This window comes from Bidens hawaiensis, unplaced genomic scaffold (assembly GCF_021521415.1).
Source record: "Bidens hawaiensis isolate Kalapana, Puna unplaced genomic scaffold, B.hawaiensis_p1.1 tig00029260_1, whole genome shotgun sequence".
NCBI classification, from domain to species: Eukaryota; Viridiplantae; Streptophyta; class Magnoliopsida; order Asterales; family Asteraceae; genus Bidens; species Bidens hawaiensis.
Genome location: NW_027494815.1, coordinates 26,765 through 98,853, shown reverse-complemented (window position 1 = coordinate 98,853; position 72,089 = coordinate 26,765). Strand labels below are relative to the sequence as shown.

The window sequence follows — 72,089 nt, the reverse complement described above, 5'->3', positions numbered from 1 at the left end:
TGATTCAAGAAACCAGCCCTTTTTTAATATCCGTTTTACTTTTCAACTAATAATATCTCCGAATTATGTAATCGTTAAAAACAATGACACATGAATAAAAGAAGAAATGAAGCAGAGAGAGAGAGAGAGAGAGAGAGAGAGAGAGAGAGAGAATTGTATTATCTTAGAATGAATTATTACAAAACAAAAAAATAGAAGCATATATATATATACAAAGAACATACACGGCACATATGTTTATACGGCGTGTAAGATGCAGGCCGTATAACATATATGGTGTATATGTTATATCGTATATGTATATACATATAAGCTCATACTACATACATGCTCACACTATACATATACATATACGTTCACCCCTTAATGTTGGAGATTGAGAAAACCCCAGCTTACATAGAAGCTCGTGAAAATGAGGCCCTGGTAAGCTCTTTGTAAACATGTCAGCAAGCTGATCCATTGTGTTCGTATGCACCAAAGTCACGAGGCCCTCTTGTAACTTCTCGCGAACGAAATGGAAATCGATTTCAATGTGCTTAGTTCGCTCATGAAAGACAGGATTCTTTGCAATATAGATTGCAGCCTGACTGTCACATTTAAGTGTGACGGGAGTAATGTTAGGAACATTGAACTCCGAGAGAAGTCTTGTCAACTATGTAAGTTCGGAAGTCACACGTCGAAGAGATCGGTACTCATCTTCAGCGGAGCTTAAAAAACGATAGGTTGTTTCTTAGATTTCCAAGAAATCAGAGAGCCCCCAAGTGAAACATAAAAACCACTGACCGATCGATGAGTATTATGACAAGCCGCCCAATCCGAATCACAGAATGCCTGTAAAGCAAATGAAGGATTTTTTTAAAGAATAATCCTTGAGATAAAGTGCCTTTGACATATGAAAAAGTGTGAAGTGCAGCATTCCAATGAGACATCCTCGAATCTTGCATGAATTGTCTCGGAAATTGAACAGTGAAAGCAACATCAGGTCTTGTGTGAGGAAGGTAATTAAGTTTACCAACAAGTTTCCTATATTGTAAAGGTTCGTCAAGAACGAGTCCCTCGTGAGCTTTTAGTTTTAAATGATGAGGCAATGGAGAGTTGGTGACATAAAGATTGGAAGTAAATTCAGAAAGCATGTGCTTAGCGAACTTGCGTTGGCACATGATAACACCTTTTGTAGTGTAAAGAACCTCCATTCCCAAAAAATAATTGAGACGTTCCATATCTTTAATTTTGAAAGAAGAACCCACAAAATTCTTGAGATTATTTATCTCTTCCAAATTGTTCCCAGGAACTAGAATACCGTCGACATAGACAGCGACATAAACCACTGGCGATCCCATAGATTTTGAAAACAAAGAATTATGATTCTGAGAACTCACATACCCTCCCTCTTGATTTCAAAGCGGAAGACAATTTTCATACAATTGTTGAGTAGCTTGTTTCAAACCCATAAGGATTTCTGAAGCTTAAGCACTTGATGATTAGGGAGTTGCATGCCAGGTTGTGGTAGCTAGGGCTGTCTAAACCGCTCGACGCTCGAACTCGCTCACCGCTCGCTCGTAATTTGTTCGGAAAATGCTCGCTCGTTTTTTCGCTCGATTGTAAACGAGCCGCTCTGCTCGGTTCAGTTTGTAAACGGGCCAAGCAACGAGCGAAGATCTGCTCGGTTCGATTCGGCTCGAATATTTTTAATTTATTTTATATATAATTATATACGAACAAATATATAAATTTATAGACAAAACACATAAAATATAAGTATATAATTTTTTAAACTCTGTTAAATTTTTCATATTCCGTCAATTTTATAGTTTTATTAGTTCGATTCAAGTTTTCATTATACTAAAAGTTTGTTTACATGTTCATTATATCTCACTTCAAACTTCTTTGTCCTAAAAATTTACAACACATTATACATTTGTCTAAAAACTACTAATTTGTTTACAAAATATATTATTTACAGTCTTCAAACTTGTTTCTTATTGAAAATTTTAAAGTGAAAACGAAATAAAAAATGCTCGAAATCGTCGATGTTCGATCGAAAAATGCTCGTTTCGATTTTAGCTCGTTTCGTTTTTTGCTCGGTTCGAATTTCAGCCGTTCGGTTCGGTTGTAAACGAGCCAAGCAACGAGCAAGCCTTCGCTCGGTTCGGCTCGGCTCGTGAACAGCATATAGATATCATCATCTAAATTTCCATGAAGAAAAGCATTGAACATCAAGTTGGAAAAGAGACCAACTTCGTTTCATAGCAACAACTACAAGACTTCGAATGGTGGTCATCTTAATAACAGGAGAAAAAGTTTCAGTATAATCAATCCCCTATTTTTAAGTACACCTCTCACCACTGATCTTGTTTTACAACACTCAACCTTCCCATCTGCTTTGTGTTTAACTTTAAACACACATTTGCATTTAATAGCTTTCTTTCCAAGAGAAAGATCAACAACAGCCCAAGTATTAGCATTTTCAAAAGCCTGAAACTCAGCTTTCATAGCATCTTGTCATTCAGGGATGTCGGCAGCTTCCTTATACAAAGTAGGCTCATGTAAATTAGAGATCACTTTGGTGAGAGATTGACCGGAAAGAAGAAGATGCGAAGAAGAGCAAGATAAAGAAGAAGAACACGAATTAGTGACAGTGTGGATACAATGGTGAGAAGAATCAGAGTGATTATAAACATAGTTGTCACACAGCGGAAGACTTTGACTAAGTCGTTTCGGGTGATGACAGACGCCATTTAGCCAATCACAATCAAGTTATATCTTTATTAATTTGAAAGTGGCAGGTACACACAAACTGGCACTGTTCTACCCATAGCATATTTCAAGCTTGAGTTACAATAGTTTGAAGCGCCTTTCAGTTGCAAGCTGGTAGTACACGTGCCTTTCAGTCGTTGTTTGATGCCACTTTCGTGCTCCGTGGCAGTATTTCATCTGTCTTCATTATCAATTTGCATGTGGGTATTTTTTGGTCCTTAGGTTGCAGGTTTCTTTATGCTTTTGCATAATAAGGTAACATCTTCCTCAATTGCTGCTACATTTTCTTCACCCCGTTGATATTTGTTGTTGATTTGGGTTTTTTAGGTTCAATTGCATTTGGTTTGGGGTTTTGTTATGGTGAGTACTTTCTGATTATTTGTTCTCTTTCTTACTTAATTGAGTAAATTATGTTGTCATTTGTTGCTATCTTGCTGCGTTTCGTACAGTATGTGGTCGATTAGGTTTTCTTTGATGGATGATGAAATTCTATTAAGTATGCAATCAATTGTACTAAAGGACGAAATGCACCCAAATTTCAATAATCTATTAGGCAAACTATTAATTGTGCTAAAGTAACACTACATGACAGCTCACTAACTGTTTCTTGCTAGAAGTCAGTGTACATTTTGAACATTGCAAACAACTAATAACTAAACAAACAGATATGTCAACATTGGAAATTAATGTGAAAGTGCATCCAAAATTCAAATCAATGAAAACGATATACATATTTTAGCAAAATAAATGAATGTTCTACTAAGTAGACTATATGACTAAGAACGACTAAATGATAGTTTACTAAATGTTTTCAGCTAGAAATCGGTTACAATTGGTGTAGATATATAACACTGTAATCAGGTACTCAAGTCTGCGACTAAACAGATTTGTCAAAAGTAGAAATCAATGTGAAAATGGGTGAGGTTGAACTGCTTTTATCCCATAGAGCCTGTAGCTTGGTAAAATAAGCTGAAATCGAGACCCCATTTTGTTTGGTGTTTGCTAGCAATTGTTTCGCCTCATATGATCGTGGAGCACTTTATTTTCCGAACCGCTCTTTCAAGTCAGCCCATATTTCTTGGGCTGCAGTATTTGTACAATAACAAACTAATGTTCTATTAGGTAAAATATCAATTATACTAAAGAAGACTAATGGCAGTCAAATAACTGTATCTCAGCAAAAGCATAGGAGAAATAAAAGAAATAACTAAATGGCATAAATAAAATTTGCACAGGAAATTTATATACATCCACGATCCACCCCGTCTAATGTTCGATGTTAGACGGAGGTATTTAATATAAATGGTTTTTTTCTTTCCTTCTTAAATCTGTGTATTCAATCAACTTTTAAGTCTAAGATGTGCATACTCTTTGTGTAGTCAACTGTTGAAAACTTTTGGCATTTTGCTGCAATTTGTACAGCAGGTTGTTATGACTTATGGACTAACTATGTTGCCATTTATAAATTTGACAGCTGAATAATATAAAGAAAGAGTTTGTTTTTTTTTAATTGCTTCTTTAATTTTAATTTTTTGTTATTGCAGTTGGTTGGCATGTTGGAAAGCTGATTGCATCATGAGTTCGTCTTCGTCGAGGTAACCATTAACTACAACTCTTTCGTTCCTGCTTTAGTCTTTGCATACTAGATAACCTTTGCATGTGTTGTTCCCTGTTTACTACTAGATGCTTCCCTGTTAGGTTCATTTACATGTTTCACTAGCCTTTTTTAAACTTTGTGCTGGCCGTTTACTCGGTTTCTATACTGTTTTCGACCCTTACCTATCAATTTCCTTGGCTTTAACATCTCATACCTGTTAACGAAATGTCTACATCAAGGAGATGTCGAAGACGACTAGACTATTCCTTAACGTCAGAAGCGTGTGCATCTAACATCAACAACCATTTCACCGACATGTTCTCTACCCGTCGTTCTGCTCTCTATCATGCCTCTACTTCTGACGCGTCTCTTTACAAGGACAGGGGAGACTGCAGTTGTGTATGCGAGTACTGCAATGCATTTTTCTGGTTTGAGGAACGTTGTGTTTCGGCTTCTGTCACTCGTTATCCTAGATATACACAATGTTGCAAAGGTGGTGTTGTTAAGTTGCCCTTTGTAAGGACGTATAGTCCGACAATTTTTCAACTTTTTCACAGCCTGATTTCCTCGCAATCATACGTGCCTGCAACGTAATGTTCTCGATGACAACTTTTGGTGCAAAGATCGATGACTCTTTCAACCGTGGTTCAGGCCCGTACGTTTTTAATATTGAAGGCCAGGTTCATCACTGGATCAGTTCTTTATGCCCGCCTGCGAATGAAAGGCCGTGGTGTTTGCAAATGTATGTTTACGATACCGAAAATGAGGTTTCCAACAGATTTCATGCCTTTACTGGTAGTAATCAATCACCACTTAGTCCAGAAGTTGTCTCAATTCTTTTAAAAGAGCTCGAACACTCAAACGAGCTGATCAAACTTTTCCATACTGCTAGGGATCTTATGCAGTCTGGTGAAGCTACTGACTTCTACATACGTTTATATGACTGTCACAACACCCCGTGCAATGACAAGCCATCTAACAATTGTATTGGGGGATATTGTGACTGATAATGAGCCAATGTCCGATGGTTTTGACATTGTCATTCGTTCTAAAGGCGGAAATCCTAAACGTATAAGCAAGTTGCACCCACTTTATATGCCACTTTAGTACCCTTTATTGTTTGTCCATGGAGAAAGTAGCTGGTCACCTAAGATGTTGTGTAATACGGATGTGATGGCTAAGAACAGAAAATTAACTATGAACATGTTTTATAGTTATCAGCTTCATGATCGCCAGAACATGTACACCTTAGTACTTCGTGGTGGCCGTCTTTCTCAGCAATATTTTGTTGACGATTATGTTTCTATTGAACAAAGTAGACTTGATTATATACGCTTTAACCAAAACACGTTCAGAACAGAGTTATTTCAAGGTGTGGAAGACGCTGTCACACGAGGTGATACGGAAGGTCGTGACATTGGAAAGAGAACGATATTGCCTTCGTCTTTTACAGATGGTCCTCGATACATGTATAAGCATTACCAAGATGCTCTTGCATGGTAACGCGCGATACTTTATTACCTTTACATGTAATGTAAAATGGCCGGAAATTGAAAGATACATGTCTCAATACCCTTCACTCAAGGCACATGATCGACCGGACATAATTGCACGAGTTTTCTAGATAAAGGTTTCCTCACTTATCAATTTTTTGAAAAGTAACAAACCGTTTGGAGAGGTTATAGCAGGTTATATCCATTGCAATATACGTTATGCTTCGTCTGAGGTATCATGTTTACTAAGTGTATATATTTTTTTCCTGTTACACAGATTTGTACACTATTGAGTACCAAAAGCGAGGTCTACCTCATTGTCACCTATTGATATGGGTTGCCGCTTCTCACAAAATAGTCAATGCCGAGGACATTGACAAGTACATCACCGCTGAAATTCCTGATCCCGTGTCTGATCCTCAGCTGTACAAAGTCATTTCAGACTTGATGATGCATGGCCCGTGTGGTATTGCCAGACCATCTTCGCCATGCATGAAAAAGGGATCATGCTCTAAGAATTTCCCTAAGCATTTCCAGCTTATAACATCATTTGATAGCAATAGCTATGCACAATACAAGAGGCGTGATGCACGCAGTACAGTAACACGAAACAATATTTCATTGGACAATCGGTTTGTTATTCCTTACAACAGGCTTCTGTGTTTGCATTATCAAGCTCACATAAATGTCGAGTATTGCGGTTGGAGTATGCTGATAAAGTACTTATTCAAGTATATATCAAAAGGAAATGACCGCATACGTTATAGAATCTCCAAAAGCCCATTGAACTCTGACAATGCCTCCACCACAAACGATTGTCACATAGACGAGATACAAAACTTTGTAGACAGTCGCTTTATTTGTCCTCATGAAGCGTCTTGGAGAATCTTTAATTTCCCAATACACTGCAGAATTCCAGCTGTACAAGTTCTATCTGTTCACCAAGAACATATGCAGACTATTACCTTCAGGGATAGTGACAACCTAGCCAGCGTACTTTCCAATCCTACTAAGACACACTACACTCACCGGCCGGCTTCACAACAACCGTCATGATGATAGAGGTTTAGAATTGCTTTACATAGACTATGCCTCTGACTATAGGTGGGATACATCCGGAAATGTCACACCCGGTTGAGCGATTTGCGAAATCGTAAAACGGAAATGTAACAGACACCTCTGGTATCAACCACATTGTTTATAAAGAATAATACAAACTAGTTTACAATATTTTACATCGATCTAAATTTGTTTACAAATAGGTGATACAAACTAAATCCAGCCTGTTAAGCGACTTTACTTCTTACTAGCACACTTGCATCAATTCACCCAGCATTGATCGCAAGTCAAACACGTAGCTCATTGACTTTCTAGTCCAAGTCTGGTATACCTGAAAAACATGTTAAAACGGGTCAACTACAAATAGTTGGTGAGTTTCATGAGTTTCAAGAAATCAGTTGTGCGTACAACAATCACAGTTGTAAATACGCAAGTATGTATTTATGTACGTTCACAAGTATGTTTGTATGTATGTTTATGATGTAATTCTGCTAAGCTACAGTGAAGCCTTGACTATTCGTGCTGCGTGCCTCCATTTCCCACGCTCAATCAACCACTGTAGCCCCCTTTCCGCCCACAACATGCCCCGAGTAGCTATGTCTAACACTACATAGCGTGTTTGTATAATTATGGTTATGTGCAAACGGTTTTATGTCTCGGCAAACCGTATCGGCTCTGTTTTTGTTTGTTAAACCAATAGTACTATTCACAAGCCACCGACTCGAAGTTAATCACTGTGTTCGTGGGGACTTTTGTGTGTTAGCACTTAGATAATTCCCATCATCAAACAATTCAGAGTATATAGATATGTATCAACATGTTTTTCACCCTCAAATTTCGTAAAAACAGTTTAATAAGTTAGCGAAGTCTATAGCGCAAGAATCTATTAGTTCGCTAATCAGTACATTTCTCGGGAATAATAAGTTAGTGGGAATAAGACTTCTATTCTTGTCTATATCGAACGACTGAAGCATATTAACCAAAATTTACGAATGTATTCTTTCATCATGATTAAGTCTTGTCAAGTTTTATCTAATCCAATCACTAAACGTGGCCTCCATCCGAGTAAGACGTCGATTTTTTTCTTGGTTTAAGTTGGGTCATTTCCTTTTGGAGCTTTTTGTACTTCAAACACTCAAAGTAAACATGAGGGTTTGTCATAGTTTGTGATTGAATTGGTTGCGATTGGGATAAATGTGAGTGGTGAGGTCAGAAAGGTCGGTTTACAGTGTTCATAATGGTTTCACGCCTACAGGCATAGTATCCAACCTTCCTGTTTTTTACGACATGCCTTTATTTGACATACCCTTTGGCAAAGGTTCATTGTATATGTTTAATTCTCAATTAAAGTTGATTGTCGTATTATTTTGAGTTGTAGGGTGCGCAAGTTTAAATTGTTGTAGCTCCTGTACCCCTGTTTCATGATTAGTTCGTTTTGTACTAGATGATTTCCACGGGCATTCTCAACACACTATTTCTGACCAAATCAAAGGCTACCACACAGGCTTGTGTCATTCTTAAAAGTTAAGTGGCTAACTGAATAAAATAATGTTCCTATTTCTTGGGCCACTAACCATAGCATTAGTCGAACCAGATCGTCAGAACGGTTTGTGCCTTCCAGTTGACCCGCCCTTTCGTTTTGGATTTTTCAGGTTCGTGTTTTAATTTATAGATTTCCTTCATTGGGCGAAAATGTTTTAATATGATGGTTTTAAGTTTGGCCCAAGTCATGTGGATAATTGTCTTTTGTTCCCGAATTCGTACAATCATCTTCTACATATAAGGGCGTGGCCAAGTAATGTAATAGTACATAATTAACAATACAATTTAATGGGAAACTATTGGTATGGATAACAGACTTTATTGTCTCGATCCATTTTACTAACTTATTTGATTCTTTAGTACCACTAAAATTTACATATTTGCACGACTTAAATCGTTTAAACAAGAATTTTCGTCGTGAAGGATCACGGTTGTTACGACAGGTATTCGTGTTCGGTAAGAAATTTTATTGCCAATGGCATTTAGTGGGGGAAATTATGATTATCGTTAGTAGCATTAGTGCTCAATGGGGGAGTATTATTCATGACAATGTTCGTATTTATCGAGAAAATAACATTTGTAGGTGTATTAGTATTGGGTAGCGATATAATATTCGTGGCCGTATTAGTGTTTGGCATTTAATTTGTATTTATTATCGTATTTATGCCGGCAGCGAATCGCGTTGCTATTGTCAGAATTACTATCTGCAGTTACCGAATAATCATCTTGGCCACAACTGCCTCAGGTCACGTGTTTGTTGTCTTCGGGGCCATCTTATAATGATAACCGACCGTACTTCACTTAATAGTAATTCCCCCTATACTCATCGCTCAGGGAATTACATTAGCTAATACTCAAGTATTTCAAATAGCACATAGTATCAAACACATCGAATCCTGTATCCATATACCAAGGATAGTACATATATTTTGCCCAATAAGGCCATTGTTTGCATGTATATATCGAAAGTTGTCACCCATGTAATTTTAACCATGTAAGGGTTAATGTTTGTAATAAAAGACCCAAATCGTCCTCCATATCAACATAGCGCACTACCATATGCTTGCATTGAGTATCGAAACTATACGCAACGGTACCATGCTATCCTTGTCTATCCGAGCACACATTATAATTATCATGAATAGTTCATAACTAGTGCAACAATTATTCCGATATAATCCCACCATTGGGCAGTTGTTTTATCCTGCCTCTCCCGTAAGTAGGCATTTGTTCGTTATGAGTTTAAATAGTATGTTATAGTAGGAAGGCATTTGTATACTCCCCTTGACCTTTTGATGCTATTAAATGTAAATATAGAATATTCTTCCATCAAGTCATTCGGTACCCGCAAGCATGCTGAGTCTACTAAAAGTGGTGATTTATTGGTTGGTAGTAAGTATGTTCTCTACAAGCCAAGACACATCATTGGTCCGCAAGCGTGAGGTTTCTCTTCTATGATAAATCAATCGGAGTGGCAACAGTATAGGAGTGGTTGAAGATACTCGTACACAGATAATTTGATAAATTTATTAGTTAAAGGGGGTTCATTAAGGTCAGTGGTATTGGTGAGGTATAAAGGAATTATTATTTTTATAGCTGGTGTATGTTATAGGTGGGTGGTCACGGGTTGTTATGTTATGGAAAATTCAATAGGATGGTTATTATATTTATAATTTGATAAACCGTATTCTTTAATAGGTGTTTTCTTAGGAGTAGTGTTTATTTTTAAACAATGAAGTGGAGAGATGGTTAGAAAACAGCTCCATTTGCTGCTAGAAACTGGAATGTGAGACAAAGATTAGGCCGAAATCGAGAAGTGCTGTGTTCCCTTGAGATTAACGTATGTAGATCACCTTCCACTTTTCCTTTCTAGGCCTTGAATTTACGCTCGGTCTGTGGTTCGATCATACAATAAGATTCAACTTGAACTCGAAAAAGTTTTATCCAAATTCTCACTTGTAGGTAACACCGGTTCTTCATCCGATACGAGGCTACCGATCTCGACATCTTTCGGTTCAACAATTTGTCATAAAAATAAAATTTTGCAATAGTAGGAATCAGAGTAGAGAATATTATTACTTAAGGTCAAATAAAATATTTTATTTGTTATGGTCAGGTACAATATTAATTATGATAAAATATAATATTATTTTTAATAAAATACAATTTTAAATTATTATGGATTATAATTAAGTATAATATTCGTTAAACGAAGACTTAATATTATCGACAGTACAGTACGTACACGTATTCGTACACCTTGTTCCAGATAAGCACGTATGTGTTATATATATATACATATTCAGCATTACCTTTTATACACATATGTTGCCATTTTTATCTTCCCGCATGTTTCGCGATTTCTCCCCGAATTCGCTCGTACAAGCAAGTCTGTTATTATGTTCCGACCACAATAACTCACTTGTGCTACAAGTTCATCCCGGAACCCATTAGTATATAATATTAAATTATTATTTATTTTCCCAGAGTTAATCGAGCCTACGATTATATTTTAGGTACCCTAAGGGATAACCTAATCCTTTATAACCAATGGCTCTGATACCACCTTCTGTCACACCCCGTTGAGCGATTTGCGGAAGCGTAAAACGAAAATGTAACAGACACCTATGGTATCAACCACATTGTTTATAAAGAACAATACAAACTAGTTTACAATATTTTACATCGATCTAACTTTGTTTACAACTAGGTGATACAAACTAAATCCAGTCCGTTAAGCGACTTTTCTTCTTACTAGCACACTTGCATCAATTCACCCAGCATTGATCGCAACTCAAACACGTAGCTCATTGACTTTCTAGTCCAAGTCTGGTATACCTGAAAAACATGTTAAAACGGGTTAACTATAAATAGTTGGTGAGTTTCACGAGTTTCAAGAAATCAGTTGTTCGTACAACAATCACAGTTGTAAATACGCAAGTATGTATGTATGTCCGTTCACAAGTATGTTTATTTGTATGTTTATGATGTAATTATGCTAAGCTACAGTAAAGCCTTGACTGTTCGTGCTGCGTGCCTCCATTTCCCACGCTCAATCAACCACTATGGCCTCCTTTCCGCCCACAACATGCCCCGAGTAGCTATGTCTAACACTACATAGCGTGTTTTGTATAATTAAAGTCATGTGCAAACGGTTTTATGTCTCGGCAACCGTTCCGGCTCCGTTTGGGTTTGTCAAACCAGTAGTTTCAGTAGGTTTAGATTTAGATTGTCACAAGCCACCGGCTTGAAGTTAATCATTGTGTTTGTGGGGACTTTTGTTTGTTAGCACTTAGATAATTCCATCATCAAACAATTCAGAGTATATAGATATGTATCAACATGTTTTTACTCCCAAAGTTCGTAAAAAGAGTTTAAAGTGCGGTCATGAAACTCACGGTTTAGAAGACAATCAGCACAGCGGTACAGTGTAAGTTCGCAGTTGTTTTGACTCGTTCACTAGTCCCTATAATGAATATTATAATAATATTAATATTTTAATATTATTATACTATACTGGGTTGTATAGCTAATCTGGGTATAGCTGTTACATCCAGAAAGTGTCAGTAGGTTTAGATTGTGATGTTGTTCAATGTCTAATACTTAAAACCGAACTTGGCTCAGATTCTCCGTTTTTGCAACTGGGCCAAGTTGTTCGTTTATGCGTTCAGAAAATAGTTATGGGGATGTAAGCTTGGGTAAATGTGTTGGTCGATAAACTGATTAAGTTATAAAGAAAGATCACACATTGGGGGTCTGGCTCGGTTTGGGGCTCGTTTCCGTTTATTCAGTTTGATTTAGAGAAAAACACACACAATCTATTCAAATTTTCCGGGTTTCTCATAAAAAGTTCGTTTTTACTTAATTAATTCAAAAATATGATTTTTGATCACTTTTGGTGTTCTGATATTCCAACAGGTTCGTTAATCACGAACTCGTCGGTTTTTATTAGAATTGAATTTGTTTAATCTTTAAATTAGCATAATTAATTATCCATTAATCCTTAAATTATGAAAATTTAGTCAATTATCAATTAAAATATGTAGATTTTTATAAAAATAATTCTGGAATTATTTACTGATTTATTAATTTATAAAAATTCATTTTATCAGCTATATTTAGCCTGAAAATCGTCCGTTTATACCGAACGATTTCTGAAAAATCCGTCAAAATTTATGAGTGACCATAATATATCTCAAAACAACCTGGAAAAATTCCAAACTATAAAATCTTGCCAAATATCCTTTTCGAGCCAAAAACGACTATGAAAATTCAAATAAACGCAAATACACAAAACATACTTAGGATTTTTAAAATGACCCCAAATTTCATATGTGATCATAATATACCAAATCTGAGTTTCCCACAAAATTTCATAATTTTTCAAGAATTGTAACTATTTTTCCCAAATAAACGCTCCAATTCGGTAATAATTCGCCAAATATTCTCGGATGGTCGAAAAATTACCATATTTGAACAGGGACTCAATGATATGGTCAGTGATGTCCATGTAAAATTTCATGACCTAAAAATATGCACATCACAATCGAATCCTAAACAGCCCGTAATCGAGCGATTCAGTATTACCTTTGCGATTTTGGTTCGTTTTCGCCTTTCTAATCAAGTTTTTGGGTTCTCGTGCTTCTATACAATCTAGATACAGGTCCTATATTGTAAAAAAGCAAGTTTCATCAACATGGCAGCCCCTTAACTAAGGGTTTCGGCTAGGGTATTAAATCGAACTTTTGAACCGTAAAAACGTTGTTAAAACCCTTTAATCCATGTTTTTGGCCGAAAAAGTTATTGATTATGATTTCTAACCATGTTTTGGACAAAAATATGCATTTGGATCATATTAAGGGTTTTTACATGGTTAGTAGTGATTTTTGGTAATCAACCTATAATTTTATATATTTAAACATGTTTAAAACTAACTTAAATTTATAAAATTTGAATTTTTTACCTTGCTTCGTTGCTGGAGGTTTGAAGAACAAAATCACAGCTACTCTTGATTTTTTTGTCAATTGGAAGCTTTTAGAAGTTTATGACTTAATATATATCCAAGGGGGGTTTCTCCAAGTTACGACCGCCCCATTTAGAGGGGTCCCCTTAGGCCCCTCCTAGGTCCATTTCTCCATTTTGCGTGCCAGACATAAATTCTCAAGTCCAAATTTGTTTCGGGATTGGTTTTTGGCATCGAAAATTTATCGGGTACAACAAACAGCGTGAAAACGAGCATTTTTCGGCCATTTTTGTGTAATGTATAGCATTATTTAGGTGTTAGGGACTGTTCTAAAACAGTTCCTAAACATGTGTTGTTCTCGTCAAAAAGTCGAACTTTTCGACCGCTTAGGTAATTGACTAACAAACTAAGCCAAACGAAACATGTTGAACACATTATGCCTCAAGTATGATCACCTCAATCTTATAAAACACCAAATTTTCCAGAATTGATTATCTAAGACAATTATGTATTTTTAAGTAAGTTAAAGTAAGCAATTATTAACCAACTTAAGTTATATTCATCATGTGTGGTGCAACAAACTAATCATTTAGCATATGTCAAATAGCACTTATATCATCTTCAGAATCTAATTTTATAGTGTCATGATCATCACCAAATAAATACAACTAAACATTTTTCAAATATTCTCTTAATTCATGGCACATTTTATCAAGTATGATTTCCTAGCATTTATCCTAGCATATTTGTTGTCACTACATTAGCCATATTGTCATGAAATCAAATTAATCCATCAGGCATTAATCAACTTTCAAATGTAAATTTTCCTATCTAGCATACATCCTACAACTTAGCATACAAGTAACATTTACTAACAAGTAGGGTATCTTCAATTATAGACCAAATATTTTATTATCATTAACAAGAACAAACATTTATTACTAAATAGTAACATCTCTAGCAAAATATAAATATCCAAATTAACCAATTTAAATACCCATTACTCCATTATCTCCCTCTCCCTCACGGCTTCTTCTCTCTCTCTCTTTATTCTTTCTTTTAAATTTTGTAAACCCATTTTTTAACAAGTTACATGGCAAAGACATCAATCTTAGCAATTATGATCATCAATATCAAGATTAACAATTTAACATTTAACTAAACATAAAACACCATTAATTCTTTTTTTTCTCTCTCTCCTACGGCTCACACACACATCACATACATTCAACACCCAAGTTCAAATTTTATGTATTTTCTTCTTGTTTGTGTGAAATATAAGCATCAAGAACAAACTTTTTGCAATGGATCTTAAAAGAACTAACTTTCATCTTAAATCTTACCTTGATGAGAGAAATGAAGAAGATGATGATTTGTTTGGTGGGTCTTGGCTTGGGATCTTTCTAAAAGTGTCTTACAAAGAAAACTCCTACAACTTATCTTAGTACTTCATTTCCATAAGTCTTTAAGTGAGTGTGTGTGTGTTAATGGAATGAAAATGAGTAATGAAAAGTGGAAGGTCGGAGTGGTGATGGTTATAAAAGAAAAAAAAAGAGAAAAGATTAGTGTGTTGTGTTCGCTTATAGAGTTATCATGTGGAGGGTGATAATAATAGATGAATCCACTTGTTACTTGTTCATGTCATCAACACTTAAGGTAGGTTTTATAGGTAATGATTGGCAAATAGGTTGAGAGAAACAAGGGTTAGGTGAGGACGCGATTTTGTGATATATTGTTTAAATAGTTCAAGTATCATACCCGTTATTCTACGTTTTGCTAATTTTTGCTAATCAATCGATGTTTAAAAATTATAATAATTGGATAATTGGATACGATTTTAAATTCCTTATAATACTAGCTAAAGATATAAATGTTTTGGTGAAAGTTAGGTTCAAGGCTCTTATGGTGTGAGGCACTGGCTCTTACTCACTAATTTTCTAATTTTCCCACATCGAGACCTCTAAAAATAAGTTTACAACTTATATTTATTATTTTTATCAATAATATAATTTTTCGGGTTATTCCCAACACTTTTGGACTTTTCGACTTTATCTGTGTTGTTGTCAGTGTTTGTTCCGCGTAGTGTCCGTTATGCAACAAAGTTTAACTTTTTGAACATAAATAAATATATCTTATATATATGTTGGTGTTTTTGGACTAAAATATTATCTTTTTATTTATTATAATATTTTATTTATGTAAGTACGGATTACATTAATACTGGATTAGACTAAATTTTAAGTCGGGCGTCAGAATAGTCATCTAAGTATGAGGGTGGAAATGAAGTTCTAGAAGATCTTCGAACAGGTTGATCATTAGGAAGAGAATTAGAAGAAGGATTATAGGAGCAGCGAGAGATGGAATAGTAGGAACTAGATCAGTAGCAGGAGTAGAAGCAAAAGATGGAAAATTAGGAACATGATCAGTAGGAGGAGTAGAAGAAGTAGACAAAAGATCATCAAAAAATTGTGCATGGTGTGGGATTATCGGCACCAATCACACATTCAATGCTACTTACGAGTGCGTGTACTAGCACTGAGTTGTCCATATACTGGCACCGGGTTACTTGATATCATTTTTAAATATACAATAAATAATCAAATAAATAAGATTATGAATATTGTTTAAATTTACAATGGCTGCTACATATTCAATCAGTGAATTAGGTCTCCTGCACACACTTACTGTTTATTCATATGCATGGAATCCCTTATATTTGTTTTCAAACATATGAACTTTCTTTATAACAAGCACAGAAAATGTATCTATAAACGGATGTAACTTTACATTGGGTTTTACTTACAAGTGCATGATTATTTTTTCTATGTGCAAGAATATTTTTAGTTACCTTACAATAGGTTTCACTTTATTTTTCTCACTCTTCACCACAAAACAAAATTATAAACTCACAAGACATGAATATTTTGAGACGAATATAGTTGTAAAATGGAAAGTTGATAAATTTGGTGGATGTGGTTGATTTATTACCTGGCCATATTTTTTAAAGGGTAAATATAAAATACAGACGAAGCTATTTGTCGTGCACTCCGAGGAATACCCGAGTAAATCAATCAGAAGATTTATTGTTAACTTGTATGCCTACTTTATTATAAATTGTTTTGACCATAGAATTGGATTTTTGAAAGTGAGATATGATGTTTTCCAAACAGATGATCAAATCAAAAGTTGGAGCACTAAATCTGATTGGCAAATAATTAATTTGATTTTTGCTGTTGCTATGGATAATGACTTTCATACTTGGAACCAATTGTTGAAAATGCTTTTGAGAATGTTGAACAAGATATTTTTCAAATTTACTTATATCCTGTATGTTCGTATATTCTTCTTTTTTAAAGAAAAATGCTTATGACTTATCAATGCTAATCAAACTTGCAGTCATACCATAACACTTTGTCTAAGTTACTAGTGACTGTTTTATAGTCTACTTGGTTTTGCTAACAATCACATGTATTATCTTTTAAATGATTGTTTTATTAATTATCTATACTAATTTTAATTTATCAAATTCTTTTTGATGTATGCTAATTTGAATGCTTTTTTCGCATAGAAGGGCAGCATTTGACATTTTTTTTTATTAAACTTAAAAGTCTTAACAGTAGTTGTTCATAAAGAAAGTTAGGTCACTATCTGTAAGTTTTTCCTTTTTGATTGTTCTTAAATTTTGAACCACTAGAATGCTATTTAGTAATAAAGTAAACATCTTCATACCGATTTAATCACCTGATAATTGGTCCGATTAGTACCCCCAATATTAGCAGACCCATTTAGTGAACACATGCTGTGATTTATGTTTTGTTTCATATGAATACATGTAATTTAGGTTTTAATCGGTAGGGCAACCGAAGAGTTTAATGTTGACATTAACTTGGGAAGAGAAGGTCAAAACAGTAGAGCATCTCGATAGCAGGTGAAACAATTGAGCTAAACTGGTCGGATTCGGGTCACCACGATGGATATGAAGGTTTGGCCCTTTTAACCCCTTTAAATTTTGTTTTATTTATTCTTTAAATGTGTTTTTATGTAAAGCGCTCTAAATGTAGACATAATATAAATTACAAAAAAGGAATTGAGGAGTAACTAACAATTTCAACTAATTATCAAAAATAAACTCCATAGTTACCATGAATTTTTATATAAATTTGTATTTTTTTATTGTAAAGTTATAAACTAAAATATTAATATGTGAAAATGGGCTGGTCGGGTTGGGTGATGTTTCAAAATGAGTTTGGGTCGGACTTGGTTTGGCGAAACAGGTTCAAGTGAAAATGAGTTCAAGTCAAAACAGGCTACTTAAAAAAAACAATTTAGTTCATGTCAAAGAGCCACTTAAAAAAATAGGTTTGGGTCAAAATAGGCAGGTCGGATTGGGTGCCAGGTCAAAACAAGTTCGAGTGAAATGAGTTTGCAAGCAGGCCACTTAAAAAATTAAAATTTGTTCTGGTCAAAATGGGCTACATAAAGAAATCAATTTGGTTCGGGTTAAATCAGGCCACTTAAAAAAAAGTCATTTGGTTTGGTTCAAACTAGCCACTTTAAAAAAATGCAATTTAGTTCGGATCAAAACGGGCCACTTTGAAAAAATATAGCATTCGTTATGGCTAAAATGGGTTCAGGCTGATTAAACATATGGTATTTGTATGATTCCTTTTCAAACATTAATGTATAAATTTTAGGTAAACCGACACAAGATTGGAACACGCGTAAAGGATTGCGGCTGGTGCTGCATATGGTTTCTTATATCTACACGAGAAATGTGACCCGAAAATGTTGATCAACCCGTGGTGGGTGACTTTGGGCTAGCTAAACTCGTATAGTTATTGTTTTAGAATACAAAATCTTTTTGATTAATTTGATGTTAGATCGTAAATTGATTTTATAGTATTGATGCAACCTGAATTAATGTAGTCGTCACATTCCTACATTAATTTTTCCTTTCACCGGACGGGTAAAATGCTAGTTTTGTCCAATTACTATATATTTTTTTCTTTCTTCAAAAGTGATGCAATTCTACAAGTCTCCAACCGAACTCCACATCCATTAGTATAAGTGTAGTGGTGCGACAAATACCCCAATTTTGGGGCGATATATGGGGAGAACACCGACCCCCCCCCCCCCGGGAAAAACAGGGGCGACCGCCGGGGGAGCATATATTTGTCGCAGGGTGCCGTTGGAAGAATATTATTATTATATTAATGAACCAATGGCAAGCCTTGGGGGGAGGGGATTTTAAGCTACAACACCACCACTCCTAAAATAAAATTTGCCCATTTGCTGGCGTAACTCCACTTGTCAATAATTGCCCCCAATTTATAGCCTCACTCAAGTCCCGGATCGATAATCAACACGAATTTAACGAATAATTCTCGTTTATATTAATAAGAAAAACTCACTCATAAAACTGATTACAATACTTCAAACCCTAACTCGGTTTGACTCTTGATGAACCCTAACTTTGTTACATCTAGATGAACACTAACTCGGTTATATCTAGATGAACCCTAACTCGGTTACATCTGGTGTGTCTCTGGATGAACCCTAACTCGATTGCATCTCACACCATAATCTATAATGTCTAACCTATCTTGGTTTATATAGCCCCACTTATGTCCCGGATCGATAATCAACACGAATTTAACGAATAATTCTCGTTTATATTAATAAGAAAAACTCACTCATAAAACTGATTACAATACCTCAAACCCTAACTCGGTTTGACTCTTGATGAACCCTAACTTGGTTACATCTAGATGAACCCTAACTCGGTTATATCTAGATGAACCCTAACTCGGTTACATCTGTTGTGTCTCTGGATGAACCCTAACTCGATTGCATCTCACACCACAATCTATAATGTCTAACCTATCTTGGTTTATATAGACTAACCATAACTTGTTAGCCAAGACATTACCATATATAATAAAACCCTAATTAGAACCCATAAACCCATTAAATATTAATGGATTCCATAGACCTAATAGGTTTAGCCCTGTCATCAACACGTGACGAGCCAATTAAGTTGAAAATTACTTACTGCACCCACCACTTTAAGTCACTCACTTGCCATTTCTTTAATTTATTTACTTTTGGATAGTACTTACGGCATTATTTTAATTTGGTGTTACTACTTGAAAAGGCTTTTTATCCTAAACTTTATATATATAATATATATAAACGAAAACCCAAAAATGTCGCGATGTGGTCGCTCCCCTCTTTTATGGAAGTCACCACATTTCTTGATTTTTAAATGGAGGTCTCTCATTGATTTAACCCAAATTCATGGGTATGGGTCTTACCAAAACCAGATAGCTCTTAAACGGGTTATAACATCTCATTAAATTAAAAATTAATCTTACCAATTATTTGATATGAAAATCCTACAAAATAGGAATATACTAAAATTTAATATCCAATTTAAAAAGAAAAAGATATTATTTATAATTAATAAATAATTTTATAGTAAAAAACATAAGCAGGCCATGGGTCACCAAATCCAGATAGCTTTTAAACGAGCTATAACATATCATTTATTTATGAAACTCTTTCATCATCAAACCCTAAGTATATTATTAACTTTCTTACAACAAAGAAAATTAAAATCCAAAAAATAAATATTAAAAAACGAAAAATGTAAAACAATCATTTTCTCAAGCCATCAGATTACTTTATTTGTAAATGAAGGCTTCTTACGCATTTGACCCGAATTCACGGGTACGGGTCTCACCAAACCCAGATAGCTCTTAAACGGGTTATAACATCTCATTATATTAAAAAAATAATCCCATCAAATATTTGATATGAAAATCCTATGAAATATGAATATACTAAAAATTAATATCCTATTTTATTTTAAAAAAAGATATTATTTATAATTAAGAAACAATTTTATAATGAAGAAAATAAACGGGTAACGGGTATCACCAAACCTAGATAACTTTTAAACCGGATTATAACATTTCATTTATTTGTAAAACCATTTCATCATTAAACCTCAAGGATATTAATTATTAACTTTCTTATAGTAAATAAAATTAAAATACAAACATACATATATAAATATTAAAAACGAATAATGTAAAACAATCACCGTAATACTGAGGATAAAATCTAGTTATTTATATATCTACATTTGTGGGGGTCGGTGGTGCATTGAAGCTGTACATCATGGAGTGAGAATTGTATTGTGTCCTTATTGGACCCTTAAATCCACTATCTGCTTCACCTTGCTTAAAACAGAATGACGGCAACGAGGCTCCAGTTGTCGCCCCACCGCACCGTTGCCATCATCGCCTATCGTTGCCGGGTTAGAATTTGAAACCCCACGTGTTGGTGGCGTGATGGTAGTGGTCGTTTCATCACTTGCCTTTCATGATTCTTTTTAGAACCGTAGTTGACGGTGAGGTGATGGTTGCCATTACCGAGTTTTATTTCAAAACCCTAACTGGCGGTTGTGGTGGTCTGATATAAAACCCTAACCTGGTCGTGGTGCTTATGGAATCATGGATCATTTGAAGCCATTATAGCCCTTGATCACCATTATTTCTTGAAGCCATTGCCGGCGGCAGCTCCCCAATCACACTACTGTTGCTGGCTCCAATTTTGGAAACCTAGGTGGCAGTTGTGTGGTCTTGGAAGTGGTCTGCTTGGTGGACATGCCCTTTCCGACGGTATCTTATGCATTGGTGGTGGCGGGCGTCTACTTAGGGTTTCCGATGGTTGGTTGTTGTTGTTATCAGCGGTCAAAAGAGGGGAACACGATTTCCAGATAACTTTTGGTGGCAGGCCGACGAATGGTGATGTTTGTTGTTGAATATGTCATGTTATTAAGCTTTATGGTTATGATGATGCTCCGAATTCTGGCATGGCAACGCATATTGAAGCCATTCAGCGGACTTGAGCCTGTTCATTATGCACCTTTGATTTATTCGTTCTATGGCGATGGGTTGAGACCAATTTGAGCATTTGGTTTAGTTTGTAACTTTGATTTACTTTAAACTTTTTATGCTGTGACGATCGTTTGAAACTACCGAGCACGCTTGCCTTTTTATTAATTCCATATTTAGCAAAAGATCATTGTTGTACGTTGTTGCCATAAGATATGTGTGAAATAAGAGGTCTAATAAAAGATCATGTTCTAATTTATTTTCATCACTACGGTGTTTTGATTACTTCTAATGTACAGGTAACACTTGAATGTTGATAAGAGTCTTCGTTTACGGTATCACTCCGTATTATGACTTTGAGAGGATTTGAATGATAAAGGCCATGAATCCATGATGATGATGTATTTGAGCCTATTGAATCGAAACAACATCTACAGCAGACATTTTCATCAATCCACCAATCTTAGAAACAACAGAGCGTGTAACCAGGTAACATGCTCGAAGAAGCAAGCATTGGTTCGTATCAAAATCGGTTTTTAGCAAAATAGGTTAGGGTAAAAACTTATCTAACAAAATTAGTTAGCCATAGAATGAGTTACTTTAAAAACATTTTAGCAAATTGGTCCGGATCGAAAAAGGTTTTTGGCATTATGAATCCAGGCTAAAGCGCTTTATTTTAAAAAGTTTGTATATTGATCATGGTCAACACATGTTTAGAGCAATTTGACTTGAAGTCAAAATAGTCGGTTAGCCCAAAATATGGTCACATTTCACATACAAAAGGCATTTAATTATTCAAAACCCTTTGCTTAAGTCCAAAAGTTCACCTCACTTATTAACAATTCATGAGAAGAACATTGGACTGGGGGACTTGAAGCGGTAGGTCCCAGCAGAGCCCAGTTGGACCCGCAAGACTCACCTCAAAGAGGGACGTCTGCGCAGTTGAACCCGCAAGACTCACCTTCAACAGGGACGTCTGCGCAAAGGCTAAACTCGCAAGACTCACCTTGAAGAGAGACGTCTGCGCAGAAACCAACTGGATCCGCAGGACCCACCATGCTCAGAGACGTGACGTCCTTACGCGCAGTACGCAAGCTGTTCCCGCAGGAAAAGCCTCCCAATGGTCGACGTACTCCGCCTGTTCCCGCAGCAACGGATACTAGCCATCAGGGAAGGCTACCCGCGCAGCAAGGCTACACGCACAAGGCACTTAACTCTTAAATAATTCTGTAATGTCACCTGAAGAAGGAGTGAGCAAGCCGGGAACACTCCCGCACAAAGCCGGGAAAACTCCCGCCCAAATAAGCCAGTCCGTACGATACTGGAGGATCTTTTGTACTGTACATGACGAGGTATGGACAAAAGATCTGACCAAAGATACGACAGCTCACTGACAACAGTATGACGAGCAGCACGCTCTTGTACTGTATGTCACTATCAGCCGCTGCCTACTCACCAACCTGTCGGAGGACGTGCATAGCCTGCAGTTGGTGGAACAGGAATAGTACACAGCCGGCCTGGTCACCATCAGCCGCTGCCTACCCACCAACCACCAGCATGGCATGTGCGTAGCCCACAGTTGGCAGAACAGGAATACTATTCAGCCGGCTGTACCTTCTTGGAAACCTACCTTCGGCTATAAATACTCCAACACCTTGGAATGGTATGGACACATTACATTATCTTACATTATCTGATATCTCATTATCTTATCTTCTCTAGCAATCTCTTAATATACACTTATATTCAAGAGCAATCTAGTCTGATTCTCACGCCGGAGGGTGGTCACAAGGAGGTACCCCCCCCCCCTTCTCAGTGACGAGCTCACGGTGTTTGTTTTGCAGGTCATCAGAAGAACCATCTTTGCCGGACCTAACCCCTCGTGGGAAACATCTATTTAACCCCCAGATTATCCGTAATCTGCCCGGGGTCAATTAGTATTTCTTCATTGGCGCCATCCGTGCATAAAAGCTAGAACTAATTCTCTCTGTTTTTTCAAAACCTCCGAAAAGATGGTTAACGTTACTCCGGTCCCCAGGCCAGGGAGTAACCAAGAAACCCCGGTAACCACAACCCCAGCTACTGGGGGGAACACCGGCGAATACACAAATCTTACGAACACTACCCCGGTTACCCGAGCCGGGGCAAGTGCAGTAAACAATCCTCCCCTGGGATTCATTGATACCCAGGTGGAAAGACAACAGACGAGGCCCCCCCGCCAAACACTTGAACAAGTTAAAGCGTGGGCGGAAAAACGTCAAAGGGAATTCCAAGCTGAGTTGGATGAACGCTTACGTTCACTCCAACAGGCTGACGAATTCGGAAGCACTCGACAACAGCTCAACATGAGAAGTGAGTGCGAGTACTTGGACGATGATTCGGAGGAATCCGACACCGACGTAAACCCTCGCCATAAGGCGAAAGGGAAGCGTAAGGAAACGGACTTCCAACCAAGAAGGAATTTTGGAGAAACCTTCAAACCAAAAAACGCGGGTGGAAACCCACGTGACTTCTCTAAAACCTTCAGACCAACCGCTGCAAATGCGGGAACCTCCAAGTTTTCAAGGGACATTGCGGAAGCAATCGCCCCAAGAAGTGCCAAACAGATGTCCAACATCGGCACCTATGATGGTATATCCGACCCAGACGATCATTTGAACAGATTCATAGCGGGGGCAACCGTCAGCAACTGGACGGAACCCACGTGGTGTTATATGTTCCAGATGACGTTGGTTGGAGCAGCCAGAGCGTGGTTCGACCGTCTACCGATCCACCACATCTACGATTGGGCAGACTTCCAACAGAAGTTCAGCCAACACTTCAGTCAACAACGAAAGTACAATGAAGAGCAATGGACAATCCTCAACTGCATCCGAGAGGAAGATGAGTCTTTACTAGACTTCATCACGCGCTTCAATTCAAAGAAGCTAAGTCTAGGCAGTATTAGCGAAGATCTTGTTCGCGCTTCTTTCATCCAGGGCGCGAAAGACCCAGAGCTCATCCGCACCTTAACGGGTAAAGATGGCATGCCATCCACATGGGATGCCATCATGACAGCAGCTAAACGCTTCGCGGAAACGGAAAAGCAACTGGGTAGAGATCTTCCCCAAAGCACAAACCTCTACACCCAGAAAACAAGAGAAAATAACGTCCTTACCGCCCGACTAAACAAAAAGAGGAAGCTAGGTATTTGGCAGTCAAGGGTAAACTTCGACACCTCATCCGGCTCGCACCCTCGGTTAGGCGGAAAGGACAACAGGCAGTCGTCGAACCGGAACCCCCGGTGGACGCCGCTCACCAAAAGCGTCACCGAGATTTTCGACACCGAGAGGCTCCCATGGCCAAAGGCTCCAATAATCCGAGAGCGTCACAACGTTGATCAGAGCAAATTCTGTGACTTCCACAGGACAAAAGGCCACAACACCGACGAATGCATAGACTTGAAAGACATCATCGAGACATTCGTCAGAGATGGAGAACTCGCACACCTCGTGGCATAAAGGATGCTGAGCAGACCAACGCGTGTAGAACCCCAGTTGGGAAAAACACGAAACTACAGCTACAATGTTGGAGACTACATACTGCGTAAACAACGAGATTCCGAACCAAGCGCATATCGGCTCGATGGCACTCCCATCCAAACAACATGGAAGGGAGCTCAATTACACAGTGCATGTAGATCAATTCCAAACTTGTAAAGGAAAAGGCCCAGAGTCACTTCTAATGGAAATGATTCTCCTTATCACATTGACGCTGATAATCTTACATTTATACTTATGAACTTTCCACACTGATATGCCGGTCTTCACCGCATACATAAGTGGGGAAATAAGCCGTTGCGTGTGGAAGGTGGCAAAACCCGCATAAACACAAAAAACGGCCAACCTTCACGCAGGTCAGTTATAGGTGAAGTTCGGTCATCCCACTAAATGAAAGTGCCGGTCCTACCCGCACAATCATCATAGAGGAAACTGAACGTTAACCTATTGACAACCGCGCGTCGAACGGTTAACTTATCCAAAACACTGATATGCCGGTATTCACCGCATAAATAAGTGTGAAAAGAAGTCGTTGCGTGTGAAGGGCGGCAAAACCCGCATAAACACAAAAAACGGCAAGAATTTCTAAGGAAAAGATGAGGAAAACCTTCACGCAGGTCAGTCATAGGTAAAGTTTGGTCATCCTACTAAATGCAAGTGACGGTCTTACCCGCACAATCATGATAGAGGAAACTGAACATTAACCTATTGGCAACCGCGCGTCGAAAGGTTAACTTATTCAAAACACTTAGAAAATCTCTTAAGGAAAAAATGAGGAAAACCTCCACGCAGGTCAGATATAGGTAAAGTTTAGCCATCCTACTAAGTGAAAGTGACGGTCTTACCCGCACAATTACGAAAGAGGAAGCAAAACTTTAACCTATTATCTGCCACGTTGAAAGATCAACTTATCCAAAGTACTTAAGAAATTGCTAAGTTAAACTAAAGTATGCACAAGCGAATCATATATTGTTTATGCGGCAAAACAAGTGCCAGATTAAACTATAATATGCATGAGCAAGTCGTATAACGTTTATAAAGCAAGAGTGACGGTCCTACCCGCACAAAATATTTATATTCCGTAAAAATTCAACTGTTACAAGAATGGCCGGGTATCTACCCGCCTACAAGAATATAAATCTATACAAAGACGTAAATCTATCCTAACAGTGGGAAAGGATTTAAAAGATCAAGCTTCAGGCCCACTCCCTCCAAACCCACTTGTACCCGCAGCACCATCAGTTGGCTGTGGCGGTTCAAGGAAGGTCTTGAGAATGGTTATCCCATCATCTGCAGCAGCAACTTCGTTCACCTTCTCCACCATCGGGTTCGGGAAGGCGGCATACTGGTTCACTGCTTGGTCATATACAGCTTCAGTATCCACATCATATAAAGGGAAGTTGGAAGGCGGGATGCCCTTCTCAACGAACCCTAGACCAAGCAGGAAGCCAGCCTTTTCCCCATCCTCATGAGAAGCGTTGAGGGCTGCGCTAATGGCATCGTCATATGATGTGTCCGTGAAGACCCGATGCACAACCTACAAAACAAAAATACAAGTATCAAAACCTTTTCTAAGTACAAAGAAAAGCGTAAAGATATTATGAAGCTATGCGTACCTGCGACAACGCTTCTCGTAGAAGCCATTCCTTGGTAACCAGAGCCTCCTGGATGGCGGCTTGAGCTTCATTACGGGCGCGTTCGGCTTCGTTCTTTGTAAGGTTGGCAAGCAACACATCTTTGGCTGCAGCCTCTTCGACACCCTTTAGCTTACGCTCAGTGTGGTCAAGCACCCCCCTCTGGTCCAAGATCTCTTGGAGCTTCTTGGCATCTTCCATGGCCAAGGCATCATGAGCCTGCTGGAGCCTCTCTAATTTGGCTTTGAGCTCCTCATTCTCAGTGCGTAGAGGCTCAACAACAGATTCAGCCTTGGTGGCCCTCTCGGTTGCGTTCCGTGCAGTTTCCTTAGCCAACCGAAGCTGTTCATTAACAGCTTGGGTAGCTTTGGAACGAGCCTCGAGACGGGCCTGAACTTCAACCTCAAGGGCCTTGAAGGCCTTCTCCTTCTCCGCAGCGACGGCAGAGAGTCTCCTGTTCACCTCCCGGATAGCCCGCGCTTGAGCTACTTCTTGGATACGAGCTGCCTTTAACTTGTCGTTTTCACGACAAAGCAGCTCGACGCGCGGCTGCATCCGGGCAAGGAGAATTCGAAGCTCGTTTGTCAGCCTACCCTCCTGGTAGCTCGACATAGCTTCCCCCAGCGCCCCACTTGGAGCGGCGTGGCGCGTCCACTCGACGCAGTCCACAGCCATCCGAAGGGTTGTTCCTCGGCGGATGTTCCAACGTGGAACATACACTTCATTGGAATCCGACACTGTAAAAACAAAAAACAGTTAGGAAAAGATGATATATATAAAAAAAAAAAAAAGAATAGGCCAAAATAACCCTACGCACCTGCAGGGTCGACAACAGGCCGGTAGCCGCCGAACCCATCACCCGAACCTAACGGATATCCATCCAAGAGGTCAGGCAGATGGGAAGGAGGCAGAGATTGGCTAGAAACCCCAAACATACCTGCTGAACCGGCCGGGGGCGAAGTAGTCGCCGGTGCCGGAGGCACGGTTGAAGCCGCCGCGGTAGAGACCACCGGTGGCGAACTCACTGGAGGTGAACTCACAACCGTGGCCGCCGCTGCGGAGGAACCCGCAGAAAAACTCGCCGCCGGCTCAGTGAAGGACGCAGTGAATATGGCACTGACAGCCGGCGGAGACGTCACAATTGGAACAGTTGCCTCAATCGGATGAGCAACTGAACCAATGCTGCAAACAGGCGCAGCAGCCTGGGTCATCGCCTCGGGTAGGTTGACCAAACCTACCGTCATGGGTCCAGAGCTGCTCCTCCCCGCATCACCTTGGAATGCGGTAGCATCCACGCCTGCATGAAGACATGATATTAAAAACAATGGCGGAAAGAAAGTGCGGGTAAGATTAATTTATACTTACGAGTTCTCTTCAACTTGAAGGTTCTGACCGGCGGGGACGAACCCGACGGAGCCGGCCTCTTCACGCCGGTCACCGTCGTAGAACTTGGTCGCGCGGCAGTAGCAGCTGTCTCAACCTCCGAGACTGTTGTCTCACCACCACCAGGGTTCCCCGCCACTTCCTCGCTTTCGGTCTCTGAGTCAGACCGATTCACCGGATCGGCAGTAGAGGCAACCTTCGCCTTGCCCTTCACGCCAGCAGCCTTCTTCTTCCTCACCAAAAAAGGACCATCAGCGGATTCCTCATCAGAAGATGACAAGATTAGAGGAACTCCAGTAGAGGTTTGAGCATGGAGAGGGCGGGGGTTAAAAAGTTCCTTACCTGGCCGCGTGGCACTCAAAATCTCGTGGCCTGGCGGGTAGACCTCCACAAACCGATCCGCCGTTTGCTCCAAGATGGGCAACTCGTTCTCATCAAGAGCACGGGTACCCATCCGAGCGGGACCATCAGCTTCCCGCGGATGCAGGAGCGATTGCAGGTCGTTTCCCTCTGAAAATAAAAAGAAAAGCAGTTTAGCGGAAAAACCCTAAATCAGCAAGAAGATATGAACCATACCATAAGGGACAGAGTTCAAACCGTATTCGAGGACAATAGGAATCTGTGGCGCCTCTGCCCCAGCATCCTTCCATACCCGGCTCATCCCGAGCATCACCATCCCGGACTCCGCAAAGCGGTAAACCGGAGTCTGGATGCGGGAAATCTTGGAGAACCATTCCGCCTCCTGGTAGTTGGAGGCGTGAAGGTTCGGGAGAGCTCTCCCGTTCTTGAACGTCATCGCTATCGGGATGACGCGAGCGGAGATATAGAAGAACTCCCGCTTCCAGGACCGAAGACTGCGCTCGGTAGCGCAGATCTTCAAACCCTTGATCCGAGTGACCAAGGTATACCACCCCTTGATGCACCTCCAGGAATAGAAGGTCATCAGGCGGTCGACATGGGGCTCCACGCCCAGAATGAGGCACACCCATTCAAAATGGCGAATCTTGGCGATCGCCATTGGGTGTACCTCCGTCAAATGTACACCGTGTCTCTCCAAAACACGGTACACAAACTTCGTCAATGGGAACCTGAGATTCCCATAGATGAAGAATGCAGCATACACCCCTATTTTGCCCTTGGGGGCATCGTACACCGTCTGGTGTGGCTCAGGAAACTCAGGCTCGAAAGGCTCGAGCATGAACTTCCTGACGATGTACTGATACTGGTCGACGGGAAGAGCACACTGGCACTCGCCAGCAGTACTCTTATCGTCCCTATCAGAAGTGGACGTCGGGTTCTCGGAATACACGTCCGACTCTTCAGCAGTAACTTCAAGATCATGAGAAGACATGTTTTGAATGTAAAGAACGATTTCAGGAGAATGCTCGACAGAAAAGGTAGAGTATTCGCCGGAAATCGTTTAGAAGAAGAAGAGAGGTGAAACTGTGAGTTGAGATGCATCCTCTCCTCCCTTTATATACTCATCGCAATGAATGCGATGAATTTAATGCGGAAGAGAGAGGAAAGCGCAGGTGCAATGAAACTATGACACGTGGAATATGCAAGCTGGCAACTACTGTTGACAGGACGCGTGCCGTAAACTTCGCGGCCACGCGCCCGAAAACTCGCGCCCACGCGCCTGAAAAAGCGTCTGGAATGACCATATACTGTCACGTCGCCATAACTTCCTGCACGTCCTGAAACTGTCAGAAGAAACCGTCGGACGACGTTTCAACAGTCTGGACTGTTCTTATCCTTTCACCAACTCTTCAAATTTCAAAAAGATTCAAAAAAGATTCAAAAGTAAGCGGGACTATACCCCTTACCTTGGCAACCAAGTAACTATAAGACAGGTGCGAGTACAGTGTTAAGGCAAAACCCTTCACATACTTAGCACCTGCAGGGAATTGAAGCCAAGAATACCTTGGAAGTAAAGTAACTATAAGACGAGTGCGGGTACAGTGTCAAGGCGAAACCCTTCACATACCTAGCACTCCGCAGGGAATTGAAACCAAGAAGGATCTTCTGGGCCATGCTTGCGGAAACGGGAATAACATCCCCGCATAGCGGGAACGTCGAGAACTAGATTGTTGGAAGCTCCAAGATGGAATTGGTTGTTTTAACATAATTGATCACTATGTTCAAAACTACCAAAACCTCATGGAGAATCTACACAAGTGGAACTCAACGCTCCTGACTTGAGAGGAGGTTACAGACCTACCCGCATCATACCAAAGATCAAGCAGAAAAGTCGGGAATTTCTGCACGTGACATTAGGACTTTCGCGGGAAGAATCCCCATGGAAAACCTTAAAACTAAACCCTTTTCAAAACCCTTTGCTTAAGTCCAAAAGTTCACCTCACTTATTAACAATTCATGAGAATAACATTGGACTGGGGGGACTTGAAGAGGTAGGTCCCAGCAGAGCCCAGTTGGACCCGCAAGACTCACCTCAAAGAGGGACGTCTGCGCAGTTGAACCCGCAAGACTCACCTTCAACAGGGACGTCTGCGCAAAGGCTAAACTCGCAAGACTCACCTTGAAGAGAGACGTCTGCGCAGAAACCAACTGGATCCGCAGGACCCACCATGCTCAGAGACGTGACGTCCTTACGCGCAGTACGCAAGCTATTCCCGCAGGAAAAGCCTCCCAATGGTCGACGTACTCCGCCTGTTCCCGCAGCAACGGATACTAGCCATCAGGGAAGGCTACCCGCGCAGCAAGGCTACACGCACAAGGCACTTAACTCTTAAATAATTCAGTAATGTCACCTGAAGAAGGATTGAGCAAGCCGGGAACACTCCCGCACAAAGCCGGGAAAACTCCCGCCCAAATGAGCCAGTCCGTACGATACTGGAGGATCTTTTGTACTGTACATGACGAGGTATGGACAAAAGATCTGACCAAAGATACGACAGCTCACTAACAACAGTATGACGAGCAGCACGCTCTTGTACTGTATGTCACTATCAGCCGCTGCCTACTCACCAACCTGTCGGAGGACGAGCATAGCCTGCAGTTGGTGGAACAGGAATAGTACACAGCCGGCCTGGTCACCATCAGCCGCTGCCTACCCACCAACCACCAGCATGGCATGTGCGTAGCCCACAGTTGGCAGAACAGGAATACTATTCAGCCGACTGTACCTTCTTGGAAACCTACCTTCGGCTATAAATACCCCAACACCTTTAAATGGTATGGGCACATTACATTATCTTACATTATCTGATATCTCATTATCTTATCTTCTCTAGCAATCTCTTAATATACACTTATATTCAAGAGCAATCTAGTCTGATTCTCACGCCGGAGGGTGGTCACAAGGAGGTACCCCCCCTTCTCAGTGACGAGCTCACGGTGTTTGTTTTGCAGGTCATCAGAAGAACCATCTTTGTCGGACCTAACCCCTCGTGGGAAACATCTATTTAACCCCCAGATTATCCGTAATCTGCCCGGGGTCAATTCGTGTTTCTTCAGCAACCAAAATATCAAGGTTGAAAGTACTAGGCCCACTCGAACTGTAAGAACGATTTGCGTGGTTCAGCTCTAAATGTTAACTTCTGTATGTGAAATGTTGCCATTTTTTAGCAAAATCAATTCAGGTAAAATTGGGTCGTCTACAAAGTTAGTTCACCTTGGAATTGAGTTGGCTCAGATCGAAAAAGGCTTTAGGCACCATAAATGTGGGCTAAAGCACATTCTTTAAATCAAATTGGTAAACTGATCTGAGTCGACTCATGGTTAGAACTAACTCAATTTCTGTCAAAACGGTAACAAGACATTTCATCATGCATATACACTAAAATTTATTAAACAATACCCTAATTGTTCGATGCTAACTGCTAGCAAAATGTGAAGGTTGAAGGCACTTAGCCCGCTTGAAAGCAAAGTCACAATACACGAATTGAGCGACAAGAAGTCTACAAAGAAATAAGTGATGATCAATCATTAAATTCTTTTACATTGTTTAACTATACGCTTTTCAAAATGACAACAATCGTACCTCACATGAGTGGCCCATATCGAAGATATCTATGCCCACCATACATGGTACAACGTACATTGCTCAAAGTCTCGAACAGTTGCGGCCCAACCATTTAGGAGACCTAAAGCAAAATAAAAATTATGAGGCATTTTGTATTGCCTTTATTCGATTTAACTTTTAAATTATTCAATTTCTTTGATTCATTAACAAAAATTGATTCGTTAACTATAAAACACAATCCAAACCCATCTTTTTATACCCAACTACAAAATATAAATTATAAACAATCTAATTGGTTTAAAAAAATCCAATTTTAAGTTATGGTTGATAACTTTGATACAAATATGTCTTAGTACAAAGTATCAAAAAAATTATTTCTTTATAATACAAATGCTAGCAAGAAAATTACTAAGAGAATACAAACAAAAAATAAATAAATTGCATGAGGAAGGAGTTGGGAAATAGATAATCATGAAAAGAAAATTAAAAAAAAAATAAATGATAGCCATGCTATTTCTAGATTGCTAGAGAAAGAAAAGATCTAAAAAACAAACTAATTTGAAGCAATAATGAAGGTGGACACTTTTGGGCCAAAAACCAATTGGGTATGAAGCTGCTGAGATTCGAGAATGGGTCTTCGCAAACCCAATGCCGACCTCTTACTACCACAACGCAAGATCAGAACATTCATAATTGTGAAGTAAATATAATATCTTACGGTATTAATATTTTTATCATTATTAATTTTTTAAACGAGGCCTCAAAAATTTGGAGGCCTAAAGCCCTAGCTTTACTTGCTTAGCTTGTCGGGCCGGCCCTGTGTCTGAAAGAATCTTCACCGAGAGCGCAATAACCATGTCTACTTTGGCTGTGAAGATTAAGACAACATTGAACCAATATTCAAGTACCAACTCATAGACCCACATTCTCCACTCATAATCTACTAAATAATAACATCCTTACTATGACTCCACAAGGTGCTGTGTAAACGTGGCCATCACAAACAAAAGAAAAAAAACAGGGACAACCGATGTCGTATTCTTCAACGAAGATGCAATCGAGATGATGAACACAAGTTGCAAAGACGTGGTTGTCACACATGGAAACACGAACCCAAAGATACTATCACAACAAATGATTTCACATATAGGGGGTGCCAAAGTGCTTCGGTGTAACACCGGAAAAAACCTTCTTTTGTAGTTTTGTATAATAGGAAACAGACGGTAATATCTTTTGTGCACTAAAGTGTTGTTCAACTATAATGTACTTATATATTATAATGCAGCGACTTGGATTACAATGTGGCTCTCAAACACAGCGCAACGCACGGGTAAAAGAAACTAGTTTTTTTTTTTAAATGACTAGATAACATTCTTGATGATCATAAGATATTGTAAAAATAGTTTGTTAGGACTTAGGAAGGTCCATAAAAAACTTTTTAAAGTATATTTAAAACAAATAAACATATTTATTTACGTTGTGCATTTAACTGAAGTTAAATTAAGTTGTATTCCAACTATAGAATTCTAATACTGACAACGTCAGATTTTATTATGTACCTGTTTGAAAACCAATTTGGTGTATTATTTTATCATGCGACCGACTCGAAACATAATGAAAAAATTATTTTTAGCAATAAATAAACGCCTCTAAAACTAATTTGTCCAATAAATTTTCCTATACATCTATCACTGTATAGGAACCTACTATTATAATTAGTGGCGGATCCAGAAATTTTTGTTACGGTAGGCACAAAATGGATAGGGTAAAAAGCGGGTCGGGTCACTGGGCCGACAAACCATTTGGGAAGCCCAGAGCAGAATGAACTTTCGGGGCATATGAGAGTGTAAATGAGTTATTTTACACACCACCCTTTAAAGTTTAAACGTTAAATCAAATATTATATATATATATATATATATATATATATATATATATATAATTAAGTTGCATTTTGGACACGCGTATTTAATCATTACATACACAATCACCAAGCACCGCCATCATTATTACGACAAATCCGGCAACCAGCGGCAAAACCAAAACCTTTTAATCGGAAAGTCACAAGATAGTTTTTGCTTGAATAATATCTTCACATAATTGAACATGGTCTAGTTATACACGTATTTAAAAAATAAAAAAATTTAGTTATACTATAATATTGAAATTCAAGTAAAATGACAAATAAACTCAATAATATAGTAATCAAATAATTCAGAATTGAACGTAAAGTGAAAATTGTGAACTTGTAAAATAAGAAAACAATAAAAACTTTTATATGATACTTTTTTTACTATTAATTCAATTAAAAATAATTAGATTTATAATTCCAAGGTAAGTTAAATGTGGTTGGATGAATTTTTGATGTAGGGCGACTAGAAGTCAAAGCCTTTTATTTACACATTAATCCCCAAAGGTTTGTATGTCACGATGGCCGGAAAATCACAGTAATCTCTTTATTTTAATTATCCACGGTGGGCACTGACCATTTTTTACGGTGGGCACTAACTGTTTATTGACTAATTATATACTAAGGTGACCTGTAAACATGGCACTCCGGCAACCGGACGGTGGGCCAAAGCCATGGATCCGCCCTTGATTATAATAAATAAAAATGATGGTTCAACCACACATCCCTTAATTGATTTAATATTTTGTCATGTGACACCCCTATCTTTTCATCCTTAATTCATAATTATTTTTTAAAATAAATCATTTAAAACCTTTCATAACTTATCCATTTATCACATCAAAATACCAAAATTCTAATATGTTTTTCCTATAATATTTAATTTTTTTAAAAAGAAATGTTTCTTAATGATATCCTTTTACAATATTTATTTTAAAATTTTAATGTGACATTCCATTGTTTCTTACAATTTAATGACTTATACAAAATAATAGTTTTAATAATTTCAGATTAAAAAGTGAATGATTTAAATTTAATACTTAATCTTATTTTTAATTTAAACTATAAACTACACTTAACACTTTAATTTTGAAAACCATTTGTGATTTTTAAAAATCTTTCACTTTCCGACTATAATTATAACTTCTATTATATTCCAAAAATAATAGTAATAATAACACACTCAAAAGCTTAGAAACTAAAATTTATATAACCTTACTATCCTATGTTTTTTTTATTAAAATTGGTTTATTTCACATAAAAAAAACAAATGTTAACAATAGTTTTCATTGTTGGTCATATGGTTTTACATGCTCATATGCATCAAATCTAGATAAATACCTTTCAGGAAAAGTATATGTAGATATAACCAAAATATATAATGGTCGCTACTATCCTAAACCTATAATGGTTTCATGTTGTTTGGGATGTTTTGTTACTTTGAAAAAATGAAACTGCTTTTTATATTTAAGATAACGTTTTTTATGTTTTAAAATAATTTTTCAATTTTTTTGGACTTGCATTGTTTTAAACGCTTAGCATCTGGTGTTTTGCTTATATATATTAATTATGTTAAACACAAATATTAATTATATTGCTTTATAATATAATATATTTATTTAAACTTTGCGTACTGTTTATTTAAGCATTTGTATGAGTTGTATCAATCTTTTTTGAACACTATTCTTCTTAAAAATATAGATCCCTATATCAAATTGATATTAGTACTAAATGATTTATGTTATTAATAACAATCGTGTGTTATTAGTAAGAAAAGTTAATTAAATAAGTTTTAAGCATTATATACAAGGAAAGTTTTTAGATATTTATGTCGCACTTTTTAGATCAAAATAGAGATGGAGTCAATCTTCTAATATTCATTGAAGAGGATAACTATAAAATGTTGTATATGAAGAAATTTTTAAAAATTAATGAAAATTTACCATCTATTTTTTTTTATTTTATGAAAATTTTATTGTATTTAGCGTTGTAATACATATTCATATTCATTTATCTAATACCAAATTAGTATAAGCATTTCACATTGTTTTGAACCTTTGTTGATATAGTTTATCCAGCCCGTGTATACACGGATATTTAACCTAGTGTTGTATACACAAAGATTCTTTTATGTTAATTAGTTTAAATCAGGTTGAAAAATATACCTAATCAATCAACAAATACAAAGGGGCAATCCTCAAAATGTCCTCTCTTTTAGGGCTGTGCAACGATTCAAAACCGCGAGAACCGAACCGGAACCGGAACCGTTAAATGGTAAATATAAGAACCTAAACTGAACCGTATTTTAATGGTTCCGGTTCGGTTCGGAACCGAGTTAAACGGTTCTTGTGTAAACGGTTCTTGCTAGAACCGATTTTCAATTAAAATTCTAAATATGAAATGTTAGAAGGTGTAAGAAATAAGAGACAACCCATAAAATAAAAAATTATCATATCAACATATTACATTTTAATGAAGGGGATTGAAAATAGATTAGAATAACTCAAAATATTTCATAAGACAATTATTTTTTAAAACAGATGTAGGGCCGTGGAAGATGATTGTCGTTTATGATATTGTAAGGGATTAAATGTAACCAGGAAAGTGAGAACATGGATGGTCGTTTGTACATGGAAGTATGAAAGCCTACTAAATAAATAGGATTTTAAATATAATCTTCAAAGTTTAAACCTAACCCGGTTCTAACGGTTCTATAACTGGAACCGTTGGTTCTAACCGGGAACCGTTTTCACCCAAATTTAAGAACCGGAACCGGACCCGAAATACAATAATACAGTTCGGATCTAGCGGTTCGGTTCCGGTTCCCCAGTTCTCACGGTTCGAAACCGCAAACTGCTCACCCCTACTCTCTTTAAAGAGAGATTCCATCGTCCCCCTCCCCCCCTCCAAATTTCAAATTCAACCTTTGTTCAGCACAAGCCCATCGATGTCGCGGTGTTTGAAATTCAAGCCGACGCGCTTGTGTTCAAATCATATCATGCCACGTGGCTGAAACGCGTAGTCTCCAGCATGTTTCGAAACAAATCTCGTAGTCCCCGCATGCTTCTAAACAAATCCTGATTCACTTTTTTTTTTATAATTTTTTATTACTTTTTTTTTTGTCTCAACACATTATTTTTTAGAGCAGCCAAAGCCAAAGTTTTTCCTGTCTATTTTACCTATTGTCTCAAGTGAAATTAGAAATCACAACCATTTGATTACAAGTCACATACATTTACAACTAGACCGAGTTGAGTAGGCCTGAGAAGTCGAGTTTTGAAAGGTTAAAATTTGGCAAAATATAAATAAAGTTAAATAAAATGGATTATCATAACATTGGGCTGCTATTGAGCGCACTTGTGGCCCGTGGGAAGTAGACATGTATATTAGACATTGGGTCATTTTTGCCAAGATATCGTAAGTACAACATAAAAGCCAACTCTAAAATCAAATATTCAAATGAGAATAGTAGTTTATTTTTTTACTTATATACGAGGTTTAATTTTTCTTAATTCATGTAGGGGCACCGGCGGATCTTTATTCGGGTCAATCCGGGCGGCGACCTATCACGTTTTTCGCTTAGTAGCGTCTTTTTTTCGAAAAAGTCAACAAAATATATATATGTATTGAGTCTGGCCAAGCCAAATTATTTGAATCCGACTCATCCAAATTATTTGTGTCCGGGCGAGACTTGAATTTTTATGAATGTAAAATTTGTTTAAAGCCAAATATCAAAAATCGTTTACGAAATAAACGTAAAGATAAAGAAAGAAAGGCTAAGAAATAAAACTACATAAGACCAACCCCAAACCCAAATAAACTTTAAACAAAAAACTAAACATTAAGCCCAAAATCCAACCCTAACGTATGGTTGATGTTTGAACACAACAACAAATGGCGGTCCCATTTTGCGATGGTCGTTGTGTGACTTACTGACTTATGAGGTTCGACACAGAAGTCAAAACAGAGGCTGAGAAGCAAGCAAGTGAATTGATGAAATCGTTTGGATGTGAAATCGATTGATTGATTGGGCATTGTCGTTGTCTACTGAGGCCTGAGGTTCGGAACTGACTCGTGTGAGAGTGAAATCGATTAATCGAAACAGTCAACAGAAGCAAGCAGAGACCATGTTCGGTAATTCGCATTTCACCATTTTATATTTCTTTCAATTTGGTATGTTAGGGTTTGGAATTATTGTTTAACCCGACCAAAACCAGATTGCCGACCCGACATTTAGAAGTAGGAAAAAATATTTGATTGTTGTGACTTTCGGCCTATCCATACTAAATTCTCAAGATCCGTCACTGTGTAGAGGCATCGTTTATGTATCATGTTTTACCATAATAAATCAAATAGCATATCTAAATATATTCGTACGCACGGAGGGTGGTGTGGGTATATCGTATTGGATTAGCAGGTTTTGAGTTAACTTTTTGAATCATTCAACACAAATATGAAATACCACTTATATATTTTCACGGTTAGTCTCAACACTAGTCTCTCTATACGAGTATTTTGAAAAACCTCAAGTAACTTGTTTGATTAATAATGATATGAACTTACGTGACAGATGTATTCTTAATGTAGAGGCGTAAAATTTATTTTAAAAATTATAAAACACCTGGCTCAACCTTTCCAGTTTCCCCTCCTCCATATTGTTCTTTTAATTTATTTTCTTATTTTCGTCGTAACTCTAATCATAAATTTTTAACCAAAATCTTTTACAATATTTATACGTTATTATTGTCAAAACATTAATTAATAAAATAACTATAAAATGATTAATTAGTAAAAAGCTATATGTTATTATCGTCAAAACATTAATTAGACGAGTAGATGACATTTATTAGTTGAATGTTTGAACTAAACAAGTTTTGTCTTACGAGTATCAGTCTTTGGTGAGGGTTTTCCTAATATCGAAATACAAACATATTCTGATGCGATGAATTTAGCCGGTAATCCGATTCGGATTGTTCCACTCACATCGTAGCGTTAGATGTACGCACCGCCCCCGATTCCCAATCATGTTGTAAATCTTTACGTAATTGAATCTAAGTCTTTATCTTTTATTATTATTATTATTATTCTTATTATTATTTTGTGGTTTATATCTTTTAAAGCCTAAACCCACCCAACTTATTATTATTATTATTATTATTATACCCACTTCCAATCTTCACTTATTCAATCCATTCCAATTGGGTTTCAATTGAAGATCAATCATGTCCTTCAGATTCCGAGCAGGGGTATGTTATATGGTTTAATTGGTTATCATTAGGGCATTATTAGTTACTATCAATTGGTGATTTTGATCTAATATTTGGTCAATCTCAGTATTTTCATCTGTTGGATGTTATGTGGTATGCAATTACTTGAATTTCAATTCTCAAATTTGGTTCATCTTATGAGTGTTAAAGAGATTATTATATTACCTAAGGTTTATTGTAATTATCTTGATACCGTTTGATTAGGTTTGGGTTGCCTATCATAACGGGTTAGGACCGGAACGTGTCAATTTAGAAAAAGGGTTATCTTGGTTTGAGTCGAAAAGGGTCAGGTCAGAACGGGTTTGGGTTGGAACACATTGGTTCAAAAACTTTTTTTTTTTTTGGGAATTACTGTAAATTCAGCTTTGCTTCTGGTTTTCAGCACTTGTTACGCCTGGTTAGGCATTGGTTACACGTGTTTAAATGCCCGTTACACGCGATGGTTACGCACCCGAAATTGGGAAACTTGACTTTCAAGACTCTAATTTTTGGTCTGTATTTGAAATTTTTATAATTTTAGAATTAGTTTGGTTTCTGGAACTGTTTTTATTATGAGATCTTACACTCTTAAACATAAAGTATTGAAACTCATTTTTTGGTATTATTTGTAATCTCTATTATTTTTTATTTAATTAAATACCTGAAACTGTTCTTATTATGTGAACTTATACATACACCCTATTGATGATTTGATTAGCAGAAGAATGCGTCATCCGGAATGGGTGTTGCTGATCACTGCAAAGGCACCTTCTTGGAGCTGCAAAGAAAGAAAGCACACCGATACGTGATTTTTAAAATCGACGAGAAGAAAAACGAAGTCGTCGTAGAGAAAACCGGGAATCCTGCTGAAAGTTACGATGATTTCACATCGGCTTTGCCTGAAAACGATTGCAGATATGCGATCTTTGACTTTGACTTTGTCACCTCCGAGAACTGCCAAAAGAGCAAGATTTTCTTCATCGCTTGGTATTTTCGTATACCGTTAAAATCTAACATTTTGTAATGGTTTAATTATTATAATTTGAAAGGCTACTTGTATGTTGTGCAGGTCACCTGCAACCTCTAGGATTCGAGCCAAGATGTTGTATGCAACATCAAAAGACCGACTCAGACACGAGCTTGATGGGGTCCACTATGAGATTCAAGCGACGGACCCTACAGAAATGGAGCTTGATGTGCTGAAGGAACGCGTATACTAATCGGTTAGCTTTCTTCAACCACTGTCTCTAGCTTCTTGAAGTTGCAAACCGGTTTCTGCTCCTTTCTAGCGAAAGAAAGTTACGTTTCATAAAAATGGCACTTGGATGACAATAAGATCGTTTCACTGTAAGAAGCGTCCAATTATTTAAACTTACAAATCGTTATGTATTTAGTGACCCGCTATTATACCTTTATAGTTGGCTTCTAGTCCTATCTCCGTCTTGTGCTATTGTTTTGTTGAGGTCGTTTTCGGCCAATTTACTTAGGAAGTAAGTTGATTTAGGTTATGTTTTATTTTAGCCGGTCAAACGGGCAAAAAAGCTAAACACTAACTTTAAAAGAAAGCATGTCAAATGGGTTGAAAAGTTGCAAAAATTGTATTCTTAATGTATAAGCCTTCTAATTAATTTGGGCCCGTTTTGGTGAACCCAACCCCGCAAAAATGTGTTGAATGAACCCAACCCGGCCTGACCCGTACAAAAATTTACTCATTTGATTTTGGACCCGTTTTGACCTAGGAATGTGCATGGGTTGGTTTTGGAAACCGCTTGGTTTCAGTTTTAACACCGGGTTATGTTTGGTTTTGTTCTTTTTAATTTAATGACTAATTGATTATTACACATTTGAATCTAAAATGTTTGGGCTACCCCATTTATTGATTTTATATAAATTATTTCAAATCGGGGTTTCTGGTTCAGTTTTGTTCCAATCGGTTTTGGTTCAGGTATTTCTTTGGCTAATAGCAAAGCCAAAACTGAAATAAAAAATCAGTTTTTGAAGAAACTTAAAACTGGACCGTCGGTTATTTTTGTTCAGTTACATTGGTTATTCTGGTTACAGTTTAGTTTTATCGGTCTTATGCACACCTCTATTTTGACCTGTTACCCAACCCACTCGCTTTATAGGGCATGCTAAGAAACTAATGATTATGTGGTTTTAAAGACTACCTTGAAGCCTGTATTATTCTTTACATATAATAGTTAAAAGAAAATACACACTTTATTAAAATTGAAAACACACATTAAACACAAAACAAATAGGCATGCAAAGAGATATTAAGCTGTTGAATTAGGTTCAATCGCGGTTAACTTAATTTCACTTTCATTTCTTACCACATCATCATCATCATTATCGTCGTTCTCACCCGACATCTCCTCGAGCGATTTCCCTTTAGCTTCGGGTACCAAAAGTGTGAACAGAGCACCCAAAAGGTTAACAACCGCCAAAATAGTAAGCGCGTTTTTAACACCGATTCCTTTACCATACCCGTCCTCAGGGTCAGTTTTGCTCTGGGCAAGATACAAGAATCCAAAAGCGCCAACTATTGCCCCGAGCTTCCCAGATGCTGCTGATATCCCGTGACACGTGGACCGCAATCGTGCTGGAAAAATCTCAGCTGGCACGATAAATGTGGTGGCGTTCGGGCCGAAATTCGCAAAGAAGAAAGTCAACGAGTATAACACAACAAACCCCATTTTATTTTTGGATTCTTTCCAATGATCATACGGGATTGCTAACGCGAACATAAAGATTGTCATCATCATAAAACCCATTAACTGGATTTTAAATCTTCCGAGTTTATCGATTAGAGCAACGGTAAACCAATACCCGGGAACGGTACTGCAAAGCGCGATTAGGGTTTGAGCTCTCGCAATCCTGTAAACCTCCTCGATTGCGCTCATTTCAAACGCTTTAGGAATCCAGCCGATCGCACTAAAAACGTCTTTTTGGAATAGATTTTGACTGTAAAACGCGATATCGAGTAAGAACCAAGTCGTTGTGGTCCCGAGCAAGTGGAGCCCGTGGCGCCTAACAAACTCTTTTGAAAACAAACCGAATGAGTTCGTGTCCTTTTCAGTAATAGTATCAACCTTTCCTTGCTCGGCTTCAATGTCGACTTGCATAACCCTAGCCATATCATTTGCCGCTTTTCTGCGTTCTTAGCTACTAAAGCTGTATATCGAGCGGTTTCAGGCATCTTCATTCTCCAATAATATGTTAAAGCTGCGGGTATCGCGCCAAACATTAAAATAATTCTCCAAATGTAATCGGCTTGATGCGGGGTCGAACCGAGATGATCTTTATAATAAGGAGCAACATTGTACTTAGCTTTAAACGCCGCCGACACAATAATAGCAAAAATGCCCCCAACTAAAATCCCAAAACCTTGCATAGCGAAAACAGCTGCGATAAACGCTCCACGCGTCTTCTTATTTGCATATTCCGACATAATGGTGGCAGAAAGCGGGTAATCACCGCCAATCCCAAACCCTAACCAGAACCGAAAGAAGCAAAGTGTGACCATAACCGACTTCGGATCATTACTGAATGAAAGCCCGGAAGCTATCGAGCAAATCACCATGACCATAAGTGTCATTCCATACACTCTCTTTCTTCCCATTTTGTCCCCGAGCCACCCGAAAAAGAGTTGACCCGAGAGGGTCCCGACAAATGCCACGCTATTGACCGCTGCAGCCACATTAGCCGGCAACGTGCCTGGTTTTTCGTGATCTTTGAAATAGTATATCCGACCGAGCAATTTAGTGACGAGGGAGATGCAAAATAGATCGTATGCATCAGTGAAGAAGCCCATTCCGGCTATTACAATTGCGGTGAAGTGATACCATTGTGTTTTGGCGAGATCGAGTGCGTGAAGCACTTGAAGTTGATCTCCCGCCATCGCCGAAAAAATGTGATTTAGTGCGGTAAACGGTTTACGGTGTGTGCTTATATATGTATATGTATATGTATGATGTAGATGGACGTTGGAAACAATATATACGAGCATATACCTTTGACATGGAAACAGTTGTTAATTGTTTGGTCATAAAGCCATTGGAAATTGTCAAAAATTCGATTTTGAGGTTTTCAAGTGATGACAGATAAGATTTTTTTGTCTGGATTTTAAGGTATTAGGATTGTTTTCTACGTCAAGAACCATGGATTTGTTTTATGGTATTTTGGAATATGTTTCTTGGTGGCATTCACATGTAAAATACCATGATTCCAAACATAAAGGACAGTTTTTTCCGCTCATATAATCATTTGTCAATTAACAAATGCTTTGTAATAAACTGAAAATACATAATACACGTTAAACTATAAATTATCGTTAACTGAAATAAATTTTCATCAAATACCCGTGTAGTAAGAATGCTACGAACATAAACTTCAATAATAACAAAATGTTTATAACTCTTTTTCATAAGAAAATTCTCATTTCAAACCTAAAACATGGCTTCTACAAAAACGGAACACAAATGTTGCAATATTATCAACTAAAACATAAGTTGGAGACGATGCATTTGCTTCACCCCAGAGACACTTACGCCCGTGTCTCACCGGTTTCTTCTTCATTCTCACCGGACATTTCCTCGAGCGACTTCCCCTTCGATTCGGGCACAAGAAAAGTACATAATGTGCCCAACAAGTTAACCACACCGAGCACGATCAACGAGTTCTTCACACCAATCCCTGGCGGGTACCCATGATCCGTCTTCGCAGGGTTTTTACTTTGCGCCAAGTACAAAAACCCGAAAGCCCCAACTATCGCTCCTAGTTTCCCAGACGCTGCGGATATCCCATGACAAGTTGCTCTTAGCCTCGCGGGGAAAATCTCCGCGGGGACCACGAATGTTGTCGCATTTGGCCCGAAGTTCGCGAAGAAGAAAGTTAATGAGTAGATTACTACAAAGCCTATGTTGTGTTTTGGTTGGGTCCAATAATCATAAGGGAATGCTAACACAAACATGAATATTGTCATCATGGCAAATCCGATTAGTTGGATTGTGAACCGTCCGATTTTATCGATAAGGAACACGGTGAACCAGTACCCGGGGACCGTGCTGCAAAGGGCAATGAGCGTTTGTGCGCGTGCGATTTTGTAAACTTCTTGGATCGCGTTCATGGTTTTCGCAGGTGGGATCCATCCGATTGCGGTGAATATGTCTTTTTGGAACAGGTTTTGGCTGTAGAACGCGATGTCGAGTAAGAACCACGTGCTTGTTGTTCCGAGTAAATGCAAGCCGTGGCGTTTAGCGAATTCTTTGCTTAACAGGCCGTAACTAAATTTGTTATCGGTCATGGCTTCATCAAGTTTTTCTTGTTCGGCTTCGATGTCGACTTGGAGGACTTTGGACATGTCCGAAGCGGCTTTCTTGGCGTTTTTGGCGACCAAGGCTGTGAACCGGGCGGTTTCGGGCATTTTCATCCGCCAGTAGTAAGTCAGTAGTGCCGGAAGAGCTCCGACCATGAGGACTATTCGCCATACATAGTCGGCTTCGGGCACAGTTGACCTCACTGGATCAACCTCGTATGGCGGAGCTTTAAAATGGTTGTCGAAAGCCGCCGCCATCATAATCGCAAACACCCCGCCTCCCAAGATCCCAAATCCTGGATAGAATATATATTAGGTTATATGTATTATTAATCAATTATATATAAATAAAAAATAATTAAAAAAGAAATCTGATCATGTCATATTTTATGGAAGCTCGAGCACAAGCTTGACTAGGCTCGAGAAAAGTATCATATGCAATAAGAGTTAAGCACAAGCTCGACTTGGCTTGAGCTCGAGCACGTCTCGGTTTGAACTTTGTTTCGAAAGATTGAGCTTGGATCTTCAGTAGTATTCAAACACGGCTTGCTTTAGTTATTATTCAATATATAGTTTTATATTTACCAAGCATAATCTTGGATCTTTCTTTTAATATGTTTAGTTATAACTTTTTATATGCTAATATATATTATTTGGTTACTTTTACAAAGTTTATAGTTAATAAGAGAATTATATAAATATATATTAAACAAAGTTATGTAAATTATAGGGCTTGCTAACTCATGAGCAAGCTCGAGCTTGGCTCAAATAAACATTTATTTTTAGGCTTGAACTTTTTTAAACTCGACTAGGTTAGCTGATCTCAAATAGCTCACAAACTGTTTGGTTCGGGTAAATGGTAAGTAACATATTCTATGTAAATACCTTGCATGGCAAAAACAGCCGCTATAAACGCGCCACGCGTTCTCTTATTTGAATATTCTGACATGATGGTGGCGGAGAGCGGGTAATCACCACCGATACCGAACCCTAACCAAAACCGAAAGAAGCAAAGAGTAGTCATCACCCCCTTCGGTTGGCTACCGAACGACAAACCCGAACCAATCGAACAAAGACACATCAACATAAGCGTAATACCATACACTTTCTTCCGCCCTAATTTATCACCAAGCCACCCGAAAAACAACTGTCCCGCTAGCGTCCCAACAAGCGCAACCCCATTTACCGCGGCAGAAACTTGCGGTGGCAAACTTCCTGGCTTCGGAGACCCTTCTGTGTAATAATAAATCCGACCAAGTAATTTCGTGACAAGCGATATACAAAACAAATCATACGCGTCCGTAAAAAACCCCATTCCAGCGATCACAATCGCCGTGAAGTGGTACCATTGTGTTTTCGCTCCGTCGAGGGCGTTTAAAACTTGTAAATTCCCTGACGCTTCCATCGCATCAATTTCTTTCTTTTGTAACAAATCAATAAGAAATTAGATCATGCATGCATACGTTATAATAATAAAATGAATAAAATTTGAGTCACTAACCTTTGTTGTTTGTTCTTGATGGTGTGATGAAGGGATGTTAAAGGGAATGTGTATATATAGTTATCAAAAGAGTATTGAAACTAAAATTAAGCGGCATATGCTCATTATTTTCGCTACTCCAACAACTTAGTCAAATTATACAAAAAAGGGTACTTTGGTATATGAATTTAATGAGGACATGATACGTACTCGTAAATGATTGCATGGAATGAGATAGAATATAAACTACTTTCATTTGGCAATGTGATTAGGTGCTTAGTTATAGAAAAATACAAACGTACAAAAGTAGTCACATGTGCTAAAACTATAAAAGTAGATAGTCCATCACAATATTAAGTTTCAGCTATCTTTATTAGACATGAGCAAGCAAAGCAACGGTTTGAAACTGTCAGAATCAAGAAATCGTTACCTTATTGTTTCTAGTTCGGTTCTAGGTAAAGTCGAAGGCTCAAGATGTGCAAACGAAAAACCGGACTATTCAAATTCAGAATTTTAATCCCTATTTTTAATCGACTTTTCATATTCACGAGTCAAAACGAAGAGACAAACGGTTTGTTAACAGACACCGATGATCTCCTAATTAAAAACCCTAATCTAATATTCTCTTGCATTTGTTCGATCAATCGCAAGTTCTCAGTTCTTGCTTAGTTGCTTCGATTGCAACTGTTGGATCCACATGTGGAATAGTCTGACAGAGTAACTGTAATACCCTAGGCAAATCCCATATCGGTCGTGGATAGGAGAGATCCTTGGTTCATAAGTAAATGTCCCACCTCTTAAATCACCAACGCGTTTTAGGCTTAATGGTAATGGACGAGAGGAGAGATCCACAGTTAAGCGTGCTTAGGTGGGAGTAGTAGCAGGATGGGTGACCTCCTGGGAAGTCTCTACCTGTGCAATCAAAAACAAATCCGTGAGTTCTTTGTGGGCAAAGCGGATAATATTGGTGGTGTGAGGGGCTGGATGTTACAAGTGGTATCAGAGCCGCTCCTGTGCCGTTCGGGATGGTGGGGCAAACCTCATCAGAGACGGTGAGTCCCCGGGGGGGTGTTGCGAGGTACACCTTAGGCGAATCCCACATCCTGAATTGGATGGTGGGGCAAACCTCATCGAGAACGATGAGTCCAAAAAGGAGGTGGGGGTGTTTGTAACACCATAGGCAAATCCCACATCGGCCGTGGATAGGAGAGATCCTTGGTTCATAAATAAATGTCCCGCCTCTTAAATCACCAACGCGTTTTGGGCTTAATGGCAGTGGACGAAAGGAGAGATCCACAGTTAAGCGTGCTTAGGTGGGAGTAGTAGCAGAATAAGTGATCTCCTGGGAAGTCTTCACCTGGGCAACCAAAAACAAATCCGTGAGCTCTTCGTGGGCAAAGCGGACAATATTGATGGTGTGACGGACTGGATGTTACAGTAACAGGAGTTTACCTCATTCCTTCATAACGAGCTACTATATTATATAAACTTAGGGTCTGTTTGGTATGATGTAATTGAATGAATAAGGAAATGGAATGAGCTGGATAATGGAATGGACAAAGGAATAAAATCGATCATTGCCATTCCATTGTGTTGTTGATTATCATATAGGAATGAAATTCTTCATCATCACTTTATATTATTTTTTTAAGTAGTAAACTACACACACATACTATTTTCATCAATTAATAGAGTAAAATAGCATAACAATGATATATTAATATAAATAAAATTATAATTATTATTATAATTGTAACAATAATAGTTCTAATATAATAGAAAAGTAGCATCGACAACAGAATAATAATTATAATAATGATAATAATTATATCGTAATAGAAAAAATAATACTGATAATAAAATGATAATTATAGTATTGATTATTATTATTATTAGGTATACTAGTTTTTATTAATTCCAACTATCTTCTTTTGGTCGCTACTGGTCCCAACTAACGAATTGCCTGCTGATGGTCCCAACTTTAAACGTATTTGTTCCCAACGGTCCGCGACTAACGGAATCCTAACACCATTAGTGCAAGTCGCCGGAAAAACGTTTTTGGTTAGAAAATTCATTTTTTTTTTCTAAAAAACACCACCCGAACACCGTCACCACCACCCAATTGACTCAACACCAACTAACGACCACCATTTGAGCACCACCATCCGATTCTGATGATGGTTCTAGGGCTTTGGCGACCTCAATAATTGAGGCTTTTACTAGAAAAATGTTTCTAAAGGTCCGAGACAAAGTTGCAAAGATGTTTGGGACAAAAATGTTAAGTTTTCTGGGAAAAATGTGAGTTTTCCAGCCAAAAATGTTTTTCCGATGACCTTCAACTAACGCCGTTAAGATTTTGTTAGTTGCAGACCATTGGGAACAAATACATTAAAAGTTGGGACCATCAGCAGCCAATTCGTTAGTTGGGACCGACAACAACCAAAATGTGATAATTGGGATTAATAAAAACCAATATATCTTATTATTATTATTATTATTATTATTATTATTATTATCGTTATCATTGTAGATAATTTTTTTTCATTCAATTCCTTGAAGGAGTGAAAAAAAATCACCTTATCTCAAGGAATGAAAAAATCTACAAATGAAAGAAATTACATTTTTTTGGAATGATCTATTTCATTTATATATGACAACCAAACATGCATAATTCCATTTTTTTTTGAAATAATCCATTTCATTCTAACCTCCATTCCTTTATACCAAACACTACCTTAGTTTTCATTCCTTGCACAACCCATTTGAAAACATAATTGAAAAACCCAGCTTTGGCACAAAACTAATTAGTGAGAACAAATAATAATAAACATATTACCAAAAACCAGCTTTGGTAGAATGGAAAGTGTTTTAAATTATGGAAACCAAGGCCATGGGTTCAGTTCCCAAAATTAGTGTTCTTTTTTTAATAGAAAAAAACTTTCATTTATGTTTTATATGTCATTTTAGTAATGTGTTTAGGGCAAATGCTATGAAAAACCAACCAACTTTCAATATTTGTTCACAAAAGTCCCTCCACATTTTTTTGCATGTAAAAGTTCATCTACATGGTATTTTTGAACATAAATATGAAATTACTTATAATGGTCTGTTTTACTATCTATAGGGGCTAGTTGTGTAATTATCTCTAAAACACAAAAATCTCTCATCATATATATGTAACCACACCACCGTTCCTCCTCTCAACCACCAGTCCACGACCGTCGACCACCTCCTCCTAACCAGATATAAATGCAACGAATAGGCACAAAGTCATCACTGCTCGTTATCTTCTCATATTTGTCATTCAATATATTTTTCATCTTTAGATATCAGTTTCTCTAACTCTAGATACAATACTAATTTTGTTTTAAAAATAAAAGAGGTTAATATTTAAAGATTAAAGAAATTAGGGTTACATGAACTACTGTTGAAGAACCAGTGATAGTGTCTGTAGTTAGAACGTAGAAGGTGAAGATGAACATAATTAATAATCATCATCTTGGAATATAGTAAAAGAGAACACATAAATTAGAGATTTGATCGACCACAAGATGACTGAACCCAAAAATCCGAAATTGAGATCGATTTCAATAGTCCGGAAACCATTCCTCAACAAAATCACCATCGGTGAGGAACAAATCATCGGCCTCATCCTCAACGCTGTTGTACGACACATTTCAGAGTGGCTTATCGATGTCGATACAAGCCGATTCAACTCTCAAATTCGATACGAGATTTGAGGAAGTTTGATTTGAGAGGTATAATCCTAGACCTTGTTTTGATCGGAAGGTCTGATATAACTAAATGGTGAGAGATTTTTGTGTTTTAGAGATAATTACACAACTAGTCCCTATAGATAGTAAAACAGACCATTATAAGTAATTTCATATTTATGTTCAAAAATACCATGTAGAGGGACTTTTACATGCAAAAAAATATGGAGGGACTTTTGTGAGCGAACATTGAAAGCTGGTTGGTTTTTTATAGCATTTGCCCATGTGTTTATTATTATTTGTTTGTTTTTCGGCATTTAAAAGGCAACCTTATCGGTAAAATTGTCAAATTATCTATTACATAATTGAGGATGCGATTTTAGGGCCTATTTTTTTTACTCGTCCTAGGCCCCAAAATTTCAAGGGGTTCTTAGAGACGGCCCTAGTCACAATATGAAGGTAGTAGAAACGTGTTACTTGAAAACATACGTATACCAATAAAAATTTCAGTGATGGATTAAAATTCAGAAAATAAAAGGCAAATTATTTTCAAAAGCTTGTACGAACGTGACGCGTTCTGTTCAGAATTATTTTATTGTACATTTAATAAAAAGTAAATCTCCTACATACGTCTAAACATTTAACTTTTCTTCAATTAGAACATAAAATAAAAATATAAATTTAAGACTGTGTGCTGTCGCTGAAGTCGGGCTCTAAATTCATCCAATAATATTATACAATGTAGTGCTGACCAAATGCTAACTTGATACTCGCTGAAGCCACTGCTGAAGTCGTCTAAGCCTATTGTGGTCTTGGCGAACTGTGGCTTCAGCGAATTATCTGATTTATTTTAGTTTTTCTTCTAAATTTGGAAACTAATAACTAATATTGCATTAAAATAAAAATATCAACAAATAATACTAGTCTAGTCCACAATGCTCGACCAACTCATGTCGAAGGTTTCCGTGGACCCCACGGTTCTGAGATATAAGACGTTTTGGAGTTTTTCATCATCGGTGATTGTCGATTCGGGTCATGAGACATCACCTTGATAGTTTTGACAAATAGTCATATATTGGCCCTCAAGAACCATGTTATGTAGAATTATACAAGTGTAAACGGCATCAATTATTTTCTCCCTTGACCAAAATCGTAGTGGCATCGAAATCAAATGAATTTTTTTCTACTCCAAACACCCTTTGAATATCTTTTCGTGCCGATTCATGCTTTTTCTTAAAGTACTTCCGTTTGTCTTCAACTGGAGATGCATAAGCTTGAACAAGCGTCAACCAATCGTTGTATATGCCATCAACCAGGTAGTAGCCATGCTTGAATTGAACTCTATTCGCATAAAATGATTGAGTTGGCTCAACCCCATCAATAATTGTAACACCCAAAATTTTACATATAAATTTATACGATAATTTAATGCAGAAGTGAAGGTCCCAAAATTTTCTTTATCGCTTAAATAATATGGAACTAAATCATATCAACCGAACACAACTCATAACATTTACATACAGCTCGTCTTCCAATTAAAGACAAAAATTATTCAAAACTTGTTTATAATACTTTATAAAAAAAATAGAATTTGAACTTTAGATGTGTATTGATATCCAAATCCGAGCACTTGATCGACTTCCCACTTCGTTATGAACTTCACCTAAGGCATTGCAAGTTTGAAACATACCAATTAAATCAATATTCAATAACATATAACACGTAAACCTACAAACTTACTAAAATTTGAGATGGTAGTTTCCCAAAAGTCTGAGCGCAAACCATAACCAGCGTACAAGCTGGCATAACACAAAAGTTCACCGGCATAAGCTACATAGGGTAGCATAGCATACGCCCATACCGGATATACCCAAACTAATACGTCCGACTTATGCTTTCGCTCATGATGAATAATGCACTGACCCATACCTTGGTTTTGAGTCATGGTTCAACATCTTGTAGAATGTTTACATTCACAAGGTTCATGTCTTCAAGTTCATACACTTGAAAGTTTAATCCTTCTTTATCGAACACAAAAAGATTTCATCCTTTTCTATACCATTTATATAAATATCAACTAACGAGTCAAAAATCCAAATTAATTATACTATTAGAAAACATCAAGCTTACGGGTCATGATCAACAAATTGATCAATATAATATTCAACATAACATGCTAACTAATACCAAAATTATTGTATATTCACCCCCTTTTAACCCTTTGTTATTTGATAAGTCATGCATACTGTTTTGACCCGTTATGAGACTATTACGCATCTTGCTGAAAATCACTGTTTTATTCACAAATAATTCAGAAAACCTCATCAAACGATTTCATAAAAATCTACAAATATTATAATTATAGAAAATCAACTATGATGTTAAGTAAATTCTTGCCAAAAATCATGTCAAAATAAAATGTTTAAGAGCTTGAAACGACATCTGCAATGGACTGACCCGGTTGCTGAAAGTTGCTATTTTATTCAGAACTAATTCGCAAAACCTCGTCAAACGATTTCAGAAAAATCTATAAAAATTACACAAAATCATTTATAATCTGGTGTAGCTTCTGTCCAAAAATCACACAAAAATAAAATGATTAAAGCCCTGAAATGTCGCCCACAGATAGGCTGACCTGGTTCGGACAACAATTATAAAGTGATTTTAGAAACTTATTTTGACCTCTTATTTAAACCCATTTGACTTGAAACCATTTGTAGGACCTACATATATGTGTGGGAAATGTGAAAACTAAATTTCATATAAAACCAATACTTTTTAGCACCTGAAACAATCCTTGACCCGTAACTGTGTACTGTTGACAGCAACACAAATTTAGCCAAACTCACCACAACATATCTTGCAAGATATAAGAATGGAGGCACTAAATTGGATCAAAACAATATTAATTGGTTAACTCCTGTATAACAAGAATTGAATGATTTGGAAAAGATGATAAGCAACCACAATATTAGAAGAAGATTATAATCAAACACACTTTGTCTATTACAACAAGACATATATATATATATACAAGAATTGGAAGCTAATTCTAGAAATACATTTAATTACATTTATATGTAAGGAATAACTTATGGAGAGAATATCTCCATCTTTGACTAGCCATGATTCTTGGGATTGTATTCATTATTATCCTTGATATGCCCCCGCAAGAGGGACGACCGTAGTATAAGTCCAATCATGAATAAAAGTAGATTTTGTGGTATGTAAGAAAAGTTGATGAAGCAAAGACATGATTCTTGGGTTTTTGTTTTATTATTATTTTAGAGGGGAATAGTGGCGGAATAGTGCGTCACCGAAAATTGATGGAGTAGTGCATCACCAAAAAAATATTTTATTTGTGGAGGGGAATAGTGGGTCGACGGAACAGTGCATCGCCGGAATATATTTTAGTTGTGGAGACAACAGTGGGTCGACGGAATAGTGCGTCGCCGAAAAATATTTTATTGGTGGAGGGGAACAGTGGGTTGCCGGAACAGTGCGTCGGTCGGAAGTATTTTAGAGGTGGTAGGGAACAGTGGTTCGACGGAACAATGCGTCGCCGGAAAATATTTTAGTGGTAGTGGTGGTGGTGGTGTTTGAATGAGTAATATTGTGATAGCAGGGGAGATTATTTGAATAGAGAAAGAGGAAAGGAGATTGATGGGTGCAGGATCAAGAACTTCTCGTTGGAGTTATGAGCTGTGATACCATAACAAGAATAGAATGATTTGGAAAAGATGATAAGCAACCACAATATTAGAAGAAGATTATAATCAAACACACTTTGCCTATTACAATAAACATATATATATACAAGAATTAGAAGCTAATTCAAGGAATACATTTAATTACAATTATATGTAAGGCATAACTTATGGAGAGAATATCTCCATCTTTGACTAGCCATGATTCTTGGGATTGTATTCATTATTATCCTTGATACTGTATCCAAGGCATAGATGACTTACTTGTACATTGTTTTGTTGGTCTTGTTTATCGTGCAACTCATTGCCTTCCAAGTTGTGCCATGCCTATGCCTATCTCGACAACAAGTTAATTTCTCATTTAATTAGAACACATATCATCATCGATTCTCGCTAGGTTTATCATAAGTCATGCCCACTAGCTTAAATAATAAAACAACTTACGACACAAGCAATCGATACACTTCGAACACATTTTTCACTATTTTAGTACTTCGACGTTACATCTAACACCTTGCGGGCATCAACTATATGTTGGAAATCAGAGATGAAACTAAACAAACAAGAGGCTCGAAATGGGACAATTTTCTGGGATTAATATTGAAACTGAAAAGCAAGTACAAAAAGAAAATACTTGAAATGTGAAAGTGCTTTTTACTCTATGAAAACAAATGCTTTCAACAATGCTATTTAAAGAAAACAAAAGAAAACTAAATTGAGCTACTTGGTCCACGTTCCTTTCCATGCTCCCATAACTGAATACCACCTTCTTTTCCTCATTTCTCGGTCAACACTTCTACCAGGTCATACTTGGAGGCCAAGTCACATTAATTAACACTATAATTCACCATTTATTTTAGGTTCACAAGTTCTACTCATATTTACTCAGCAACCACATATTATTTTCATCCCCGAAGTAATCAAACCACAACATGCAATTTAATCTAAAACTCAATAACTACAATTGATCATTCTTGATTATAGTTTAGGGTTTATGATATGAAAATCAGGCATCATAAACCCGAAATTGCAGGTTTGGATCCAATACTCATGTAATCCTAACTCACTAATTTAATGACCAAAACATAAGAAATACTTACCAAAGCCTTAGGAATTAAGCAAGCATAACGGAAACGATGTTTTAATCTTCCAATTTCGATATTTTAGCAGTGATATTCGGCCCTCATGGCTGAACTCTTTCTTCCATTGAACGTCAGAGGTGTGGACCTTTCTAGATAGAATCGCCATTATTTTTCTTTGCTAACTTTCCAAAACCACTCTTTTAGTTTAGCATTTTCAACAATTAAACAAAATCAATCCTCTAAGATTCTAAACTATTTACAAACACCCTTGAAATTTAAAGTTATGTAAGCAATTATCAAATACATTTATCGTATTTCTCAAATCATCTTGTAAAAGTTATACCATAGTAACTCATTAAAAGTATTTCACTTTGGTGATAATATTCTATATGTATTTTTCAAATATCATGAAAAATTAGGATGTTACAATAATGTCATCGAATATCGGTGACTGTACGATAACATTTATGTCGTTATTTGACCCGGCAACACAAAAAATGCATGCCAAAACGAAAGATCTTGGGAGGCCACCGCCTCAAGTATAATACTGGGGCCGGGGTGATCACCCCGGTGGAACTGACCTCGCCAGGCCGTAGGACACGTATCCCATCCAGCATGCGTACAGTCGATGCTACCGAGCATTCTGGGGAAACCATGTTTTTCACCGTGTACCTTGTATATACGTTGGATATCATACAAAATTGGTTTGCACAAACATCTCCTTGAGTAAATCGATCCCTATGTATAAACATTGCCAAGTAAACCCTCGGACAATATATAAAATATAACTAAACAAAACATATATGTATATATGTATACCTTGACAGAAAAAATGAAGTGAGTCTCGCGAAACATTTTCAGACATTTCTAGGTATTCATCTATTGCGTCTGACGAAATTCCATACGCTAGTTGACGAATAGCAGCTGTACATTTTTGGAAGGTCTTACGTCTTGCATCTTCTCTTTTTGAACAAAAAAGGATACCTATTCGACAAATTCTTTGATAAACGCATGAATAGTTGTCTACTCATTCGAAACCTACGCCTAAAATGTGGTTCTCCGTAAAGGGGATCGGAGATAAATAGTGATGTACCAAAGTTTCATTAGCGCCTATTCGATCACGAGGAAGAGGTGGTTGTCTTGTTAGTCTTTGTCGTCCTTGAAATCGTTCAACCAACCAGTTAACTGTTATTCTCCCAGCTTCAAAAATAAGGCCGTCTTCTTCCGAAGAGTCGGACGATAAAAAGAAATTCCATTGCATTTTTGGTTTGTAATTGGGTGTATTGAAGAGAAATGAGTAGAATGGGTGAATATTTTGTGTAGGTTTTTTGTGTTGGGTTCTATATGGGTGTAGTCCCGGCCCGTCTTGGGTTGGGCAGTTGAAGACTTGAAGGGTTGAATGGGCTGGCCACCCACACAACTTTAGTGGCCTGTTTATTTTATTTATTGTAACTTGTGGAGAAAAAAAATAACCCTAGTTGAGTCCCTATATAAACCATATTGTATCTTGTAATTTTTTGAGCACCTCAATAAAAGAAGAGACCATGTTCGTTACCCGTGGACGTAGGTTACACATAGTATCCGAAACATGTAAATTCCGTGTTCATTTAATTATTGCTTTATTACAATTATTATTGTTTCTTAGCAATTTTGTGTGTTCGTATAGCTACTGCCGTTACCAAAGCATATTATAATCTTTTGTTTGGAAGTGTGTTTGTGAAAAGCTACAGCCGCCGTCAACATATATATCGCAATAGTTGGTTTTGCAATTTAGTCTGTGCACGTGGTGGTAAGTCATCACCATCAGATTATATTATTATTGCATCACTAATTAAGAGTCATACTCAGCCACATCCAATTTGCCAATCACGGTTTGAAACAGAAGCAGGCCGTTGCTAAGGATTATTGGCCACCGACCAGCTTGTTTCAGGTTCTGATTTTGGTTTACTTTTGGGTTTTTAGTTTTTGTTTACTTCTCTTTTATTCCGATGCACGTATTATTCGTTTTAGAAATCAATTAGAAATACCGTTAAGTTCTTAAGGACCGAGCCGTTGTATTGTATTGATTTCTGTAGCCCTATCTGACTCCTTTCGGGTCAGCCGGGTACACGTAACACCTAACATTTTGGTGTGTGATATAGTTTGTTATATGAGTAAATATAGAAAGTAGAAAAAAAAGGAAAAACAATTAACCTTCAACGGTCACGTGCACGCCTCCCAAACATTCCCTTCCAAACGTTCCCTTTAGCCACCGCGATTCCACTCGCGGCCGCTCATTCACGACTCCACTTGTGGATGACCCTTGTGGTGTTCGCTACCGACGTGGCTAGCGCCGCCCACTCACGGCTTCATAACGCATAATCTAAATGTTGTTGGTATTCCATTACTGGTTGCCGATGAGATCGATCTTTTTCAAAACGTTTCATCGATAACCACCGGTGGATCTTTGTATGGATAATGAATCTAGGTCGATCACAATTACCGAACTTAATAAATCACAGTTATGCTTGTCAACTTAGGCGAATCAATCATATTTGGTCAATCTAGGTAAATTGCAATTCACTTGGTTAATATATCATGGCTATTCCAGGCCAATTATAATATACTTGGTCAATATCAACTAGTCATCCACAAACACATGTGGGAAATGTTCTGGTCAATTACAACATACTTGATTAATCTATGTAAAATATGGCTAATCACCACCATTATAAGTTGTTTTGGACTAATACAACTCATTACTACTCAGTTTAACCATTTATAACCTAATACAACTTAATATGACCTATCATACTCGATTAAAGATCTATCGCAACTATTCAGATCTAATATAACTCATTTAACGCATGAATGACCTGTTATAACTCATTACTACATGATAGATTCATTGCAACAGCATCTTTACTCGTTATAGACCTAGTGCGGCTCATTATGCCATGCTAAGAGTTATCATAGCTCTTATAACTAAATTAATTAGGTCCTTTAAGACACGAATGACTTATTCTAACCACGATAGCTGTAAGACTCATCACAGTCAAATTTTACCCATTAAAACCCTTATATAACCTTAGATCCATCATTGCAATCTTATGATCTAACCCTTCAAACTTGGTCAGATGTTATTTATACGTAAAAATAAATTACCCGTTTTGTCTTATCGTATAATGATCTATGACCCATTAAAATATCATCCAATGTGTATAATCGATGTTGAAGTATTGATCAAAGATAACAAGTCTTATCGTAAATAAGACTTCAACAACTTCAATTTTGAATATATATATTTTTTCTAGTAGATGCCATTGTTATAGGAATAGTCGACAAAGTCTATATGCATTAACGTATTAGATAACAATCGACTAACTTCATATATTTTAAAACATCAGCAGCTTTGAGAATTTCATTAGGGTATTGCTTGTTTTTTCAGAGATAAGCTGTCTACAGTCTACGGACCACATCTGCAGACATCTATAGAAGAAGAGCCGAAGAGGTGGACCAAACCTCTGCAGTCTGCAAGAAGAGGACTGTTTGTTATTTAACATCTGCAAATTGCTAAAATAAACTGATATTGGTGTACAAACTGTGGTAGTGGATGGTGGTGTTGGATAGTGATAGTGGTGGGTGGTGGTGGCGGACGGTGGGTGGTGGTGGACGGTTATGGTGGTGGTGGGTGGTGGATGGTGGTGGTGGCGAACGGCGAGCGGTGGTGGTGGACAGTGGGTGTTGATATGTGAGGTGTTTTAACCATTTGCATATCTTAAAAGATCATAGAAGTGGATGGGCCAAGTCTGGACCAAGAAGAGCTTGTGTCACACCCCAACTATGGCAGAATATGTCGAGGCGCGACATAATTGTATCATAACTCAAAAGACACTAAAGTAAATACGTGTCAATATCTAAATTATTTATTTCATATAATTTAAGTATACAAAAACACCAACGTTGTCTCGAAGTAAATGATGTGCTTGAAGTAGTTTAATAATTATTAACTAAATTAACTAAAAATAAACACTAAGTAATATTCTAGACTCTCTAAAACTCGACTAAACTACTAACCGGCAAGTGAACCGATCGACTCTAGTAAAGCTAAGTAAGTCCGGATATCGAACCCACGAGACTCTCTAAATTACGTTTATTAGCTAATTAGACTCGACTACAAACACGACTTATTAATTTATATTTGTTTGGGGATTTTTTTTAATTTAAAATACTAATTTAATACTATAATTAAAAACTAATTAAGAAAACAAGTAATTTAAACGAAAGCAAAGTTTGTTGTGAAAATAAGATGATGATGATGAGAAAACTACCTAGGCTAGACTCCCTTAAATTTCAGTAATGACTTGACTCGGGAAAATATTTAGTTATGGACTGGGATCGTAAAATAGACACTTAAAAGAAAACCCGAATAGTACCCCTGACCCTTCTCAAGAGAAAACCTATGGATTTCTAACAAGTTTTAATGCACACCAGTATTAAAAATCAAGTTCGCTTACGGTCACCCAATTATTTATAATTTAGTTCCTTTATACGAAATCCTACCTTACAGCGTGGAAATCAAAGGCAGTTTAATATATCAAATTGATTCAATAGACAGTAATTAAATAATCAAACCTAGACGGACTCCTTACGAAGAACTAAATCTAGAAGATCAAATAATAAAGATCTATCGATAACCTAGCACCTTACAACAATTTAGGTTAGCAGCATACTTTGGTTTATTTAATTAATAATTATTATTCCTATTATCTTCGAAATCAATCATAAAATAATCAAAAACACAAAGTAGATGACCTAATAGCAACCTATCATAACGACAAACAATAATCAAGGCAACTATGGAATAATAACAATTAATCAAACAATCCTAAATATCCATACGCATCAATTTAATATAAGTAAACCTTTTACTAAATCATAAAAACCATAACATAAATAAATCCCAAATCAAAACACAACGTCAAAATAGGTTCATCATATAAGCCTAGGCAGTCTATAACATTTAGCCTAGCATCTTAAAATAAAACAAAACAATACTAAACGAAATCATGGTGAAAATAAATAAGAACGGAAGAATAAAGGCGATAAAACCCGGAGTCTTCGTCCTTGAACGATAAGCACTTCGCCGGTTGATTCCTCGACTCCAAAGCTGCCGGAAACTCGCCTCGGACGCCTCGGAACTCTCCAAATTCGTCTGGACTTCAAGGTATGGTTAATGGTGAGTTTAGGGGTCTTTTTATAGGCAACAGGGGTCCAAAAATAGGTTAAGAGGGTTAACAGTTGGAAGATTCTGGAAGTCGGACACCGCCACCACCACGCCGCGCCGCGCGGTGGGCTCCCCCTCCCTCGTCGCGCGGCGCACCGGCCCTGGGGGGGGGGTCTGGTCCATTGTGCTGGTCCGGTTCACTCCTGGTTCGGTCCGGTTCGTTTCCTGACGCGTCGGTTCTCCGGTTCGGCTTGTTTTTGCTTGTTTTTCGCCCTCTTTTCACCGGAATTAAAACCCGAAACCTACATTATTCAAATAAGTTAGTAGTATACAAATCCTAATAAAAACCAAACATAAACGATTAAAATATTAATTAAAATATACAAGGGATTAATATATATTTAGCGTTATATCAGTAAATAACAATACAAATGAAAAATAATTAAAATTCATCTAAAGGTTTTTATTCGTCATGCAATCTAAAGTCCAACTATTCTTTAACTTGTTTTCTTCATCCCAAAAGGCTACATGTGTCATATGTGAAAATATACAGTTTGTCAACATAAAGTTGTGCAAGTAATCACGGTTTTTGAATATATATAATATTGAAAATGACAATTCCTTGCGATAAATATGAACTTCTATAACTAGCATAACAATAGATATAAAAATTGTCTTTTCACTCGAATCACATAGATAACAAGCTACTCCGACAGTGTATGATTATACTAATGAGGATGAGGATGAGATACCAACAACCATAACTCAAAAATAAACATATAGTCACATTCGAACGTATAACTAATTAAGCAATCTCATATCAACGCAAATAATGGAATCGTAGTGTAAAATAAAATTAAGTTGTAAACGCATAACGCCCCCAAAATATAAAACGGTAATAAGGGGGATGTGAATTACTTACCTTTAGCGAGTGGGTTAATGAAGATGAGAATGATGACAAAAGTGAAGATAAAACGGCCAAGCTCCTTGAAATACGCCAACAAAAGGTCCAATTGTTGACGATAGTATAAATTAAATAGCGAAATATTAACAAGACATATAATGAATTTTGGAATTTGATTGGGTTATAAGTAAAGATTTGTTATTGGAATTTATCAATATTACGGTTTATAATCGGTTTGAAAGATTTGAAGTCGTTTAGGTTATTCATTATTATAATCGTTATTTATTATTTAATATTATTATTACTATCATTATTATTATTATTATTTTATGTTAAATTTACACATGAAATATATTTAACGATAAGAAAACTAAATGCACCTTTACTATAATTATTTTGTATTTATATTAATATTGTTTGGTATTTATGCTATATTAATTATTGATAAATAAGCAACTATTATATATAATAATATTGTTAAATATTACAGTTAATATATATATATATATATATATATATATTTAATAGGAGAGTTAAACGTAATTTACTTCGGGCATTAATAGATTATTGGTTTGGTTCATTTCAATAGACGACGAGTATATATAAAAGTTTATTGGCATTCCACATAATATATATATATATATAGGGGAATGATATATATATATATATATATATATATATATATATATATATATATAGGGGAAGGATCAAGAGAAAACTCCTAGTTAGGGAGAAAACTAAAAAATTCCTAACCATAGAATTATATTTGTAAAATTGCATTTCAATAGGTTGTACACATGTTGCTTGCTTCCCCTGTGAGATGGAACCTTGACCTCCCCTGTTCGATGAAACCCTAGCCATGTGCGATGCTTTCAACAAACATATCGTTATATGCATCATACTCTATGATTCTTAACCCTAATTATTGAAGATTGATTCCTTACTCGAGCGTTGTTACATATCGATTTCTATTAAAGATCGATTCAACCTAATTCAATAGTTTAACATGAAAATTGAAGGTATTTCCGATTCGACTGTTTATGTTCTTACAAATTCATGTTTGTTTAACTGGTATACCATTAGAATTGACACGTAACTCCAGGAATATATGATTAACAATTGTTTATTGATGAGAAGCCCTAATTTTTTTGATTGGAGTGCCTAACCAAGTTCCTTTGTTGATACTGATTCAAAATCTATCAATTCTAATGGTATAACATTGTAGTTGTTGGTGTTAATCAACAAGGTAACATTTTATTTATATACTACATACATATAATATAATTTTATTACATATATGTAATATAAAGTTGCATATGATTAATATATACTTAATTAACACTAATTTGCTCATTATGTTACTCTTAAATAGGAAGTGACGGTTATCTTACAGATTGTTACCGTAGATAACTATTGAACAGGAGTGACAGTTAATTTTGTTTTCATACCTCTAATACTCCAATTACTGGTCGCAACTTCGATTCAGGTAAAGTGATTTGTCTTTTCTTTTTTCCTTTTGTGAGTTCTTTGTTTAGTTGTAGATGCATGTATTTTAATGACTTAGAAGCCGTGTTTTTCCTTTTGCGTGACGTTGTTGGTTGTCGTTGACGGTATTTTACGAACTGCATACCGGGTGTTCGACTGCCCGGTTGGAAATATGTTATTGAAATATGAGATTTGGAATTATTGTAACTGCTAGAACCTTCTTTCACTATTTTGCTAGTCCATGTTGCAAATGCTGTATTATAATGGCTTATAAACTATATTTTTTTTCGTTGTTTGTTGTTGTTGAAGGCGGTTTACGAATTTCACACCATGTGAAACTAAATGTATCGTTGTTTTTTTGTAATTGAAGTGTGCGCTTTGGAATTGTTTTTAACGGGCCATACATTTTTTTATTATCATTTTGCATATACATGTTGCATTTTTCTTTTTTTTTTAAGACACTTGCTTTTAGGAATTTTCTTTTTAATTTACGCATAAAATGTGTTCGAGTAAATGCCTTTATTCTGGAACTCTAATTGCGTCTTTTAGTGTATATGTTTGTTTATATGTACTTTGGTGGGTCACTATTTTCTGTTTGAACATGATTATAGTTACCTGCCACTCTTTACCCGTTGTGTTTAACTAAATAAATTCTTATTTCAGTTGCAACATTTTGCAGGTATTGGTTTCGCAACAATCAATGTAAAAAACAAGGACTTGTTCAGAGAAGCGCGGGTAAAAACACCAGTTAATTTATTACTCAAAGTGAAGACCGTGTTATGTTTGATTGAAATGCCTAATTAGAGCTCCTATGTTCTTGTTGCTTCAAGTTCTAGCAATTCTATTTGTAATCTCTTGCAATTTTTTATCGCTGAACAACAAGGTAGCATCTTATTTTATGTAATACGTATATGTAGTATAATCTCTGCAACCTGTGGGTATTAAACAACAAGTCAGCAAGCAAGTCATGTACTATAATACTGAGGTTTTGTATGTATAATGTTTTCTAATTATTACACAAATTTAATATTGCTTTTATGTTTATTTCATAACTATTACATTTTGTTATATGGTTTTTTTACCCAAACGAGTTCATCTGTTTAAATTACTACAAATTCTGACATTCTAATGGTGTTTTCGTTGCAAATAGGTGGTGCTAATCAACAATGCAAAATCTTATTTTTGTACGCTACATATATGCAATATAGCATTACACATGCTTAATATATCTTAAATCAGCATCTATTTGTTCAAAAACATTTATTACACTAGAGAAAGACCATAATTTTATTGAACGAAATGCCCAAGCGAGTTCAACATATGTTACACATATGCAATATAACTACGACCGCCTCATCATTAACCATGTGTGTGTCAACTTTGATGTGCTGACAAAGACGAACAAAAATCAGCGAGATTGTCAATATTTAATGGTGTAATCATACTTGAAGCATTATTATTAATCAAATTACAACCTACATTCAAGCTTATATGTTCTTCTCACACCTATGTAGTGTATACTTTAAATAGTCTATATGCATTTTAACATTGTATATCAACACCTAGTTATAAGTTCAAGCAAACAGTTAATATGATATAGTAGTAATACATGTATGTGATACAAAAGTGCTACATATGTGTAGTACATTAGTTCTACATATATGTAATGCAATTAATATCATCATATTAAATTGTTTAAAACTATAAGTAATGGAACTACTACAATGCAATCACAATAAGACATACATGTAATGTAATCATAACTTATTTGAATCATACAATCAAATGTATAATATTGCATATATGTAGTATACACAAATAAATGTTGCGTTATTATTATTATTATTATTATTATTATTATTATCACAGTAATTAACACCACCGTATGAAAGTACCATAACATTCATATTGTTTTAACACGTTTGTTTCAAATCATAAGCTTCTAAGAACATCTAATCATTTATTTGGCATCGACGTCAAGGCGAACCGGTTCCTATTTCAAAGCGTGTATTTTCTTTCACGCCTTTGGTTTTCTAAACTCCAGTTTTTTTTCTAGCATCGCAGTTTCGTTTTATGATATCTTCTATGCTTCATGCTCTCCATCACCTAATTATAAATTAAAAGCAAACAGTTAACGCTTATACGTAATACGGTAGTAATACGTATATGTACTATATTAGTAATGCATATATGTAACACACTAGTACCGCATACGTATAATGTACATGTAGGTGTTGATCCTCATTGCCCGGGCAATTTGGTCTCGAGCCGAGTTACGGTATTAGCCTATAAAAAACACACAAAAAAACAAAGACTGATTTATCTAAAATTAATGAAATACGAAGGATTGTAATAAACTTCAAAGGGAATATGATTAGGTTTTGATTCTTTAACTATATATTAAAGTATGTTACAATTTCAAGCAATGACAACATGAATTTAATAAGTTTATTTACTAATGGTCATTTTTTTATGCAAATAAGTCTTCATTATCACACTATTTTTTTGAGAACGATAATGCATTTTAACATTAAGGATAGCCTAACTCGATAATACTGGCAATTATGAATCATAACTTGACAAAACTGACTATTATGAATCAAAATTAACATGATAGTGTGTTATGATTCAAGTACCAACAACGAGTTCATTTAGACATTTAATCAAACAGTTGGAGGGCGTACCGAGTCAAAAGATCAATTTAACTTATAATGATCAGTTAAGCATCATAATTGAACAACCATTGGAACTGCATGCAATGTCATTTCTGATATGATAATGTGATATCATAATACTACAAAATTGTGCTATATTTACCTGCCCCGATATCTGACGCTATCTCAATGTCGTCGTCCCATGCTTTGCACTCTGTTTCCTTTACTGCCTGTGCATTTTACCTGCTGCAAAATTTCAATAAAACGAGTACATTATCATGATTGTACATGTATGTGATACGCGTGTATGTTATATTTTACCTGTGTTAGCATGCTACTCATCATTTGAATCCTCCCCTGTTTCCCAGCATGCTTCTTTTCCTTTCTGTGTGTTTTCCTACCTGCATTTTTCAGCAAAACACACACACACACACACACATATATATATATATGTTACTGTGATTGTACACATACGTGCGCTGCTCTGTTGTAAACACGCCGTAAACAAGTGTAATACGTTTAAAAAAATACATACGCTATGCAACAGCAATTCATGTAAGAATAATACATCAGCGATACGTACGTGTAGTACGTGCGTATTACGTATACGTATTACATCATATCCGCAAACACATGTAATACACACGTACAATAAAACAGTATGTCCGCGTGGATATAACACATATGCATCCAAACATGCAACCCATGTAATGCATATGTATAATACTCAACATATGCGCCTATATTCAACATCATAGCAAATATATAATGTACTACACTTGTGCATTATAATTGGATATTCATACATATAATGACAATATTATGTTCAGCTGACACATCTAACAATATATGCATCCAGACAAGTGCAAATGCGTATAATAATCAACAAATTCAAATAGGCATGTTAACACGCCTAATTTATAGGGTAATACACATGTGCATTATAATTGGATAATCAAACATATGTTTAAATTATTCTGCGTATGTGCACTGATTTACTATTTATGCAAAATCAAGAAGTGATTAACTGATGTCATCGCTTATACACCTAATCGTCGGTTTATACGCGCAATTGATACTTATAACATGCCTAATTGACGTTCTATATGCAAATTGGATGGAATCATAGTTTGTATTGTGCCTAATCGACTGTATTTGCATAAAAACCTTCGATAATACATGTGATATAGAACTAATGAAAGGAAATAACATGTTAGGTTATCTATTGTGCTCATTTACCTATTGTTTAATCTCTGTTTGATGCTTGATTTTGCCGTCGATTGGCTTGAAACCCTAGTTTTCCAGTGTAGAGGTCGCGTGAAGGAACTGATTGAATTGTGAAGTTTTAATCAGGTGTACAGCTTTGTTTTTTCTGTTTTGTTATAATTCTGAAAATACCCTTGACCATTAACAAACCCACCTCTTTTTTTTTTCTGTTGTATGCATCCTTGTTTTTTTACGTTTAAGGGTGATTGTATCGGTTTTTAAGTTTTCTCTATAACATGAGTTTTCATTTGATCCCACCCATATATATATGTGTGTGCGTGTGTGTGTATCTATATATATATATATATATATATATATATATATATATATAGATTTGTATATGATAGGAAGATGTCGGGCAAAGGTTTAAAAGTCTAGAAAATAATAGCTCAGGGTTCGGTTTTTAACATAATAAAGTTTATTGGTTATTATATTATTATTAAAAGATTTAAAATAAAATAAATAAAAAACAAGCAAAACCGGGCCTAGGAGGTTCGAACCCGCGCCCCCCAGGCCGGTTCAAGTGTTTAACGTATCATGCACCTGCCACTGGGGCAGATGTCTAACTCAAGTAAAAGCATGAAAGTAGTTAAATAAATACATAGATTCAAATGTTCATATTATACTGATCATCAATTGGGTTAATTAGTCCATGTATGTTAAAATTGTTTTGGGCGTTTTGTTGGACGATGAAAAACGAGTTGAATACGTATTACAATTACCTGATACGTTAAAGGATTGATGGTGATAGACTAGTTAAGGTTTTCGGTTTGAACTTGAGATCAAACTTGATCTTGATGGTTTCATATGAGATCAAACAGACCTTTTTTAGAAAACAAACATGACCTTGGTAATAAAGTGTCAAACAATTTAAACTCAATATAAAATTCATCTAACACTAATATTGGATCCTTCTCCACACTTCAATGCATCATCAAGAAAATACAAAACAACTTAGATGTGTCTTTAAATTCGTTAAACCTTTTAAGAGCACCCACAACAATGCTAATGTGGCACCACCTTGATCTAGTTGGATGCAAGTGGACAAAAGGCCGGTGTACTTTTTTAATGTGTGGTTGCTTCTTGGTAATAGGAATAGCAAAAATATCATTATTTATGTATAGATTATTCTATAGTTATGAGACAATCCTTACCAAAAGTATTACGTAATTATTTATACTCATTGCTTTTAATGAAAGGGCAAGGATCGTGACATTCTTACATGGTATCACAAGTCCAGGCTCAACCCTAGCAACCGTCCTTCTTCCGGCTGCCTCTTCCACCCATCAATCCTCCATAATCTCCATCACTGTTCTTCATATTCCTTCTTGTTCCCTCTCATTGATAAATCCGCTTATTCAATGAGAAACGACATTCTCGGTCCACGACCCAAACAAGCTGCTCATGTTGCATACGTGCCGACATATATTGAACAAGCATTATACACTATGTCTTCGCACCCGCCTGAGACTACTCAGCCCGAGACCACTCATATGACTGTGGATGTCGCCCGTTTTGAGTTGTGGCAGTCATCGATACTATATATTATTCTTGGATGATCGCATAAATTTTTTATAGACGTACCCATTGGCTAGGAAATGTCAAGTTATTCAGTTTTTTGCACATTTTACAAACTGATTGAAACACAATTCGAGCGTAAAATTAAAACCTTACAATGTGATAACGGTACGGAAAATAACTCATTTCAACAATTGCGCTGCTAACGGCATGCTATTTCGCCTCTCATGTCCACCTACGTCATCCCATAATGGCAAAGCGGAACGCAAAATTTGCTCGATAAATAATATCATCCGTACACTTCTAGCCCACACCTCTTTTCCTCCCCCACTTATGGCATTATGAACTTGACATGACCACCTACATTCTCAACATTCTACCAAGCAAACTCCTAAACTTCTCCAACCCCACTCAACTTCTCTATAACCGTTCCCCACTTTATGACCATCTTCGAGTCTTTGGATGTCTATGCTACCTATTACTACCCTCCTCCACTACTAATAAACTAGTCCAACGCTCCATCTCATGTGTCTTTCTTGGCTACCCCTCCAATCACCGAGGTTATAAATGTCTAAATCTGAAAACAAATCAAATCATTATCTCACGACATGTCTTCTTCGACGAAACCATCTTCCCGTTCGCTCAAAACACCACCCCCCCGCCATCTTATGATTTTTTTATCAAGCCCCCCTCACCCTCTCTTGTGGTCACATGTCGATCCATCCCCTCGCCCCGGTTTTCCCGCACCATTAGCCCAACCCATCCCTAGAATAATTTATACATAAATAATGATATTGCTGCTATTCCTATTAATAAAACTATTTTAGAAAGAAAAAAAAACAGTTACGAAAAGGTTAGAGAAATTTGTTACTCATTTGAAAGAAACGAATATTATTTATTTCTTAAATTTAGTTCAACACTTACGATTATAAAACAAACTTTTTTATTTTTAAATGTTTTATTTTAAGTTTTAGATTCTATTTTATTTAAATACATATTTTAATATTTAAATATATACGAAATATAAGAATAATTTTTTTATAAAAGTTATTTGATTAAATTATTGTAAGTGTTGGTGATGATGTAACGGTTTGTGGATGTTTGTGTTTGTAAAAACAAGTGAAATTTTTAAGATAATTTTGATATTTGATGTGTTGATGAATTGACGGTTTGCATGGGTTTGTTGTTGTAGAGACAACTAGACAAGACACCAACATAATTTTTCTTACTCTTTATACTATTCAAAGCATGCATGCTTTAAGATAAACACTCGCATAATCAATCTATATCTTTATATACTATTAAAGAAATTCGTTTTGACTCATTTTTATTGGTTGATTTTACTATATTCCAAAAATAATAAGCCTTTATAGAATTTGTTACTAATAAAATAATTCAAAATTAAAATCGTAATAATCATTTAATCTATATAATAAATACTATTAAAGACGTTTTTTTTGCTCATTCCTATTGGTTGATTTTACTATATTCCAAAAACTAGGATAGTGGCACGTGTTACACACGGGTGGAAAAAATTTCAAACGTCACACACACACACACACATATATATATCTATCATAAGAATTCTTTACATTGTTTTTTACAAAACCACAAGATGTAGGAAAAATATGTATAAATGATGTGAATGAGAAACTGTATAAATATACAAATCATTGAATTGCTAAATTAATATTCATAATAAAAAAGGTAGCAAAAATTAGTTATAAATAATTAATTGTAGTCAAAATCGGTTTTTAAATCATTTGAAAGGAAATAGTTGGTTATGATTCTAGAAAACATTAATTAGTGAGCTTATAATTGTAGAAAATATTAATTAGTGAATTATATGCGAATTCTAGAGATGGAAACCTTGTAAGCTTATGTGGACATCCTATTTGAAGGCCATTTGGATATCTTGTTTTGCTTTAATAGTATAGTAAGAAGATTAGTATTAGGATTAAAATTAATTGATTAATTATGTGGAAATTATAAGAATGGAAAGTGGATGATGACATGAAACATTAGGTGAACACCCTAAGAGAAGGACAGTGGAAAAATTAATTTTGCTTTAATATATTAGTTAGATTAGATGTAATAAAGTCAAAGTAAATGTTAAGTTGTTAATTCAAAACTTTAAATGTAAAGTTTGACCAATACTTGTGTTATATATTGGTTTAAATGTTAATTGGCATTAGGATTAAAATTAATTGATTAATTATGTGGAAATTATAAGCAGGGAAAGTGGATGACATGGAATATTAGGTGGACACCTTAGGAGAAGGACAAATGGACAAATTGGTTTTGCTTTAATATATTAGTTAGATTAGATGTAATAAAGTCAAAGTAAATTGTTAAGTTATGAATTCAAAACTTTAAATGTTAAGTTTGACCCATGCTTGTGTTATATATTGGTTTAAATGCTAATTAGCATTAGGATTAAAATTAATTGATTAATTATGTGGAAATTATAAGCATGGAAAGTGGATGACATGGAACATTAGGTGGACACCCTAAGAGAAGGACAAGTGAACAAATTGGTTTTGCTTTAGTATATTAGTTAAATAATAAGCCCTCATATAATTTGTTACTAATAAAATAATTCAAAATTAAAAATCATAATAATCATTTAATTGAATGCGTTTTCTCCTAGACAACCAATTATGCTGTATACGTTTCAAAACCTTAATTTTCATTCCTTTCTCTCCAACTCACTATTTGTGAATCACACAATTTTCAAATTATCTTATTTAAATATGTATCTTTCCCTTAATTTAACATGCTTCGTGTCTACAATGTTATCAAGTTCTTGATGTTTTTTAAGAGTTTAGAATCGACAAATTGGAATCACTGGTTGGACTAATATAAGCAGAAGTTATTGTTTCTTATTTGGAGGTAATCATAATATTTCCTCTCTATATACTTTTGCATTAATTTTGCCTAAAGCTTGACCTTTTCTGTTAATAACATTTTTATTTGGTATCTGCACATACTGAATTAACTGCACTTACAAATGAATTTTAAATTAAAATTGAACTATTTTTCTTATCATTTGCTAATTTTGCTTCGCAATTGAAGCTTTAGATGTAGAAGATGATAAATTGCTATTCTCCACTGGTGAGTCACTTATGCTCCCATAAATTGTTCTATTCTTGCTACTTTTGTTAGTAAATTATCATACATTAAACATGCGCACCTATGTTGCAAAATCAGATTTAAAATTTGGAGATCAGAAGGAAAAGAATATACAGTAAATGGCAAATTAAGAATTCCCATGGACGGAAATTCCCAAGATAACGAGTTTGGGTCAAAACCAGTTGTTTTAGATTGTAGTATAAACTTAAAAGGCAAATTCATTAATGATGCATTCTTAATTTTTATGTTATTTTAAACAAGCGGGTCTGGTTGGATGGAGTAATAGGCCAAATTAGATTCGGGTCAAAATAGGTAATAATGATAGTAATGAGTTCGGGTCGAAATGAGTTGTTTAAAAAACTATTAAACCAGAATAAGTCAAAAGAGCTAACTTTATTTAATAAGTAGGATATGATGGGTCGGTTTTGGTGTGTATCAATTACATAATATAGACCAAGGGTATAGAAGTCGTAACACATGCTGTTTACATTCAGGCTTTCTTATCAGGTAACGCTTATATTAGAAATTACAAATTTGAGACACCATATGTGGCAAAGATAGTTAGTAATGGGTTTGGCTATGTTGCTGTATCCAATGATTTGGATCAGGTGTCGTTTCACAAAAGTATTGAGAATTTAATTACAAGAAAAGACATATTGCAATTGAACTATTGATAATTTATTTTAAGTTGATCCTTTCAGAGAACTATTTGTATTTGAAGATTTTTTGAATCAGTACGCCATTATAATAATATTATAGTTTCATCTTTCTTTTTTGATTGGTTAAATGCGACAGGATTTCGTGGATATACATAAATCTTCAGCGATTTGGCAAGATAACTGCAAGTTGGTCATCCTTTGTCGTAGAGGTGACAATTTTGTGCATGTTACTACTTATAATGTGTTGATTAATTTTTTCATGTAATATGTAAAGTAGCATTATAATATAAAATGCAGTTCTATTAATAATATATGATAATTTTATTGTGTATCATATTTTGTTTACATTTTCTTAAATTGGTCAAAATCTAATATGTCTATTTCTTTTAGTAAAAAGGTTTGGGCCACTATAACGCCCTGCTTGCAGTGCGCCCATATAACGTATATATGTGTGAACCCTCGGGTGGGCAAAAGTGAAATTGTACTAATTTTGACGTTATTTTACTAATCTCGTGAAAATAACGTTAAAAGTGGCGGAAGGTTAATCAGGCATCATGTGGTGGCGCTGATAGCCGAAAGACAAAGGTACACGCACCAATCGGCCGATGTCCCGGTGGTTGAGTGTTATGTGCCTTATGTCCAAGGCTTGATGCAAAACTACTATTGAGCCGGGGGTCTCACCGGAAGCAGCCTCTCTATTCCTTCGGGGTAGAGGTAAGACTGTCTACATCTTACCCTCCTTAGACCCTACCATAGCTTTGCTATCGATGGGATTTACTGAGTACGATGATGATGATTTTTGGGCCACTATAACCATCTCTTCCAAATTACACTAACATTAATATTAAATATATAAAATAGCCACATTTATTTGGCATAATATATTTATGATGGTTTAAATAGAAAATAGTTTATTGTTGTGACACACTATATTAAATAAAATATATAGGATTAGTTT

At 36.5% G+C, this 72,089-nt stretch overlaps 2 protein-coding genes and 1 pseudogene across 2 annotated transcripts; 1 reads left to right on the top strand and 2 right to left on the bottom strand.

Annotated features, from left to right (window-relative positions):
* The first annotated feature begins 38,857 nt into the window (after positions 1-38,857).
* LOC143578371 (actin-depolymerizing factor-like) lies at positions 38,858-40,338 on the top strand. Its single transcript, XM_077061967.1, has 3 exons — positions 38,858-39,008; positions 39,730-39,995; positions 40,078-40,338. Exons 1-3 carry the CDS (start codon positions 38,985-38,987, stop codon positions 40,226-40,228), a joined length of 441 nt encoding a protein of 146 aa, XP_076918082.1. The 5' UTR covers positions 38,858-38,984; the 3' UTR covers positions 40,229-40,338.
* A 939-nt stretch (positions 40,339-41,277) lies between these two features.
* LOC143578367 (putative inorganic phosphate transporter 1-7 pseudogene) lies at positions 41,278-42,948 on the bottom strand (annotated as a pseudogene).
* Positions 42,949-43,554: 606 nt separating this feature from the next.
* On the bottom strand, positions 43,555-45,730 carry LOC143578370 (putative inorganic phosphate transporter 1-7). The gene is made up of 2 exons (XM_077061966.1): positions 45,211-45,730; positions 43,555-44,621 (listed from the first exon to the last, which is right to left on the bottom strand). Exons 1-2 carry the CDS (start codon positions 45,728-45,730, stop codon positions 43,555-43,557), a joined length of 1,587 nt encoding a protein of 528 aa, XP_076918081.1.
* Between the last annotated feature and the right edge of the window lie 26,359 nt (positions 45,731-72,089).

Excerpts from the sequence above, each read along its gene's own strand:
- LOC143578370 (XM_077061966.1), bottom strand. The coding sequence starts at position 45,730 with ATGGAAGCGTCAGGGAATTTACAAGTTTTAAACGCCCTCGACGGAGCG. Across the intron at positions 44,622-45,210 it reads GGCTGTTTTTGCCATGCAAG|GATTTGGGATCTTGGGAGGC; the intron begins GTATTTACATAG and ends TATTCTATCCAG.
- LOC143578371 (XM_077061967.1), top strand. The coding sequence starts at position 38,985 with ATGTCCTTCAGATTCCGAGCAGGG. Across the intron at positions 39,009-39,729 it reads CCTTCAGATTCCGAGCAGGG|AAGAATGCGTCATCCGGAAT; the intron begins GTATGTTATATG and ends TTTGATTAGCAG. Across the intron at positions 39,996-40,077 it reads AAGATTTTCTTCATCGCTTG|GTCACCTGCAACCTCTAGGA; the intron begins GTATTTTCGTAT and ends TATGTTGTGCAG.